The 72,089-nt window shown below is 40.9% G+C and overlaps 4 protein-coding genes across 5 annotated transcripts; 3 read left to right on the forward strand and 1 right to left on the reverse strand.

The window, feature by feature from the left end:
* Positions 1-316: 316 nt before the first annotated feature.
* Positions 317-13,059, forward strand: stx7l (syntaxin 7-like). Of its 2 annotated transcripts, XM_053490545.1 has the most exons (11): positions 317-412; positions 3,113-3,194; positions 3,337-3,406; positions 3,573-3,663; positions 4,261-4,398; positions 4,669-4,718; positions 5,252-5,348; positions 6,115-6,187; positions 10,055-10,137; positions 10,956-11,080; positions 12,095-13,059. In XM_053490545.1, the coding sequence occupies exons 2-10, from the start codon at positions 3,122-3,124 to the stop codon at positions 11,049-11,051; spliced, it is 771 nt and encodes a 256-aa protein (XP_053346520.1). In that variant the 5' UTR covers positions 317-412; positions 3,113-3,121; the 3' UTR covers positions 11,052-11,080; positions 12,095-13,059. The 2 variants fall into 2 exon arrangements, with proteins under 2 accessions (XP_053346520.1, XP_053346519.1); XM_053490544.1 differs by having other exon boundaries at positions 10,956-13,059.
* A 4,463-nt stretch (positions 13,060-17,522) lies between these two features.
* On the forward strand, positions 17,523-18,510 carry LOC128515570 (trace amine-associated receptor 7d-like). The gene has a single exon (XM_053489663.1). It carries the CDS (start codon positions 17,527-17,529, stop codon positions 18,508-18,510), a length of 984 nt encoding a protein of 327 aa, XP_053345638.1. The 5' UTR covers positions 17,523-17,526.
* An 8,264-nt stretch (positions 18,511-26,774) lies between these two features.
* LOC128545331 (trace amine-associated receptor 13c-like) lies at positions 26,775-27,767 on the forward strand. The gene has a single exon (XM_053515511.1). The coding sequence runs from the start codon at positions 26,775-26,777 to the stop codon at positions 27,765-27,767; it is 993 nt and encodes a 330-aa protein (XP_053371486.1).
* A 25,982-nt stretch (positions 27,768-53,749) lies between these two features.
* Positions 53,750-54,739, reverse strand: LOC128516135 (trace amine-associated receptor 13c-like). The gene has a single exon (XM_053490446.1). It carries the CDS (start codon positions 54,737-54,739, stop codon positions 53,750-53,752), a length of 990 nt encoding a protein of 329 aa, XP_053346421.1.
* Between the last annotated feature and the right edge of the window lie 17,350 nt (positions 54,740-72,089).

Consider the following 72,089-nt stretch of genomic DNA (forward strand, 5'->3'; position numbering starts at 1 on the left):
GCTGGCCCGTTGTGAGGGCTACCACCGCAAGTATACTTCAGACAAGAGGGAAACACTGCATAATGTCTATTGAACTGTTGCGCCTTAAATGCAAATCACATTTCCGAGCTTTCAGACAATCAGACGACAAAGCTTAGTCGTAGCGCATCGTCCCGTATCGGGTCCTAACCGTATCGTAGGGAACACAGAGAGAACACCAAAAACGTAAATCTGGCAACCCAGACTGGTCGGCTCTGAGGCGGAAGTGTTCAGGCACTGGGTGTGTCCTGTGTGTGTTTAAAGCCTGGAGCGAATCCACCAATCAGCGTTCAGAGCTGACACATCATGTGATGAAGAAGGGCGGTGACTTTAGATGTCTCAGGAAATCTGTTCCGGAGTGAAGAGCGAGAGAATAAAATAACAAAATACTAAGGTAAAAAAAAAAATATATATATTAATAATAATAATAATAATAACACGTAGAGACCCGCGTTACAGCGCGTCAACCCGCGTTACTAGGGCTGTTTATTATTATGGGGTGTTGAGAACATGACAAAGCGGAAATGAATAACCAAAAGTACTCACAGGTCTCCTAATACACCAAAAGTGATCTTTAGTATTATTAGTATTATTATTATTATTATTAGACGCTTTTTAAAAACTATTTTTTCACGCGTGTAAAGATTTAAAGATTACAAGAATAACATTTTACTTTGTGAGAGAATTAAATTCAAACCCGTGTGTGTGTGTGTGTGTGTGTGTGTGTTGGAGTGTTTCCGCATTTCCTAATGGCGACATTGTATCTCTAGATAACTTTCTCCTTTCATGGTTGGTTTCATTGTATCCGCTTCACTAGTCAGGATGTCTTTTATCTCAGGACAGGTTTTTTTTTTTTTTTTTAATTGTTTTTTTGTTTTTTTTCCCCCCACACCCTAACACCCAGACTAAAATACATAGATAAATAAATAATAAGGTTAATGTTTCACCGTTACTGCTCCACCTTGACCTCTACTGTATGTTGAGTTTTGAGAAAACAATGTGTCATACTGTGATTGCAACATTTCTGGAGACATGCCATACTGTTTACGCATGTATTATTATTATTATTATTATTATTATTATTGGTGACAGCAGGAAGTTACTGGTCACCTCACACCTCCAGGATTTGATTTTATTTCCTCTTTTTTTTTTTCCTGCCACAATTTAAACACACCCATTGTAATGTGGTTGGCATTTCCTTTGTGTGTGTGTGTGTGTGTGCCCGCTTTGTCACCCCATCCAGGATGTACCCCACCTTGCCCCAATAATACTCTACCCAGGATAAGCAGTATCCTTATAGTAGTTTAATATGTTAATATGTGGATTGCACAACCATGGACATTACTATTCCTTTATTACCATTTATTCGGCTGCTCTTATTGTTTTACATTTTTTCATATATTCTCCATATATTTTCTATATTGTGTATTTTTGTGTACAGTTATTTTATTTTTTACTTTTATTTTTATATTTTTATAGTTAAACTTACCCTTTATTTTAATTTTCATATTTATTTCCTATTCCTATTCCTATTCTTTTATTCTTAGGTCACGAGCAGTTGTCTAAGCATTTCACTGCATATCGTACTGTGTATGTGACAAAAAAAAAAAAATTTGAATTAGAGAAAAAAAATGCAGTATAATAAACAGTTAGGGGTGGAATCCACCAGAGATCAAACAATACTGATCAAAGAAATATTCGTCACCTACGTGCCGATTCGATTCTTTGAGTATTATGATTGTATAAATAAAAATACCAATTTTATACGTTCCAGGAGTGAGTTCTTAAGGTCAACTTTTGTATTGTGAAATGTAGGAAATAATGCAAATGCAGATATTCCGTTCCAGCCTCACAAAAATATTACCGATATAACAAATTTCCAACACCATAATCAAACACTTGGAAATGCTTTGCCGAGGCGAATTTCTTTCAAAATTTAAGTTCTTAATGTGAAATTCACTAGGTGGGGCGTTTGTATACCGAGGTACCACTGTATCCATATTATTATTATTATTATTATGGCATTGGTGGGTAGTGTTTTTTTTTTTCACCTACCATGCAGAAGGCCCAGGTCCGATTCCCAGCCAAAGCCCAAACCCCAGCCACCGGATGCAGTGCAGGTCAAAAGCCCTGATAAAATACGGGTTGTGTCAGGAAGTGCATTCGGTGCAAAACAAAATAAAAATACATATATGTAATAATAATAATAATAAAAGTATTTTGCAGATGGATGGGGAGTTCTTTATCATTATTGCAAAGGTTAGAATGAAATTAGATAACATCAATCGCCACACAACAGAACCATGATATGCAACCGTATAATTCCCCCATCTGTAGTAATAGTACAGTACACACTTCCTAGTCTGGTTCCTATAATACTTGTGTCAGAGTAAGTAGAGGTAAAAAGAAAAAAAAAAGTTTACAAACATTCCTCAATGGTTTGACTTACAACAGTGTTGCATACAGTAGGGTGAAAGCGATACACACTGAGTAGAAAATGTACTTCAAACATCATATTCAGTCTATCCAACACTATTTTATAAATAGGTTTAGTGCTAGGTGAGATTGCTCTACTGTAGGCTAATGTAAATGGGCTCAGCATGTTTAAGCTTGGCCTAACATCCCCTGGGTTACAGTACTAAATGCATCTTTGACTCTCTGTTTTCACTCTATTGATGCATTTTATTCCGAGGTAACCCTTTAGTAAGCCAAAGAGCATACAAATGACTTTTACTTTCATGCCTTTTTCTTAAGTTATATTCCTTATCTAACACTGCGTTTGTTTTTCCTTGATGTCGTTTCATCTGCTTCTCGGATTATATGTGGCTTGAAGTTGAATTAACCAGTATTTCCCATTAGCATGGCACATTTCTGTCCTGAAAGTATAAGTTTAGAGATCGTTAAGGAAAATTATGTTAGCTACAAGTGCTACGTTTTAAAGATTTATATATATATATATATATATATATATATATATATATATATATATATATATAAATAAATGAGCATAGTGCTAATACAGATTAATATATAAATCTTCTTTTCTGTCCAGGTCCATCCTGTCTGATTTATATCTCTATATGTCTGTTTAAAGGTGATCACCATGTCGGGATCAGGGGATCCAAACTTACTTGCTCAGACCATTGGCTCAAACATCCAAAACATAACACAGCAGAGTAAGTACACGTCCAGCGTGTCACATTACGGTTTATGATAAAACCAAAGAGCTAGAATGCTACTTAGCGAATGCTAGCTCGCTTACAAAATCATATGTGGCTTGTATGTATGTATGTATGCTTACTGATTTATTTCCATCAGCATCTGAAATCCAGAGGATAGTGTCCCAACTCGGGACAGAAAGAGACACGCCAGATCTCAGGCAGCGACTGTGAGTGGCTACACACACATTCTGAATGCATAAAACACACAAACTAACACATTCAAACAAAAATATGCACTGGTAAGAGGGACATGGCACATTACCTGTTATAAATAACTCCGTGACCTGTAAAGTGTGTCAGTACATTTTCTCCTATTTTCAAACTCGCACACAGGCAGCAGAAACAGCAGTATGCGAGCCAGCTGGCTAAAGAGACCGATAGGTGCCTGAAGGAGTTCAGCTCGTTACCAGTCATTCAAGATCAGGTAAAGTTCTTGTGAATTTTTATTTATTTATTATTATATATTTTTTATTAAAATACTTAGGCGTCTTTATATTCTTTTTAAATAAACAATTATGTTTGATTATTTTCATTTATAATTTTTTTACTTTACTATTATTATGTTAAGTTATCTGAAATTTTACTTTTTTTTAAAAAAAAGGGAATAATAAATATTTCTTAATTATATATATTTTTTCATTTTTACAACATTTAAGTTTTAATTTGAATTAATTTTACATATTTTTTCATTCTCCAAATTGATTAAAATCTAGTTCACACTTGTTAAAAATCTTGAATTTTATTTCATTTTTCTATACATTTAATTTAAGTAATATTTCACTGACATTAATTGATTGTCACTGATTTAAATGTTGGCTCATTTATGGTCCTCTTCATTGTTGGTGTTTAATAGTTACTAATAGTAAATAGTTAATAAACAAAATAAACAAAAAAAACATGAGGTTTACATTATCAGGTCAAAATTAAGTGAATATTTTGAGTAAGCATTATACCAGTTGTATAATAAGTTTTTGTTTTAATTTATATTTTATTCATTCATTTATTTATTTTTAAAAAATAGCGCCAGAGGAAGATTCAGCGGGAACGGCTCGTCAGCGATTTCTCCAACGCGCTAGCGCTTTTTCAGAAAACCCAGAGACAAGCTGCTCAGAAAGAGAAGGAGTTTGTGGCCAGAGTTCGTGCAAGTTCAAGAGTTTCGGTAAGACGGAGGGTACTCGGATTTCCCAATATCACAAAACTTCATCTGATCTGACGTGCTGTACTCGATTCAGCTTTAGTATCCATGTTTAATATTATCACTATTATATTGTGTATATACGTATATCATTTTATTAAATAAAAATTCTTGTAATATTACTGTAGTCACGTGACTGAATGCACCTCCAGCTGGTTTCAATGTTCAAGTAATTACTGCACATCATATTAATATATTTGCAAAGTAGTAATGAACATATTTTCTTCTTCACAGAGTGGTTTTACTGACGATCCCTTTGGAGGAAACGCTTCACCCTTTGAGAGGTCAGGGACACCACCACCAAAAAAGTGTTCAAAGCATGCAGTGACTAAATAAAATTTATATATACATCTTTTCTTTTTTTTTTTTTTAAGACATTTAAAATTGGAGAAAAGTTTAAACTTTTACTTCCATTAATTGTATAACTGGGCATGAGGGGTGTTCAAGTCAAACCGGAACTTTTTCTTGTGCAGAATAACGGAACGCTAAGAGTAAAAACCACATACCTTTTAGAATATTTATGTGCATAAGATGTAAATATTTGCGTCTCGGTGCACTGGAGCCATTAACGGACACCTGAAACGCTAGCCTCCCAGGAACTCCTTTATAGGGAGATGTACAGCCGAGTTACTGATTGTGAAATCATTTCAAGTTGGAGGCAATTGTTTACGCAGAATTGTCATTCGATTCAGTTTTGTTCGACTTTAAGTCCCTTTGTTCATTTTAGTGCACACATGTACATATGTCCTACAAAAATAACATAACTTATTATTATTTGTATACTTATTTATATGATCAATATATTGTGTTGTTGTAGCGAGACCCAGGCTCAGACACAAAGCTATGAGGACGGCATCACTGAGGAGGATTTGCATCTCATTCAAGAGCGAGAAACGGCAATCAGACAGCTGGAGGTATGAAACTAAATGTCATTTTAATCATTGCATTATTTTATTAATACTAAAGCAGAAATGAAACATTTTAATTTGGTCAGTGTTCCATTAGCTTTGCGCGGGAGTGCCACAAGCAGCAAATGAAACCCAAACTTGAGACTATAAGTTTCAGGCTAAGAGAGACAAGTAAACATACTGTACGATGTAGTATTTGCATTAAACACTTTTGTCGTCATTCCTGTGTCTATTTTTTGGCTACAAGAAAGTCATAGCGCAGCATTAAAAAGCCAAACAGGTCGTGCCCACTAGCAACTACAGCATGAACGCAGATTTACATGTCAATGTCTCTTTCCTGGGTATACAGGCCCTTTTAAGCACAGCATTTGCTAGTATAGTGGAGTTAATTTAGCATGGTGTGGTAGCTGTTGTTTTATTTGTAACCTTAGGTTACCTAGGTTTTTCTTTTTGTTTTGTTCGGAAGTCCGACGGGTACCACAGGGATTTTAAAGCGATATGTCAGGAATATGTGCAACATAATAAAAATAATGGCTGTGAAAAAATTCTGGTGCTATGCAAGTCTAAGGTTAAAGAAAAAAAATACTGATTCATACAATCCATACATAGGATGCCCCAAAGTGATTACTTTAAATAAACTATATATTATAAATTGAGTCACTTTAGTCAAATTTACTGTTTGTTTTTACGACTTGGACATTTTGATTCAAAATTGAGGTTTAGCGACATTTGTGTGTGTTTACTCAATTAATTACACAGTGCTGTTTTTCAGTCTGACATCACAGACATCAATGAAATCTTCAAAGATCTGGCCGTCATGGTGCACGAACAAGGAGATATGATCGGTAAGAACAAATAATGTTTACATCCAGCGCCCTACTGAGCAGATTTGGTCAACAGCTTTAAGAAAAAAAAAAAGCTGCAGTGCACTGTTCGGGCAAGATAATTTATTTTCTTTTACCCTTTTCATGTACATGCTTGTGGACAGGCTGTGTTTATAAAAATATAAATCATCTGTAGTTGCCTTTAGTGCATTACAATTTGACATAAATCGCTATACAGTGGAACCTTGGATTACGAGCATAATTCATCCCGGACTTATATTCCAAAGCACTCGTAAACCGAATAAAATTTTCCCATAAGAAATAATGGAAATTCAAATTAATCATAATACAGCCCAAAAAAATAAATGCATAAATTAATACAAAATATAAAGTAAAAATAAAACAAATTAACCTGCACTTTCCCTAAAAAAAAAAAAATAGTAAAAATAAATCCCGACAGATGAGAGAATTGTTTCCGTTTATGCATGCAGGTGCTGTTTGTTTGTGTGTGTGTGTAATGTGCACACATTAAAGGAGAGACTGTTTTATGGGAAAAAATTAGCAAGGAACATCGCTAGTTACGCTCGCGTGAGCGCATACTAACGGAATCACTGCTGTAAAGTAAAAAAAATAAATAAAATTACACTAGGCACTTTACCTAAAGAATGGCGCAGAGCAGAGTTTCTGTGTAAGGCAGAGAGTGTGTGTCTGTATGTATGCGTGTGGAAAGCCGAGAGGAGGAGGGGGTGGGAGGGTGGTGTAAAGGCGAGAGAGAGGGAGTGTTTGTGTGAGTGAAGAAGCAAATTGTCAAATTACACGTGCAGACGCACGCACGCACACACACACACACACACACACACACACACACACACACACCTTTACAGCCCCCCTACAGAATTTATTAAAAAATCTTTGCTCGTCTTGCGGAACATTCTTACGTTACTCGTAATCCGAGGTTCCACTGTAATGGTTCCTTTGGATTTATGCTGGTATTAATGAAGCGAAGTCCCTTTTACTATTTAAACTCAGTTGTGACTCAGTTCTGGATTTCACCCTATGTGATCTGGCTATGACATGCTTTAGAGTAGTCAGTGTGCAGCTTGTATAGCAGTACAGATTTACTGTCCTCTAACAATAACTCAACATGCAGACTTTATTGTCTAAATAACTGGCAGTGAAAATGAGTACACCCTAAGTAGACATGTCAAAACTGTGTCCAAAGTGTCAATATATTATGTGAGCACCATTGCTCGCACAACCTTTAGCACAACCTTAATCCTTCTGGACATGGAATTCACCAGAGCTGCACATAGAATCCTCTTCCACTTCTCCATAATGATGTCACAGCTGCTGGACGTTAGACACGCGGCGCTCCACCACCTTGCGCTTGAGGACCTCCCACAGGTGCTCAATAGGGTTCAGCTCTGGTGATGTACTCGTCCACTGACAAACACGTGAACCTGGTGAATAGGTCATGTGACTTTGTTGCCAGCTATTTTGACAATAATGGATGCAAGTTGAGTTAATTTCAGAGGACAGTAAATCTGTACTTTTATACAAGCTGCATATTGACTACTATAAAAAAATACCCAAGTTTCATTTATATACAGTAGTATTCTCCTGTGAGAAGATGTACTAAAAATGTTGAAATTAAGAGAGGTGTACTCACTTTTGTGAGTGAGTGTGTATCCCATGTGTGGTATCAAAATTCATGTGGCTTTCTGCCTCATCAGTCAGCACCGGCAGCTCAGTAAGAGCAATGGCTACTAAAGCAATTCATTCGAAGCATCAGCTTTCTTCCTGGCTTTTGCATCTACGCAAATACAGCAGGAAAACTGCTCCACTGAAATAGCCCATACTGTTTGAAACTAATGAGCGGTCACACAAATATATGATGTGTTTTTTAACCAAGGTGACCTGAGCAAAGTTTCAGAAGACAGACGCGGCCACACTAGAGTCACTTGCAGTTATGAATGTGAACGGTCATGACATTCAACTCCAATCTGACCAAAGAATGATTACTTTGTCCCAGTCCCAAGTCCCAGTGATCATGAATTTGTCCCTTGCAAATGCAGTCTCATTTCATGCAAACGATCCCTTGAAACAGACCATAATTTTATTATTCAAGTTTATTATTAAAGGTGGTGTTGGTGTAATCCGAAAAATATTAATGTAACAAAGTTCCCTCTTTAACTAAATTGTGCAAAAATAATTTCAAAAGTCTTTCATAATGCACGTCTCCTAATCATAACAAAATAATTAAATCCAGTCTAAGGCCTGAATCACAGATACAGGAAGCATTGCAAGCAACAATACAGGTGTAGTTCACACTCTCTCTTACACACACACACACACACACACCTATTAACACTTGCCATGCAGAAGCATTACACTTAGATCGCCGAGGGGTTAAAAGATGTTCACTAATGAAAAATAAGAAATCCCAAATGCAAGTTTTAAACTAAACTGACACACAAACAACAACAATAATTAAAGGTGTTAAAATGCCAGAACACTTTTTAATGAAGTCCTCTAAGAACCCCTGAGGTAGACGGAGTAGACCCTCCCCATGTGTTTTATGGAAACTTTGACTGGCAAATCAGAGGCCATGTTACCAAGGAAAATGAAACGATAAATAATAATAATAATAATAATAATAATAATAATAATAGTAATAAAAAACTTAATCTTTAAATGTGGGGAAATATTTAAATGTGCCACAAGAGAGCACCAAAGCTCCACAAAATACCCACTCTTTGGCTCACAGTTGGCGAGATGGAGGCCTAGTCATTGTTCATGAAGCATATGCAGACAGTGGAGGCTCTTTTTTATCCATACGTCACATTTGGTCACTAAACTGATTTTAAACACCCATTAGCACATTAAAGGCTCCATGTGTAGTTTAAAGAACCTTATAAAGATTTCTTAGACCTTATAAAAGTTACAAAAGCAGTTTGACCCTGCACTCGGTCCTCTTTAATAGGAACAGCTGTACTGATGCACATGTATGCAGTTAATGATTATTTTCCATGAAGGAGATTTAAAAATCCAATTTTGGTCACCATAAGGATTTACAGTTGGAAGAAGTGACACTACAGTTGAATGCTTTTTAAATTTAATGAAACATTTTTACTAAACATGGTCCTTGTAAGAACCCAGAACATGTGACAGAACACGCATAAACAAACCGCATCATGCAGACCAAGTAGTGTCCAAATAACTCCAAGTTCTAGAATATATAAAATGTATGATGTATATTCCTCAGGTTTTGGTTATTGGAAAATTTAAACAAACAAAAACAGTGAGCCTAACTGAGGCCCGCCAACCAAAGTTAGTAGTTAGTGGCTGGGTAACTTTTATTTATATTTGTAAATATCGTAGCTAAATATACCAGTTAAGGCCATGTCCACACAAAGCTGAGTTTTTTTATTTTTTTAAACAGATTTTTCTTCTTCTTCTTTTTTTTTTTTAAATGTCTACATGAAAACGCAAAATGCTCATGTCAGGAGCATCCCTAATTAACAGGGGGACAATCAGAAGCCCAGACAAAACGTCATTACCGGTTGCGCTTTGTAGAAGCACACGGACAATGACATCATCTGCACACAATCTCCGTTTCCCTTGTCCACACACCACCACTGAAAACTGAGTTTTGGAAAATCTTTCTTTTTTTGGAGGGACCTTTGGAGGGAAAGTTCAGCTTTCTAAGACCAAAACTACATTTGCATGTGGCTGAAAGGCCAAAACAAAGAGAAGGAATACCCAGCCTCGTCTGGTCATGGTCTAAGTGTAATGGTTAACTGTGTAAAGCTTTGTGACTCATTGAAAAAACATTGTAAATTTCCTGTTGAGTGTCAATACTTGTGCCTTTGTTTTATTTCTTCTCAGACAGCATAGAGGCCAATGTAGAAAGTGCTGAGGTGAACGTTCAGTCTGCAACACAGCAGCTCGCCAGCGCCGCAAATTACCAGGTAACTCGCCATCAGTATTGAGTAGCAAGACTTTTGTAATCTCTCAGATAAAGGCTGCATGAATTAAAGTATTTGTATGTTCTTGTCAAGGATGAATCATCTACAAAAAAAATATTTATTGTTAAATAAGTAAAGAATAATTAGCTAATGATGTTACATTATTCAGAACTTTGAGAAAACCAAAGAACAGTAGTAAATTAGTATTGTAAAGTAATACAGTAATGCCAGGGATGGAAAATGCCCGAGTACATGTACATAGATCCTACGTATACTTGTACTATTGTTTGTTCATTTAAATTAAATATGCTGTACTTTTAATGAAAAAGTTCATCAGTGTGCAGAAAATGTAAGAATCGTGCCAATTCATCAGGTTGACCTTTTTCATGCTGCACGAAGTTGTTAGTTTTCTTCCACGTGCAGCTGAACACACACAAGCCAACTCTTTGATCTTGGGGAATGGGGAACCCTGGTACTCCGTATTCCATCCTAAGGAATAAAATGTCAAATCGCCTTGTAACTTGTCCTTCTAAATTCAATACAATCACAAGTCATAAAGTATGTTTGTTCATGCACAAGTATGTTTTTCTTAAACGCATTATTTTTTTACTACATTTAAAAGCATTTTTTTTATATATAGTCATTAAAATATAATTTTTAAATAATCTTTTGTTGTTCATTATCTAAATTTAATTATAGCCAGGAGTTACCAGTTAGCGATATGTAGCAGTCGTAAATGTGGTCACTGAAGCAAAACATTGGCATGAAAAAAATAGAAAAAAAAAATGACACTTTTTTTTTTTTTTTTTTTTCCTTTCCAGCAAAAGTCTCGTAAGAAAATGTGCATCCTGATTGTTGTCCTGGCTGTGCTGATTGTGGTTGTGTCCCTCATCATCTGGGCATCAGTTAAAGGATAAAACTTTGAAATTTACCTAAATCATCACAGGTGAACATTGAAGAACCCATTGGAAGAAATTTTCTTCCATTGTCTAGTTTTTTGTTTTGTTATTCTTCCTGTGACGTAATGGGTAATATATATAAAAAAGCTTGAAAAATTAGCTTAAGATCTCTTTGTGATATCACACACTATACAGTAACAAATATTTCCAGACAACGACTAGTCATCATTTGTTTTGAATTTCCAGATTTTGATCATTTTAACTTATTCAACATAAATAAATCATTCCTATTCTTCTGGAATGCCAAGTATTTTTAAAGACATTTTTATCTGATGCTTGCTGTATGTTTATAACAATGAACTAACATAGAATGAAAGCTAGCAGGTAGCCTCTGATCGCATTACGTAAGGCTGCTTTTTGAAAACTTGCTTTAACATATTTAACATATTTTAACAACACAAACGCAGTTAATTAAATCATTTCACGGCTCTAATTTGTTGCTAAAAAAGTGCTAGTGTTTTTTCAGATTTAACATATCCTGCTAGCTTTAATATTAACTTTATACACATCATGATGAGAGATTATTTATAGATAACACTATTCAAATGATTAATTATTATTAAACAGGTCTTCTCACTATGAGATTATGGCTAGGATGCTTAATTAAAAACAAAATTAAAATCTTGATGCTAATTGCTTACTGTTAGATCTGATTGTATTGGATTATACTAAATAAATTGATCCAGTGCTTATTGCAGACATCACCAATAAGTAAATATAACTAGTGCTGCTGTTTTGTAAAGTAAGGGCTTCTTTGAAACTTTTAATTGCTAATTAAAGTTAATAAAACCAGAAACTTCTGTTATTTGTATATAATAATTACTAGAAATTTAATCAGTTAAAGGAATGTGCATTTCAATTTTGTCTCTAAATGTTCTTAGTTCAAATTTAACCAGATTTAAGTAGAATAGGCTTTGGTCTGCAACAGAGTTTTATGTTAAACAAGACTGACCATTTGACGACATAGCATTGTAAAATGTTGTCTCTTGTGTTTGTTACAGGATTATGGGTTTCAGTGAGTAGGAAAGTTAGAGTCCACATTTTGCTCCAGTGAGAATAAAATGCTCTTGTCTGAAATGTGAAATATCTTAATATGTCACATGAAAATTATTGATTTATCTTTTGTAATGCAGTTATGTTTAATAATTAAATAACCATTTGACTGTATTATATTGCCCTTTGCAACACTATAGTTTGTTATTGATTTTATTATTAAATATTGCCATACCTCCTTGCATACGTTCCCCAACACTGCCACATAGTGAGAGTCTGCAGCCTTTTCAAGTTAGAAAAATTAACAGGCATTGGCCGAGTATTTAAAAAGTATAAAATTAGTATAGTTCAAACAAAATGAAACACATAATTTGATAATTTTTGCATTGTGGCATTTATTTTATTTCTCTTTTTTTTTTTTTTTTAAACTTAAGCTGAACAGTTTTTTTATTTCTGGTACAGAAGAAAATTTTACATTCGTGTGCATTCCATTGAGGAAAATCTATATATGCAGCTTTATAAGAGGCAAACCTCTTGTGCCATTTTTAACAGAATTTTAAACCAAATCTATTATTTATTAAATCAAAAGATGTTACAGATTTTTGTTAGACAAGTCATATACATTAGTCACTTCTCACTGAGGGTGATATTCTATTGCCAAAAAGTCTGTTCAGTCTTAATAGAGATTAATTCAATGATGCTTATCACAAAAAAAGAGCATGAGGTGATATTATATTGTATAATATACATATTGTAAACATTTTTGATTAACTGTCATAATTTCATACAGATAAAAAATGCCATAGCCTTAAACGTAATTTCTAATTACTTTAATATTATTTACATGTAACACAACGTTGCAATTTTAAAATGTTCATATTATTCACTGTTTTATTCTTGCATATTTGCCTTTTTATGAAATGCAGTTCAGTGGTTCCATGATTTGTACAATAAATTGGTTCTAAATCACATATTTAAAGTCCTTCATGTGATTTGTGAGACACGGAGATACGAGGAGCTGACCTCATTTTTTGTGCTTGTTATGGGGTATCATTGGTTTTGTACCCACAACTGGGTAACCGCGCCGCTATTGTGGGAGGCCATTAGGGTCAAACCTCGTCATATAATTAATTTTTCTTTTTTTTTATTATTATTATTTTTTTAATTGTACCATTTTTAAAATTTCCGGATTAATCACATGCATTAACACGACAGCCCTAGTAAAATTACACCTAGGAAGAATAACTAACTTTAACCTCAACATGACTTCAAACCATCCAATCTGGATGGATTACTTATGTTTATCTCAATATTACTGTTTTCATTGGGATTTATCCCTGAGGTTAAAGGGTGTAAAGCATTCAGGACCACAAATCAAACAGAGACGGGGGAGATGAATGTTAAAGATGAAAGGTGGTCTTCTATTAACAAAATGAGTGAGGAGGGAGGGGAGTTTAGGGGAGAGTCAGGAAGGATGGTGCAAATGGGTGCAGTTCCTTGGCTTCTGACGTTGGCAGCAGGTGTTGGAGATGGTCCTTTTTGGCAGAGGCTGTGGAATTAAATATGGCAGTCGAAGCCTGGCATTCACTTCTCCTCTGCGGCATGCTTCGTGCAGGAGGGTTTTTAGCATGATCGGACTCCGGAGTAAAGGAAGACCAGCAGTTGAGCTGCCCTGATGTGAATACTGGAGAGGACGCAGCAGGGGCCAAGATCTTCTTCTTCAGTAGGTTTTAGTGGTCTGTTACCTCTGGGGCGCACAGTGTGTGTCTCCCCAGTGAGTAGAAGGATCAGGGTTATGCTCCATGCCCACTGCTGCCAACTTTCCTGCTCAAGTTATTATTTTTTTTTATTCAAGTATTGTAAGTTAGACTTTGCATCATCATGAGGTGTGAGCTTGCTAAGGAGGTGTTAAAGGTGTTCCCTGCAAAGGTTGGTTATTGCAACATTAGCTCCACTGAGCTTAACTGTCACTTTTTTGAAGTCCTGTAGTTGGTGAGGTAAGAGACTAAGAACACCATCCAGAGCATTTAGTGCCACAGCACTCATTTTATTTTATTAACATATAAAATATTCTAAAATAATCAATTTATTTATTAAATAAGGAAAGAAATACAGTTGCATGCAACAATCAGAAGGCCCAAGCACCTGTGTCATCACCACTCGGGCACACCACACTACCGGTCTGCTTTTTTGGGCATGTTAGGACCTCCAAAGTTTAAGGTGCTGGAAAGAGGCGTCATACTTTGATGTCACTCATATTGACCTTGTTAAGGGTGTGTGCTTTGTAAGCATGGTTATGGTAATCCATAACAAATATGTCAATCTTTCTCTCCACGTATCCTAACTTGGAACCGAGATTAAAGTGCAGAGTCATCACCCATGATATGCTACTGCTAGCGCACAGGGTGAAGGGACTTGAACCACCAGCATTCTGATCAGTAACCCAGAGTCTTACCCCACTGCCGTTTAGTGCCAGAAGTGGGAATCAAACCCGTACCTCCAGGGGAAACACTTCTAGATCTCATTTAGGTGAACAATTACCAAGTCATGGGCTCAGGAATTTAGTTGTTTTGGGTTGTTTGCAAAATGCACCCAATAGAATTTGATATACTTTTAGTAGGTGCTTTTAATAAAAAGCATCACACTAACATTTAGGATGAAAGTTGGATAATAATTTCCTATGTAAAGATCATATTGAGTAACATCACATTTAGTGACTTCAGAGCGTGATTTTTTTTTTTCCAGCATCAGGGGCTTTTTGGAGGTCTTAACCTGTGTTTTTTAACATGTTTTGTGGTGCACCCAGGCTGTGATGCCACAGATGCTTGGGCCCACTCATCGTTGCTTGGGGAATCTGCTACCATTAGGAAGCCCAAGTGACTTTTTCCTGGGCATAGGACAGGGCCCTTACATGAGATTTTGCTGCCTAGCTCATGTACACTTGCACTTGTCTACCGATCTAAATGTCTACCGGGTTTCTTGCAAGTGAGATCTCAATGACCATCTCATCTGGGGAGGATTATAAGTGTACAACAAAAATCTGTATACATATTTTTGTAGGACCATGCATCAGTCTCTTTCTCCCTCTCTCACACACACACACACCATTCAATTTACTATTAACATCAAATTACTATTATGGCACTTAAAAATAAATTTTGACCATTTGTACCCAAGCATGTAGATAAAGCCACAAAGTCTAATGAAAAAACAAAACCTCTTCTGTAGATTGAGAATGATATTACACACATTGAGTAAAGAACTCACCTTTTATAATCATTAAAGCTGTCAGTCATTTCAAAAACCTCTATATTAAACTAAATCCTTTGTTTTTATTGTGTCTCCACTGGGAGGATTTGTGCATGTATCATACCTTCAGTCCTTTTCTTTTTAAAATGTCAAAAGCTGTGCTTGAATCATTCTCTTGGCCATTTCGAAAATGCCAACAGTGCAAAAAATGATGCAAACTTGCATGAGCTTGTGCGCATTACAATATGGTATAAAATGATCATGCATAGAGTTTAATTTTCATGATAAATATTCCATAATACTCAGCATTATTAACTAAAATGGGATAGTAAGAAGGGAATGGCGGTTTTACAGAGGGAATGTAAAACCACCATTCTTCTTGCGTCTCAACAAGTAAGAATATATTCGAAACGTTTATTTATTTCAGTAATTCACTTCAACAAGTGAAATTTATATATAAATTCATTACACACAGACTGATATTATTTTTATTTTAAGTTTTCTTTTAATTATGATGAATATAGCTCACAGCTAATGAAAACCCAAAATTTGACTACTAAAAAGTATGAACATGTACAGCTCTCAATGCATGATCTGGGATCCCTGTGCATAAATGACCACAACAATGCGGTGTAGCATGGAGGTTATCAGTATGCGACACTGGTGAGGCGTTATGGAAGCTCTGGTTCCTCTGATTGTCCTTCAGCTCTTCTGCATTGTTGGGTCTGGTGTTTCGCAACTTCCTCTACACAATATGCCAGACATTCTCTATATGGTTAAGGTTGGATGAGTTTGCTGGCCAATCATGCACATGCAGGATACCATGGTCCTTAAACCAGATATTAATACTTTTGGCAGTGTGGGTAGGTGCCAATTCCATAAAGCTGGTCAGTAGAGGGAAGCATGAAGTGCTCTAAAACTTTCTGCTAGATGGCTATGCTGACCTTGGACCCGATTAAACACAGTGGACCAACAATGCAGCTGATATGGGTCCCCAAACCACCACTGACTATGAACCCTTCACACTTGCCTCTCCTTTCTTCCTCCAGACTCTGGTACCTTGATTTTCGAATGAAATGCAGATTTACTTTCATCTGAAGAGGACTTTGGCTCAATGATCAAATGTCCAGTCCTTTTTGTTAGCCCAGGTAAGATGTCCCTAATGTTGTCTCTGGTTCAAGAGTGGCTTGACAGAAGGTATGCGACAGTTGTAGCCCTTGTCCTGGATGGCATGGTGGCTCTTGATGCACTGACTCCAGTTTTAGTCCACTCCTTGTAAATTTTCCACAAATTCTTAAATGGGCTTCGTTTCATCATTCTCTCAAGGCTGCAGTTATCCCGGTTGCTTGATTAACTTTTTCTGCCACATTTTTTTCTTCTATTCAATTTTTGATTGATATTCTTGGATACAGCACTCTGTTAACAGCCAGCCTACTGAACCAGACTGAGAGACCATTAAAAGGCATGAGAAACCTTTGAAGGTCTTTTAATTTAATTACTGTAGCGGATTAGAGTAATACCATGAGTCTCCAATGTTGAACTTGGTGTGTGTTAAGAATGTGCTTTAAACATTAACAATGATCCACATATATATTAGGAAAATTTTTTTATATATATATATATATATATATTACATCCTGTGACAGTTGCAAAATTTGACAATTAATAAATAAACGTTCTCTAAATACTATTAAATCAACATCATGATGAATTTGTTAGTTGTCTTGCAAATTCTGATTCTTGCATTAATCCCTTGGACATTGGTTTGCTCATTCTAGTTCCTTTTTTTATGACATAACGGTCATAACTTTACCAATAGTTTTATTCATTGTTGTCATTGTGCACCAATGACAATTTTCTATCTTTTTTCTAGACTGTATTTTTGTAAGTCTTTTTTGTAACTAGAAGAAAGTTCAATAAAATTCTTGATGGGTGATCACTTCGATGTTTATACCTATACTTCTATCTATGGGTTATTTTAAAACAATAATTTAAAGGTTTTAATCAAAAAATATATATCGACACACCTCTCATTGTATTCCCAGTGTCAACATGATGTCAGCGGACATAAATGTAGGATGGTGTTTGCACTCACAGAACATATAAACGCAAGACATTTGCCGTATAAATGAGCCACACTAATTGTTTGAGATTTTGTTTGTTTGTTTGTTTATGCCTTTGATATAGATCAATGAATCTAACAGAATTGAATCAATCCAGTCTCTGTGAGCAGTTTTCCTGTTCAGAGAGAACTTTATCTCCTGCAGTTTATTTCTTACTGTACGTATGTGCAGCAGTTGTGGTTCTACTAACCGTTTGTGGAAATCTACTCATTATCATCACTGTGTGTTACTTCAGGCAGCTTCACACACCTACAAACATGCTTGTGCTCTCTCTGGCTATATCAGATTTCTTGGTTGGACTTTTTGTGATGCCATTCCATTTCACATGGCTGATTGAGTCGTGTTGGATGTTTGGACACATTTTTTGCATCGTGTTCAATTTTTTTAGTTTCCAGCTCACGAGTGTGTCAGTGGGAAATGTGGTTCTAATCGCTTTGGATCGTTACATGGCTTTAAGTAATCCATTTCTGTACCTAAAGGATGTTACATCTACAATTGTTAACACTCTGATATGTTTGTCGTGGGTGTTTTCATTTTTGTACAACTTTGTGTTTTTTTATATGAACAGAAACTTGACAGATTTATTGCTGTGTCCTGGTGAATGTCATATCAATCCACTGAATGAAGCTAGCTCATTAGTTGATCTTATGTTCATTGTCATCATTCCTTGTGGTTTAATGCTCATTTTATACTTCCAGATCTTTGTAATTGCGAGAAAGCATGCAACCGCTATACGAGAACTTAATCAAACTATAAAAGATTTTTCCCAAAATATCTCAGATGCAATGAAATCTGAAAGAAAGGCTGCTAAAGTGCTGAGTATTCTCATTTTTGTGTTTCTGGCATGTTTGGTGCCATATTATATCTGCACTTTAATAAAAAGTAACTCGCCATCATACATCATGAATGATATTTTAATTCTTTTTTATCTGAATTCATCTGTTAACCCTGTAATCTATGCCCTGTTTTATTCCTGGTTTCAGAAATGCACAAAAATGATTTTAACTTGCAAAATACTTCACACAGATTGTTCTATTGTGAATGTACTATAAATAAACAGCTGAAATAAGCAGAAAACTGAACTTAGTTATGATTTTGCTCCACCAATGTACAGGAAAGATTTACATTTTATTTCTTGCCAATAATTGTGTTGATGCTCTATATTAAGGTTCTGTAAACTAGTATTATTTACTTAAGTATTAAATAACAAAATAAATAATTTTAAAGGTAAAAAATCCACATAAATGAACATAATATAAGCAAATTTTGGCAACTTTCTGAACCACAGATGTACAGAACGAAAATAGTAATTTTACTCATTTATGCTCTTAAACCGGCTTATTTATTTATTTATAAATTTATCAATTAAAACAAGTGTTAGTTTTTAGACAAGTAAACTAATCAATTATTTTGCCATGTTATAATGATTAATTGCTGATCCACTGCATTACAGGTGGAAGCATTTTTTTTTGTTATTTATTTATTTCACATACTGTATGACTGCATTAGAATTGTGCAGGTTAAGAAAATGCTACAAAGTGGTTAATAATAACAGTGTTTAATTCTTTTACATTTTGTATTGTGTATTCAAGTCAAAACCATATTCAATCCTATATCCGGTTCACCATTTTAGCTAAACTGGATACCGGGATTCTAAATCATTAGGTTGACAGTCGTATGATTAGAAGTTTAGAAGTATAAAGACAATATAAGCAGATTGTAAGAATCCTGGGATGATTAAATCACGATCATTATAACATCAACATAAATAATGCTGATCTGATGTCTGTAAAAATGGAAAAACTAGCCTAAATCATGACTCCAGATGATTTTTATCCACTTAATACTTTATTCAGCTGAATGTATCTTATAATACCAGAGACGAGCTAAACAGCTAAATACAGCAGATTAAAAAGAGGAGGGTGTCATTAGATTTACGTAGATTTTTTTTCTTTTTTTAAATCAATGTCTCAGGTTTGATTATTCTGACATATTTAGGTCTACTGACATAAGGAATTGAAATCAATTAAGTTATAGTTAATTAACTATACAAAACTGAAAAAAAAAAAGAAAACAGAAACTGGGATCGGGACTAGTCACAACCATGATATCACACTAGGTAAACAAAATGGATGCAGGACACATACTGAAGCCCTATTCACACAGGGTAAGTATCATCTGGAGACCTTGTGTGATTTAGAAATTAAGGTCAGTTTGGGCCCTACAGTAAATATTTGTTGAGTGTGTTAGTGTGTGTGTGTGTGAGAGAGTGGTGTGTGTGTGTGTGTGTGTGTTTGTGTATGACGTGTGGATGTGTCAGTCTGTGTGTAACTAGTAAATGTGTTTGTGCATGTTTGTGTGTGGTGTGTGAATCTGTGTGTTAACATCTGTCATATGTGTTCTAGTATGTGTTTTTCAGCGTAAGTTTAAGACACTATCACGGCATACACACACACACAGTGAGGTCAATAAGTACTGTAATTACCTAATTCCATATGTGTTATTTTATTTAAAAAAATCACTAAACAAAACGAAGAAATTGGCAAGTGACCTCAAACTTTTGAACGGTGGTGTATGTGTACATATATATATATATATATATATATATATATATATATATATATATTGAGAGAGAGAGAGAGAGAGAGAGATAAAGTCCTATATAGATAAAATGGCTTTTAGATAAATGCGCCATCTGGCGGATATTCAGTGAAGCACAACACATTTATTTAAATTCCCGTTTAAATTGAATGTTGCTTGCGGCAAGTCGTGGCCCACCGGGCGCCAAATTGCGGCATCTCGTGGGAAAACACACGCATTTTAAATGGCCACATCTGTAGCTTCAGACTGTGGAATTGTGATTATATTTCTTATACTTAATCCAATGGATAATAATCAATCTAAAGTGTGACCTGCTTTATGAGTGGGTCCTACTACACACTGATTTACTCCTACTGATTCCAGTATGGACATAGATGCTGTTCGCAGAGGGTCTTCTGGATTCCTTAAAATGAATATTAAAGTCTCCAGCAATTAACGCTTTGTCTTTCCATGTGGTGAACTGAGACGAACTCGGCTGGCTGGATGGCATTGTCCGGCACCGCTGGGTTCAGCCATGTCTCGGTAAAGCAGTAACCTTACCGAGCTTTACCTTGCCCTGAGGTCATCGAGTTTGTTCTCCAGTCACTGGACGTTGGCGAGCAGGTTGCTAGGCAGAGGTGTGCGGTGTGCACAGGCTCTCTGCCTCAGGGTCGCCGCTTCGGGTCATGTCCTCTGTTCCCCCTCAGGATCTCACTCGGACAGCTTGGATCCACGTTTAAAACTTCGAATTGTAAGTACATTGTAAACTAATAGAAATAATAATACCTCTATTATACTAAATGCACTTAATGGTAAATATTTTGACGGTTTTAAGTTACTAAGAGTAAGGTTAAAAGACAAAAACAAAGGAAAAGAGGTCGGACCAGTTGCGACGACAGCCGACCTCACTGGCGCCATCATTGACACAGGACTAATATTAACACAGGACCTTGGTGTTTGAAATATGGTAAGTCATTTGTAAGGGGAATTTTTACTTTTCGCACGGAATTAAGAACATATGCAACCTTTGCAATCATTACAAATGACTTGAGATCCCTAGGCAATACTGTGAAATACATACAGTTAAACCTTGGATTGCAAGCATAATTCATTCTTAAAGCATGCTTATATATCAAAGGATTTATATATAAAAGCAAAATTTTTTATAAAAAATTATGGAAACTCAGATGATTCGATCCACAACCCAAAAAAATAATATAATTATATATATTATAAAAATAAATTAATACAAAATGTAAAGTGAAAAAATCTAACCTGCACTTTACCTTTGAAAAGTATTGTAGCATTTTTCACCACTAAGCAGGCACTTGGAGAGACGGGTGAGCTTCCTTGCTGCCCAATGCAATGGCTGGGAGTAGTTTATTATTGGTAATAGCACGAAATCACAACAGTAGCACATTAAACCTCCTTAAAACACACCTCTAACACACACACTCACCCCTGGCCGAAGCCACTAACCCAAACACCTTTTCCCAACAGGGTGAACACAAAACAATCCCTCCCGCAACGCATGATGGTAGCCAATCAAAACCCCGCCCATGCCACACTGCCCCCACCCGAGCTGTGACCGTCCCCGGTCATCATGGCGAACTCAGTCTAGGAGTCTAGGTGGTCGGCGCTGGCGTTGTGAACGCCGGAGTCTCTTTGTGGAGGAAGGAGGGGTGCAACAGTCCTTCTGAGGACTGTTGGGCTGATAGAGAGCGAGACGGTCCCGGTGGAGCACGACCACTCGCGACCGTCCCGTCAACCGCACCTGGTAGACTACATCGGAGAGCTGGGCCAGTACCGTGCAGGACCCCACCCAGTGAGACATAAGCTTAGGCGAAAGCCCCCTTTTCCTTCCGGGGGAATACACCCAAACCTGCTCCCCAGTAGCAAAGTCTCGTCCCCAGCTGTGGGTGTCATACACGCGGCGCTGCTTAACACCAGCATCCGGCAAGTGTCTACGCGCCAACTCGTGGACACGGAACAGTTTGTCTTTGAGCGAACAAAAATAATCCAACCCCGGCTTCGTAGGTAAATCCACTTGTGGAGGGGAACCGAACACAAGGTCCACGGGCGTGCGCAATTCGCGACCGAACATTAACGCCGCTGGCGTCAGCTGTGAGGACTCCTGCACATACCGGTTCCCGCGATCGGAGATGGGAAACGGCCCGAGAATGTCCACGCCCATACGCTCTATAGATGCCCCCACCCGAAAGTCTTGCAGGGGTGCTCGCGAGCGCTGGGTAGGGCCCTTCTTTGCCGTGCAGACGTCGCATCTGTGCACAAAGAGTTCGTTATCAGTGTGACAGCCCGGCCAGTAGAAACGAGCGCGCAGCCGCCGCAAAGTTTTCGTTACGCCAAAGTGTCCCGCGCCCCCGTGCTCATGGACCATCCCTAACACACGTGCCCGCAAAGTCCGCGCACCAGCAGCTTAAAATACTCGCCAGCGCTGCACGGCCGTTCCCAGTGGCGATAGAGTAGGCCCTAGGTGGGCCCAGGTGGGCGGCCGCGGTATACTCCGGTCTCCGGCCCGCTTTAACCGAACCTAGTACCTGCTGCAGAGCCGGATCATTCTCCTGCTCGGCGATTAACTGTTCACAGTCCAGGCACCGCAGTAACTCGGCTGCACGCCGGCTCGGATGGTTGGTTACCGACGGGGGCTCCGGAGGACTGCGCAGGGAGGTTCGGGTTCGGGAGAGTGCTCAACGTCGTAATCACCCGCGCGCGCTTACACCCTCTCGCAGTACCGACAACGCTCGTTGCTGCACGGTAGGCGGGATAAAGCATCGGCGTTAGCATTCAGTTTCCCCGCTCGATGCTGAATGATTAAATCGTAATCTTGCAACCGCTCGAGCCAGCGCGCTAACTGCCCTTCAGGCTCTTTAAAGCTAAGCAGCCACACTAACGAAGCGTGATCGGTCCGCAGCAAGAAAGACTGCCTATATAAATACGGCTTAAAATGTTTTAGAGCCGCAACGACCGCTAGCAGCTCGCGCCGCGTGATGCAGTAGTTCCTCTCCGGTCCAGACAACGCGCGGCTGAAGTAGGCGATAGCACGCTCTTTGCCCTCGGAAACCTGAGACAGAACGGCCCCCAGCCCTACATCGCTTGCGTCCGTGTCGAGGATAAACATACGTCAGGATATTCGAGAACGGGCAACGTGACCAGAGCTTCCTGTAACTGCGTGCACCCAGTCCCAGCGAAATGGCTGGTTCTTTCTCGTGAGCCCGTGCAGCTGGCTGGCGATCGTGGCAAAATCCTTTACGAACCGGCGATAGTACGAGGCTAACCCGAGAAAGGTGCGTAGCTGCAACACATTTAACGGTTCAGGCCAATTCTGTACGGCAGCAATTTTGGCCGGATCGGTGGCAATCCCTTGGGTGCTAAACACGTGTCCCAAAAATACGGTCTCTTGCCGCAACAGCTGACACTTTTTGGGATTGAGCCGCAAGTTCGCCCGCCTGATGGCTAAAAATACCTGCCGTAGGTTAGCTAGCGCGACCTCAAATTCCTTGCCGTGCACCAGTAAATCGTCTAAGTAAACAACACACCGGTTGCGAGGAATATCTGCCAATACTTTCTCCATCAAGCGTTCGAACGTAGCTGGAGCGTAAATAGGCCAAATGGCATGCGCCGAAATTGCCATAGCCCTTGCCCGATCGAGAACGCAGTTTTAGGACGTGCTTCCGGGGCGAGTTCTACTTGCCAATACCCGCTACGCAAATCCAGCGAGCTAAACCAGGCCGAGCCCGCAACGTGTTCAAGCGCATCATCTATTCGCGGTAACGGATAAGAATCTTTGCGCATTGCCTCGTTTAACCGCCGGTAATCCACACAAAACCGCCACGATTCGTCCTTCTTACGCACAAGCACAACCGGCGAAGACCACGGTCCAGATGCTGGCTCTATGACGCCCGAGTCGGCCATCTCACGCAGCTTCTGCTCGGCGATAGCTAATGGGAGGCGTCTCGGATGTAGCCGCACAAAAGCTGCGTTACCACAAAAAGCTGCGTTACACCGGAAGTTCCGCCCCCCTGGTGCGTGCTACTAACACGTCCGGCTGCGCTTTGGGCACTAGCAACCTAGCTAACCCGAAGTTACCGCGCAGAGTCCCGTCCGCGAGATTTAGTACCGGACCCACCTTTGCAAAATGTCTAACCCCAAGATACAATCATCCTCAATATCTGCCACAAAGAATGGATGAGAAAGAATGATTGCACCTACTTGTATTCGCACTGTGCGACAGGCCCGTATCCTCAGATAACTCCCCGGCACGGTGCGAATGTTCAAAGCCGGGTCCGGCAGCATACAACTGCGCTCGCCGCGCTCCAATAATCCACAGCGCAGCAGCGAAATGTCGTCCAGGCCACAGTTCACGTACACACCCGCGCGATTTCCTACACGTCCCGACCGGAAGTTAAATCCAGCAGTTGGGAAAACAAAAACAGCTGTGGGAGGCAGCTTCCCCTCGGCGCCCCCCGAAGCTCGTTTAACGGCTGCTGGGGTACACTGTCCTCAGGCCTAAGAACGTTGCAGCGGAAGTCCGACGGTCCCTGGCCTCGGCGTCGAGGGCCTCGGAGGCTGGGTCGAGGCCTAGCCGCGATGGGTAGCCCTGTCCCCGACTAGGTTCGCCTACCGAGCGGCCCCGACAATATATATTTATATAAAAATTTATATTTATTTTCAAGGCTCCACTGTACTTGTGAGTGTATCAGTGCAGTGCTTCTCACATACACACACGCACACTGTGCTTAGGGCGTGGGCCATCAGAACTCTCCTGGGCTGGAAGCACATCAACAATCTCGCCACTCAGCATCCGTGCAGCCTTTTAAAAGGCCGGCACACCATATCAGGTGAGTAGTATCTGTCTAAGCTCTGACTTAGCCTAAACAAGCGGACATCGCGCAGAAACTGCCAGAAAATGACAGTGATGCAGAAACCGAAATTAAGGCTAATTATCCCTTTAACCCCTTTTACACCTTTTATGTATTTTATGTCAAAGCTAATGTGTGATGTGTGTAGTTTAGGCAGATCCACCCGCTAGAATATCAGCAGAATTCATCTCCACCCTCGATGGACTCATTAAAGTGTCCCTATTATGTTTTTTTAAATATGATCTTCCATGCAGTGTCATGTAGCTGTATGTGAACATAAACTATTTGCAAAGTTGTGATGCCGACAGTGCATGATAAATGAAGTTTTTGTCTCTTAAAAAAAAGAGTTGGCTCACATTCGCCTTAACGAGTCGTTTGCAATTCTAATATTTCTCTGTCACGGATCCACGACACTACGTAACATATTTGCATTATGTCCGCCCACGTTCTACGTCTCGAACAACTTGCCCGCCCACAAACAGTACTATTTCCTTCGGGATTAACGTTACATCATGTCAAAAAGACGCTGTATCCTGCGCTGTGAAACGTCCTGCTCCAGTCGTGCTTGCGATGTGCCACTTCAACGGTTTCATCATCAGACTCCAGCTCAAATTGGTACAGTAAAACTGACGCCATCTTTTCTATATATTGACAGTTCTCCAGGGGCTGTTGGTTAGTTATGGCTTTTCATTTTCCGACACACGCTGTAGTGGTAGAACAATCATAAAGGACCGCGCCATCTGACCAATCACAGCAGTGAGGGCTAACGGAAAGGAGGGGTTTAGACAGGCTGAATCTTCAAACTGCTTCACACGAGTTGTTTACGAATCGTTTAGAAATGATGTGAAATTAAATCTATTTTTAGAAAATTAAAGTGTTTTTTGACCTTGCATACATGTAAACCTGTTATAAGAGACTCATTAAGCAATATAAGCAACCCCAAAAATGGCATAATAGGGGCACTTTAAAGATTTTAATCAGTTTCTGAAATATATACTACGGAGGGTGGTGGACAAAAGCAGCCGCAGCTGGGACCAAATGTTGCCACATGTCCTGTTTGCAGTACATGAAACACTGTACAGCTCCATGGGTTTCACGCCCTTCAAGCTGCTATTCAAACGCCAGCCGAGCTTTGCTTAACCTGGCTAAGGAAGCCTGGGAGGAGCAGCCTTTACCGTTCAGGTCTGTAATTAAGTTTGTGCAAAAGCTTCAGACTAAGTTTTGTTCCTATTTTACAACAGCACCTGGAGGGGGCACAGGAAAGACAGAAGTGCGCCTACGACTGGCTGGCTCAGCCAAGAAAGTTTAAAGTGGGTGATCACATACTGCTGCTCCTCCCCAGTGCTACATGCAAGTTCTTGGCCTATTGGCAAGATTCCTTCACCGTCAAGAAAAAAATTGGGTCGGTGAACTATTGTCTGCAACAGCCTAGTAAGCGCAAAGGCACTGAGCTGTATCATACTAACCTGTTAAAATGGTGGAGTCAATTCAATAAATTTTATTTGTATAGAACTTTTAACAATTGTCATTGTCGCAATTAAAATAATAATAAATAAAAATAACCAGAATCCTAAAAGATTCGATTCACCTGAGAGAACCCAGAGTTCAAACCCTACACAATGAAAATCCAGTGTGACTTTTTTGTCCGGTCAATGAATATGCAAATGAAGAGTGGGTTAAATAACAGGTGCAAGCACAAACCTACACACATTTTTTTTTTAACAACATGACATGACATCATGTATTTTGAGATGTAATCTAAGCATGTGGGCGTGATCAGCTTCTAAGACATAAATACTATGGGTTACTGCTTGGAGTTGTTTTTATTAGATTTAGTATATGTAAAAATTGTCTTCATGAACCTGACAGAGTTTATTCAGTCTGATCGCTGTGTGCATTTCTCCTGTCCAGAGAGAACTGTATCTCTTGCAGTTTACATCTTACTCTACATTTGTTCAGCTGCTGTGGTTCTTCTAACAGTTTGTGGAAATCTGCTCGTCATCATCTCTGTTTTTCATTTCAAACACCTTCATACACCAACAAACACACTTGTGCTCTCTCTGGCTGTGTCAGATTTTCTCATTGGCACTCTACTACTGCCGTCAATGTTGATCTGGACGATTGAATCATGCTGGATTTTTGGAAGAGATTTGTGTACTGGTGTATGGTTAATTGGTGGTCTCCTTTTTCTTGTATCTATCTATAATATTGCTCTGATCTCCGTGGATCGATATTTCGCTCTCTCAAAGCCATTTCTTTACACAAACAAAATCTCTAGGAAGATGATGTGCACTGTAGTTTATTGTAACTGGTTTGTGTGTCTGGCATATAACATAGCATTCTATTATTTTAATGGAAACTTCACAAATTATTTAATTTGTCCTGGACAGTGCTATTACTTTCTAAAAGAGGCCTGGACTATAATTGACCTTGTAATAATGTTAATATTTCCACTTTCTGTCATAATCATATTGTATACTCTGGTTTTTGTAATTGCTAAGAAACATGCCACTGCTATCAGGGAGCTTAATAATCAAACACAGCCAAAAACACAGAAAAGCTCCTCACACTCAGTTAAATCTGAGAGAAAAGCAGCTAAAATCCTTGGCATTTTAGTGTCTGTGTTCTTGGCCTGTTTACTCCCATATTTCCTTTGCAGTATATTTGGAAATGTCATTAAAATACCAGCAGATGCATTTCGTAAGGTCATGATCTTGGTTTATCTTAACTCCAGCATTAATCCATTTATTTATGGTCTGTTTTACCCGTGGTTTAGGAAGTGCATTAAATTAATTATAACTTTGCGGATATTTCAAAAAGACTCGGAATTAATCAATGTTCTTTCATAAATAGCTGTTTTTCACTCTTGATGGGCACAATTTTGCTATTATATATAATTTATACAATTATAGAAATCATATTAATGATGTAACACAATTTGTACTGTAATAGATCATATCATATATGGACAATATTTGTTTAGATATTTTATGTATTTATATAGAATTTTTAAATAAGAATTAAATATATATATATTCACAACTACTGGCACACATTATCAAAGAATGTCAGGAAATATCTAAAATTAAATGAACATCTTATGTGCCAAATTCAAACTCATTTAATTAATTTCATTGTAAAAACATTCTAGGTTACAACTGTAAAACAAACAATTATTTTAATTTGGTGTTTAAACTTTATTTCTGGATAAAAACCAAATTCATATTCATGAGATTATTAATATTAATACTAGATTAAAAGTATTATAATATGTATTCTTTTTAATTTTAACAAATATAGGTCTGTTAAATGAAACACTTGGATGCAAAGGCTTGTGTCATCTTTGTAAATTAAAATATCCACAATGTTACAAAAATATTTGAAGGCATTTATAGATTTTAAATAGCAGTTGAGAGTGCTCTCATGAGCATGTTGAGAGAATCATGTACTTTCATAATTACATTTTAATAGAAAGGAATAGTCTTTATTATCATAGCAAAAAAGTATAACGAAATTAAAAGTGCCACCCCTCAATGCAAAAACAAACAAACCTTGAAATACAATCACAGACCCACACACTCACAAAGCACACATTCTGCTATTGCATGATCCACAGTCACAAATTTTTGCATTTATTGCATAATTTGCATTAATTGCAGGAAATGCTTAAATATTTGAATCTTATTGCACATTATTTGCACTTTTTTATAGCAGCATTTAGTACACTTATTGCAATAGGATAAAAACTGTTTTTATACAGTATATACTGCTTCTTAATGTTCTATACTGTCTGTCCGACGGCAGTAAATCAAACAGTTGATGTGGATGTGATGTGAATTGTCCTTTTAGAATTTTATTGGCTAGTTTAAGGAAGGGGGACTGTGTAAGTTTTCCAAGTTGCTGAGAGGGCAGCCAATGATCTTCTGGGCAGTTGTGATGACCCTCTGCAGTGCCGTTCTCTGGGCCACAGTGAAGCTGCTGTAACACACAATATAAAGACACCAGCAGTCTCTGGGAGATGTTGTTCTTCCTGAGCATTCTCAGGGAGCGCAGTCTCTGCTGGGCCTTTTTCAGCATCTCTGCACTGTAAGCCCAGACAAGTTGAATTTCCTTAAATTTGAGGAAACCAGTTGCTTAAAAAAAAAGGTAATGTGTAATGAAAAATTAAGTAAGGTTATTTTAAATGCTTAGTTTATTCAACTTAAAATCTTTTATAATATAAATTTTTTGCCCAGCTATTCCACTTAGATACTTAAGGTTTAATGCACTTAATTCCAACTTGATTTAACCTAAAACCATTTGTAATATCAATTGCTTTACCCAATCACACCACTTAATATCTTAAGTTAAAGTAATAATTTATTTTTATTAAATCTTTAAATTCAAACATCAATTTCAAGAACATGTCTTATAAACCTGTTTATTATTTAAACAGAGGTTTAATAATAGTCCATGTGCAGAGCATACATCAGTCCAAAAAGGACACTGAAGGCCTGAGGCATGTTGGCCAGTTTATCCATCACCACACTTCCAGGATGATGTCCACTCAGAATGGGTTAAGCTGAGGTTTTTTATCGATCAATGTAGAGGACTCACACTGGTGTTTTACTATACAAGTCCATATTAGTTACATCCAACAGATTACTAAAGAGAAGATATACTGTAATTAGGCAGTTAGATTGTGCAGTCTTGACCAACAAAAAGTACCTCTATTTATATTTTTTATGTGCATAACCTTAAGCATCCCGTAAACCATTAAAGTAAAAGATAAATATACCAAGCAGTCCTTAAAAAAATAACATTGAAGAAAGATGTGGAAAACATATATATGTGTGTGTGTGTGTGTGTAATCGTTCCTGATTTTTATTTCTTTCTAAATTGTAAAGGAATGCTGAAGGCGTCCAAAAAATGCATTAATCTCCTTTGAACAGTTAATGGTGAGATGTTTCTGCTACTTCTGCTCTGTAAAGACTTCATAACGGCTCTAATCTGAGGTGCTGGTCATTGGTCATTTTTCAGGCTAATAACTTTAAATGAACTTCTCGTCTGCGGCAGAGGTAGGTTTTGGTCTCGCCCTCCTAGGATGGCCTTCATGAGAGTCAGTTTCATTATGTGCTTGACCGATTTTGCAAATGCACTTGCCAATACTGTTCTTGCAAGAACTATTACAGAAAGGCTGACCTCTGTGTCTTAAAATAACAACTAACTGTTGTTCTGGTTGTTGTTACGTAATTCCCTAATTCCATATGTGTTATCTTATAGTTTTGAAATCCCCAGTATTGTTGTAGAATGTATTGGTGTAAAATAAATCACTAAACAAAAACAAAGAAATTTGCAAGTGACCCCAAACTTTTGAACGATGGTGTATAGGGCAGTGAACTGAGTTGCCCACTAGGTGTCACTATAAGCATTTCTGTACACCAATTTATTTTGTAGAGTTTGAGCCTCTTGACTTGCCGTAGTACTGATATACCCGTAGATAGTTATTTTGGCTTCAGTTAATGTTATCAATGCTGTAGGTAAGTCATGTTAAGAGCAGCGGGAAGTTAAATGTAAAATACTTTTGATGTATGCACACTAATGTTCAATTTGGTGATATGTTTTTGTGTTTAAACTGCTAAAATAGTGAAAGCAAATGGAATGAGATGAATAATGTGTTTTGTTCTTTTATTTAAACATGAATAACAATGTGTTACGGAAGCAGCCATTTAGTCTGTTTTCACTTAGCACACTCTCTATTACATTGAATATTAAATATTTGTTAATATTATTACAAATCCCATTACAAATAGCTAAGGCAAAGACAAACCTCACAAACCACATGCAGTGCTCCTTTGCCAGTGAACCCCAATTCATACCGATGGCTGAGCATCATATGAGGGATCTGTCCTGGCCCTCCGACCAACATACTCCACCACCCCCAACGAACCTGTTCTATGCTGACCAGTATGTAACACCCGCCCAGGGACAAATGCACCCAGCACCTGGGGCCTCAGCAAATGTACGCCCTCGTGCTACAATAACGGCCCAGAAAACAGTCCAGGTGCAGGGGCGGCCAGGGCGGCCGACATGCGCGATTGCCATTCCCCCAGGCCACTTGGGGGCTAAGTCTAGGCAAAGCACTACACAGCAAGTCCCTATTGAAATGCCATTGGTACAGCCCTCGCTTGAGCACTGTCCTGTTGCATCGCCATACCCTACACAGTCTAGTAGGCCCGGCTCTCAGACTTTTGCTGGTTATTTGTTTACTCCTTTTGTGCCAGCACAAAGCCTCCAGAGCCATGCCAAAGCGGATGTGAGTGTAAACCAGAGAGCTTCTGGTTACACCCCTCGAGTACGCCCCCCAGAAGCCTCAGCTCAACATACCCAATTTACAGGCTATGGTGAGACTGCCCTGATGACCCCAGCCGCTAGTCACTGGGACCCTAACTTAGCCACACCCAAACTGAGGACCGCATCAGCTGAGTCAGCAGCGGGTACCCTCGTACATCTGTCCCCCCAGCAAATGCAAATATTAGCCCCACACCAACATACTCGAGCAGAGAACAGCCAGCACCCTCCACTGGCAGCCTATGGTGGTTTCATGGAAACACATCAAGTAAAAAATGTACAAGTCTTCACAGGAAGTCCAGACTGTGAAATGTTAGTGGAGGACTGGATTCATACAATATCTTTTAGAGGAAATCAAGCTCCCTGTCCACCTACATTTCAGCACTGTAGTGTGGCACCTAGGGGGAGAAGCCTGAAATCTTTTCCTTAACCTCCACCCCCATGACCAGACCCCTGAAAAAGCATTCGAGGAGTTACGAGCCAAATACAGTGACATTTGAGGTTTCCTCGACCTGCTGACTGACTTCTACAAACGTTCCCAGAAGGCAGGGAAATCAGCCTGCTCCTACGCCATAGCATTGGAGGCGAAGCTGTGGACAGTAGAGGAAAAGCAGAGAGGAGGTAGGCCTTTCCAAGACCGAGATAGTAAACTAACCTGCCATTTTATGAGGGGTCTCACTGATGTATAGGATTATTAGAAAATGTAGTAGGAATGAAGGGTACAGCCCTCTCCTGGCTCAGATCCTATCTGACCCATCGTTATCAGTATGTAGACTTAAATGGTGATTATTCTGCATGTTCTCTAGTGAAGTTTGGCGTTCCGCAGGGTTCAGTTTTAGGTCCACTGCTTTTTTCTCTTTACATGCTTTCTTTGGGCAACATAATCCGTAAGCATGGTATTAGTTTTCATTGTTATGCTGACGATACACAGTTATATGTCTCAGCAAAACCTGATGAGAAAAAACAGCTTACTAAAATTGAGCAATGTGTGCAGGACATAAGAAATTGGATGCTAATTAACTTCCTTCTGCTAAATCCGGATAAGACAGAAGTTCTAGTCATAGGACCGCATACAGCTAGGAGTAAAATTTTAGATCACACCGTAACTTTAGATGGCCTTTCTGTTCCATCAAATGCAACAGTGAAAGACCTTGGTGTGATTATTGATTCCAGCCTTTCATTTGAAGCTCATGTAGATAATATTACCAGGATAGCATTCTTTCACCTCAAAAATATTGCCAGGATAAGAAATTTATTGTCGCTAAACGATGCAGAAAAACTAGTTCATGCTTTTATCACCTCTAGGTTGAACTATTGTAATGCCTTACTGTCTGGTTGTTCAGCTAGATGCATAAATAAGCTTCAGCTAGTCCAGAATGCAGCAGCGAGAGTCCTCACTAGAACCAGAAGATATGAGCACTTTACCCCTATCTTATCTTCACTGCATTGGCTCCCTGTGAAATTTCGCATTGATTTTAAAATACTACTCTTGACATATAAAGCATTAAATGGTCTCGCGCCGCAGTACCTGAGCGAACTGCTAGTGTCTTACGATCCGCCACGCCTACTTCGATCAAAGGATGCAGGCTGCTTGTCAGTACCGCGTATTATGAAAAATACAGCTGGGGGCAGAGCTTTTTTTTACAAAGCCCCAAAGTTATGGAATAGTCTTCCAAATAGTGTTCGGGACTCAGACACAGTCTCAGTGTTTAAGTCCAGGCTAAAAACCTATTTATTTAGCCAAGCATTTTTATAAATAGATTAGCCTTAGGTAAAGGAGCAGATCTGGGGGACTCATGGACGTAGAGTATTATGGTGAACTGGTATGTTTGGATGCTGTCTTCCTCACTCTCATTGATCACTCAGGTTTGCTGATGGTGAGGTGATTGTTTGCTTTACATCTCAGTTCCCCCTTATGTTTGTGTTTCCTTCTGGCTCTCCCTTTTAGTTATGATGTCATAGTTAGTCCTGCCAGAGTCTCTGCTTGCACTCTACAGTTAATATACATTCACATTATACATTGTGTGACTGTGACCATACCTAACTGCCATCTCTCCTCTTCTTCTCTTTCCCCTCCTCTTTCTCTTTCCTCTCTCCTCCTGTCTCCCCCTTTCACTCTTTCTCTCTCTCTGTCGAGCTACACATGTCGTTCCTGAGCTGCCAGTGATCCAGTCTCCCTCTGCCCTCCGGACCTGTTTGACCAATCCTGGTGCCCCGCTTCTGGCTGAAGATCTCGTCACATGGATGCCCCGTGTGTCTCTCTGGGATGCGTCTGGTGTCTGGGAATGATTCTCTCTACCTAGAAAATGGTTCTGGCCTTGACTGGTGTTGGCAACTGTTTCTCTGGGGACTTGACAGTTCGATAGTTCAGGACTGGAACTTCTTACAAGTCTACCTGGGCCTTCAATAACTACCTGGACTCCATATTAACATCAATTAACATCAGCTATTATAGCTGAACTGCCTCACACCCTACACACTGTATAAATGCAGATCATTTACTGCTTTCTGTTTCACCCAAATGAGGATGGGTTCCCTGTTGAGTCTGGTTAATCTCAAGGTTTCTTCCTATTACCATCTCGGAGTTTTTCCTTGCCACTGTCGCCCTCGGCTTGCTCACCAGGGACAAACTGACCATTTTGATTCATACAAATTCACATTTCATACAAACTTAAATAATTCTTTTGACTGTGTAAAGCTGCTTTGCGGCAATAAAAAATTGCTAAAAGCGCTATACAAATAAAATTGAATTGAATTGAATTGAATAAGAGGATAGCACCGATAGCTCCAAGGCGCTGGAGTTTCGGAGATGTGCAGGCAGAGGTAAGAAATCTAGCTAGAGAAACCACAAAGTTCCATACACAGAGTAAATTGAACAAGACATACACCCAGGTGCAGGTAGCTGCAGGAGAGGCTGGAACCACTAAAGTGGACCGATCGAGAAATCCATCTGAGCTAGTAGAGCTGACAGAAATAGTTAGGAAATTATCTCTAATTCAGGAAGAACAAATAAATAAGTTTATCGCAGTTGGAGTTCGGAATTGCCCCTGCACCCGCTGCCTCCCAATTGCCTATGCAGCCGACCAAGGTCGTACCAGGGTCCAAGCTTTGTCTGTTATCATTGTGGAAAGACAGGCCACACAGCCAGAGTATGATGAGCATTGTTGCCAGATACAAGCCTAGTCGGAGCTCCACCGCCTAAGGCTCCTGCTGATGGTCGGGTGCACTCTGCTCAGCATTTAAATGGTTAGTACCCATTGCCGCCAGGGCATTCATGGGTAGACAGCAAAGCCTTCACCAACATGTAGAGAGCTTTTTTGCAATACGCGAAGGAACACTCCTAGTCGGTCCTAGAAATAAAGGTAAAGTAGAAATCAAGAGATCATCTTGGGGATCCAAGATGGCGGTGGGGCAGTACACGCAGCGGCCGCTCCGGAGCCAAAATGGTGCTACGTTGTTTACGTTTTGTGTGTAGCGCGTTAATTTTACTCTGTGTATGGATATTGTCGCAACTGGTGTCCGTACTTACAACAGCCAGACACTTTTCAACCTAAATAACCCGGTTAATGATATCCACGATGAGCTGCGGGAAAAGCTACGCGACCTCGGCTTGCTGCGTTAACCAGGCCTCGAAGCCTCGGCGTAGCCTGATGCTGGAGGCCGGAGGAAGGGTCATCGGAAGCGGTGCGCGAAGAAGCGGAAGCTCGGCAAGCGGGCGGGAGTCTGTGCTAGGCTAAAAACAAACCCTAGCCGGCCGGCTCTCCCGTCCATCATCTTATCTAACGTCTGCTCCATGGACAATTAACTGGACTACATCCAACTCCAGCAGGCTACACAGCGTGAGGTTAGAGACTGCTGTGTCTTTGTTTCCACGGAGACATGGCTCAGCGACAGAGAACCGGACGCCGCTATTTAGCTAGACGGGCTAGCCTCGTTTCACGCCGACAGAAATGCAGCTCTGTGCGGTAAGACTCGTGGTGGCGGCTTGTGTGTTTACATCAACACAAAATGGTGCAAGAACTCTGTGCTAGTGTAACGGATGTGGAAAGACACGCTCACACATGGGATCTCTTTAACTCCTCTTTATCCACAGCAGTGCAACTCAAATCTTTTTAACAGATAAAGAGGCACAAAACAGGTTGGCTGACAATGGACTGCAGATATACACATGACCACAGCGTTGATACTCAGTTCTGCTGCTATAAAATGCCGCAGTAAGATACAATATGAAATCTTTTTAACAGTACATTTGTAAATAGTATCAGCATAGTAGTGTTAAACAGTAAACTAAAGGCAACAATGAGATAATAAATTAACAATGAATTTTTAACAGCATTTGTTAACATTTATATTATAACATGAAAGCAACATACCTTTTTAACAGATAAAGAGGCACAAAACAGGTTGGCTGACAATAGACTGCAGATATACACATGACTGGAAAAACAGAAATTGCACCTTTTCACTCAAATTACTGTACCATTAATTGTCCGACATTTTAAGACAGACGCGATGACCACGTGAAATGCACTTGTTACCACTCGTGTTTCAATATATTCATAATGACCTTAACAACTTCGCTAAAGTGTTAAATACATTATATACACTTTCAAATACATACATTCAGTCAATTTCGTCGAAAAGATTCACATAAAACATATTGTAGCGTTTTTACGCCTGAAGAAATGCTGGAGAGACGAGCGAGCTTATTTGCTGCCCAATGCAATGGCTGGGAGTACTTTATTTAGCATACAGCCGGTATGGCATGAGCAGCACCTTCACTCAGGAGCCTACCTCTAATTCAGCGTCAGCCTGAACTAGAGCACATTTCACACGTTACACCTCAACACACACACAACAGGGCCGAAGTCACTAACCCAAACACCTTTCCCCATCATGGTGAACACACCGACATTCCCGCAAAGCATGCTGGTCGTCAGCCGCCGCCCCGCCCACGCCACACTGCCCCCACCCGAGCTGTGACCGTCCCTGGTCACCATGACGAAGTTTGTTTTGGAGGCGTGGAGGCGGTCGGCGCTGGCGGTGGGAACGCCGGCGTCCTTTGGCAGGTGAGGGATGAACGCGAACATAGGCCTGAGGCGGTCCGGCCTCCACAGAGTTCGATGTTTCATCGGCGTGCGGCTGGTAAGGCGCAAGACGGTCCCGGTGGAGCAAAACTCGTACCCGCCCCGCCAACCGCACCCGGTAGATGACATCGGAGAGCCGAGCTATTACCGCACAGGGGCCCACCCAGTGAGACACACGCCCGGCCGAGAGCCCCCTCCTTCTCCTTCCGGAGGAACACACCCACACCTGCTCGCCAGCAGCAAAATCTCGCCCCTGGCTGTGAGTGTCCACGCCCATTCGCCCCATAGGTGCCCCCACCTGAAAGTCTTGCAGCGGTGCCCGCGAGCGCTGGGTGGGGCCCTTCTGCCTGGCGATGAGCGGTTCAAAGTTCAGCTGTGAGACCGGCGAGACCGGCGGAGCGACTGCGGGTGACGCTCTGGGAGACGCAGTAAGACGGCTGCATGCTGGCTCGGACGGCTGATCACCACCGGAGGACCTGGAGGACTGCACGGGCGGAACGTCCTGCGTCGAGGGTTCTACGTCGCGACGGCGCTCCACTTGCTCGGAGTACCGGCCACGCGCTTTGCTGCCCGGCCGGCGAGGTAAAGCGCCGGTGTTAGCGCGCAGATTTCCCGCTCTGTCTGCTACCGGAAGTTCCGCCCCCCGGGTGTGTGCTGCTAACCTGTCCGGCTGTGGTTTGGGTCCGAGCAACCTGGCTACCCCGAAGTTACCACGCAGAGTTCCGCTGGACAAATTCAGCAGCGCACCCCATCTCTCCAAAATATCCAACCCCAAAACGCAGTCCTCCTCGACGTCCCCCACAACGAACCCGTGGGAATAAGTCTGTCCACCCACCTGGACTCGCACTGTGCGACACGCCCTTACCTTCACGTAGCCCCCAGCAACGGTGCAGATGCTGAAGGCAGGATCAGGCCGTCCGCAAACACGCTTGCTTTGCCCCAGTAATCCAGAGCGCAGCAGCGAAACAGTGGAGCCGGTGTCCACGAGCGCCCGCAGTAAGACGCCATCCAGCACACAGTCGATGTAGAGCCCAGCGCGGCTTACCACGCGTCCTCCCGGCGCTAGTCTGGCGGCTGCTGGTGTACGCTGTCCCGTGCCTCGGCCTCGCCGCAAAACGTCGGGGAGTTGCTCGTTGCCTAGCCGCGACGGGTAGCCCTGTCCCCGGCTAGGTTCACGAACGGAGCGCCACTGAGCTGCAGGCGGTCGCTCGGCTCTTCCGCCGTGATGTACCGCCGATATGGGCTCAGCGCGCTCGGCCTCGCGCAGCGGCAGGTCGCTTTGCCGGCTAACGGCGCGCGGAGCTGTCTCTTGCTCCGGCGCTTGCGCTGCGCCAGCCTCCGCCCCGAGATCCAGCGCCGGGATTTTCACCTCGCCGCTCCGCGTTGGTTGCCGTGGTGTGCTCGCTTTAGCGCCGTCGGGAAAGCGCTTCTTCTTCGCGAGTAGTCGCTCCGCTACTCGGCGGCCCGCTTGGATTTTCAGTAGGTCTTCCGTTGTCCGCTCGAACCCGTTACTCTCCATCCCACTTCTGACACCAATGTAGCGTTTTTACGCCTGAAGAAATGCTGGAGAGACGAGCGAGCTTATTTGCTGCCCAATGCAATGGCTGGGAGTACTTTATTTAGCATACAGCCGGTATGGCATGAGCAGCACCTTCACTCAGGAGCCTACCTCTAATTCAGCGTCAGCCTGAACTACAGTAGAGCACATTTCACACGTTACACCTTAACACACACACAACAGGGCCGAAGTCACTAACCCAAACACCTTTCCCCATCATGGTGAACACACCGACATTCCCGCAAAGCATGCTGGTCGTCAGCCGCCGCCCCGCCCACGCCACAATATTATTTTCACAATTAATTTTGTTAATGAGTCAGAGCATGAAAAAGCACACATACCCACAGCGTTGATACTCAGTTCTGCTGAGGTACGGAAAGAAAAGAGGAACAAAATACTACATCTGCAGTACCATTAACAGCCACTGGAGGGGAGCATTCATACACCAACAAATATACAACCAAAACCTTTATTTTATGAAATTCACACAAGATTCTTTACTCTTTAAATTAAATCTTCTTCTTTTTTTTTTTACCATGTTACACTAGTTTCTAGTTATTGCTCATCGCTAGTGGCATTTGTGACTGTTAGATGCAGACCTTTTTATTTACCACGAGAATTCACCACTGTTTTCATTATTGGAGTATACATTCCACCTAGCGCTAATGCTAAGGAAGCGCTATGGGAACTGTATACAAAGATCAGTGAATTGCAAAATACACACCCGGATGGACTGTTTATTGTTGCTGGAGATTTCACCCTTTCAAATCTCAAGTCAGTGCTTCCTAGATTTCATCAGTATGTGGACTTTGCAAGGAGAGGGGAAAACACGCTGGATCTTGTTTACACAAACATCCCCGGCGCATATCGGGCAGAGCCCCGCCCCCACCTTGGCTACTCAGACCACATCTCTGTTATGCTAATTCCAGCATACAGACCACTCGTCAGGCGCTCAAAACCGGTTCTGAAGCAGGTGAAAACCTGGCCAGCAGGAGCCATCTCTACTCTTCAGGACTGTTCCGAGAGCACTGACTGGAACATGTTTAGAGAGGCTGCAACTTACGGTGACTTCAATGACTTGGAGGAGTACATGTCATCAGTGACCAGCTACATAAACAAGTGCACCGATGACATCACTGTCTCCAAGAGCATCATCTCATGACCCAACCAAAAACCGTGAATTACTGCGGAAGTGCATGCACTTCTGAGGACCAGAGACTCTGCCTTCAAAGCGGGAGATAAGGTGGCCCTCAGAACAGCAAGTGCCAAACTTTCTCGGGCCATCAGAGAGGCAAAGCGTGCACACGCCCAGAGAATCCACAATCACTTCAGGGGCGACACACGGCGCATGTGGCAGGGCTTACAAGCTAGACGGGCTTCACCTGCCTGTGACGGTGACGGCTCCCTCCCTGAACAACTTCTACGCTCGGTTTGACAGGCAGAACAACGTGGCGGCGAGGAAGACCACCCCTTCTCCGAACGACCAGGTGCTGTGTCTCACTACAGCTGAGGTGAGGAAAACTGTACGCATAGTCATCCCACGTAAAGCTGCTGGACCAGACAACATCCCAGGCAGTGTACTCAGAGAATGTGCTGAACAGCTGGCAGATGTTCTCACCAACATTTTCAACGTCTCTCTGAGCAGCGCCGTCGTTCCCACGTGCTTCAATGCCACCACCATCGTCCCCGTGCCCAAGAAGTGTACTGTGTCCTGTCTCAATGACTACCGTCCTGTTGCACTCACACCCACCATCATGAAGTGCTTTGAGCGGCTCATCATGAAACACATCAAGACCCTGCTGCCCTCCTCACTGGACCCACTGCAATTTGCGTACCGTCCTAACCGCTCAACGGACGACGCCTTCTCCACTACACTACATTTTGCCCAAGAAGGACACATATGTTTGAATGCTGTACATAGATTTCAGCTCAGCATTCAACACTATCATCCCCCAACAACTGATTCCTCTGCAACTGGATCCTGGACTTTCTGACCGGTAGGCCTCAGTCAGTACGGATCGGGAACTGCACCTCCAGCACCACCACACTGAGCACTGGGGCCCCACAAGGCTGTGTGCTCAGTCCCCTGCTGTTCACACTGCTGACTCATGACTGTGTAGCAACACACAGTTCGAACCACATCATTAAGTTCGCTGATGACACGACCGTGGTGGGTCTCATTAGCAAGAACGACGAGTCAGCATATAGAGAGGAAGTGCAGAGGCTAACGGACTGGTGTAAAGACAACAACCTGTCTCTAAATGTTGACAAGACAAAGGAGATGGTTGTTGACTTTGGAAGGACACGAGGCGACCATGCTCCGCTGAGTATCAACGGCTCCTCAGTGGGAATCGTCGAAAGCACCAAATTCCTAGGTGTCCACCTAGAGAAGGACCTCAGCTGGTCCCTCAACACCAGCTCCCTACACAAGAAAGCCCAACAGCTTCTTTCTGAGAAGACTGAGGAAGGCCCAGATTCCACCACCGATCCTGACCACCTTCTATAGAGGAACTATCGAGAGCATCCTGAGCGGCTGCATTACTGTCTGGTTTGGCAATTGTGCCATATCGGACCGCAAGACCCTACAGCAGATAGTGAGGACAGCGAAGAAGATCATCGGGGTCTCTCTCCCCTCTATTGAAGACATCTACACCACACGCTGTATCCGCTAAGCCACCAGCATTGTGGCTGATCAGACACACCCCTCTCACACACACTTCACACTCCTGCCATCTGGAAAAAGGTACCGAAGCATTCGGGCACACACATCCAGACTGTGCAACAGCTTTTTTCCACAAGCCATCCGTCTCCTCAACAAAAAGGGACTGGACTGATGAACACAAACACACACACACAAACACTATCACTCAGCTTGACTCAACTACCTCAAAATATTGGGACTGGACTGACTAATCAACACAAGTGCAGACACACTGACCTACACCACCAAATTATCGTACACACCAACCTGTAAATGCTTCACTGTTTATCTCTTTTGCACAATGATCATTACTGGACTAATTTTTGCACTAATTCGTCAATTCTTGCTGCTGTGTTAAGGAATGTTTATGTTTACCCACTACCTCAACACCATATTTTATGTTCTGTTATGTCGTGGTTTCGCACTGTCACTTTGTTGTTGCTCTTGTTTGCACATTTGCACGTGCACTTTATGTTGTCTATAAAACCTGTAGTTGTACTTAGCTAGTTAGTTTTTGTTAATTTATGTTGAAATTTATGTTAGGTCTTCTGTCCTGTCTCTGCTAGCCAGCTAACTAGGCCTCTTGGTTAGCTAGTTTAGTGTTTCTGTTAATTTATGTTGTAAATTTATGTTGCATGTAGCACCTTGGTCCTGGAGGAACGTTGTTTCATTTCACTGTGTACTAACTGTATATGGTTGTAATGACAATAAAGCCTACTTGTACTTATACTTGTACAATGGCAAAACTTGCAAGGCCCTCATAGACTCTGGTTCACAGATCACCAGTATCACGCATCACTACTGGCAGAGCCATCTAGCTCTAAAGCAGCAGAAGCTGCTGCCTTCCAAAATACCTATAGAGAGTGCCATAGGCCAGGCAGTGCCTTGTCATTGCGTTCTGCTTATCAACCTGAAAGTGCTGGGGAAAGAATTCGAGGCAGTGTCTACCTTTGTGGTGCCTGATTCCGACTATAGGGTGTCAGGTCCTGGTGGGGACCAATGTCATTCGAGCCTCCAGAAAGCATCTTTAAGCCTCCTACGGTGTGCGGTGTGGGTGGCCCACGAAGAACATATACTGCTCTGATAAAGAGTCACCCCTCCCTACAGCTCCCACAGGAGATCTTGGTGGCCAAAGTGCTGGTAAATGTAAAAAAGGGTGTGCCCCGGTTAAAGTGCTGAATCTCTCCCAGCGAGTTATCACAATAAAGAGACATACTAACCTAGCCAGTGCAGTCCTGGTAAACCGGGTAATGGAGTTCCAAGACCAAAAGGGTGATGTTGTGAAGGATAAAGGACCAGCTTACAGCCTGAATCAAGTGGTGTCTAGCTGTGGAGTGGTCCTAAGTGAAGCAGCGGTGGAGAATGAAGAGCAACGTGCTCTGCTTAAGGATTTGTTGGAAAAAAAATTCCTAATGTGTTTTCCCAGCATAAACATGGACTATGGTCACACCACAACAGTTTAGCACGAGATCCCCCTGGTCGACCCGAAGCCCTTTCGTTTGACCTACCGAAAAATACCTTCCTCCCAGTGGCAAGATGTGAGGCGGTTATTGGTGGAGATGGAGACTACAGGGGTCATCCGCCCCAGTAAAAGCCCATACGCATCCCCTACGGTAGTGGTGACCAAAAAAGATGGGTCACTCCGGTGGTGCATAGACTATCAGAAGCTCAACTCAACCCCCATGGGGCTATTTGAGGCCAACCGATTGCCTTTTGGATTACAAAACATGCCCTCCACCTTCCAGAGGCTCATGACCTCCTGTTTTTGGTGACCTCAATTTCACCCATTTTATTATTTATCTGATATTGATATTATTTATTAATAATATTATTATTTTCTCAAAGTCTTTTTAGGAACACCTCAAAAGTCTTCAGCTGGTTCTTGACAGACTTCGCAAACACGGCTTAAAATTAAAGCCCTCCAAATGCCAGCTTGTGAGGAGAGAAGTGCCATACCTAGGCCACTTGGTGTTGGCAGATGGCATCGAACAGACCCTGAGAAAGTTAGCAAAGTTAAGGACTGGGAAAGGCCCACTAATTGCATGGAAGTGCTGCGGTTCTTAGGCTTTGTGGGCTATTATAGGAGGTACATTAAGGGCTACTCTAACCTGGCTGCTCCACTATACTACCTTACCTCCCGGGGCTCTAGGAAGAAAAAACGGGGGACCCCAAAGGGCCCTAGCACCGACCAGCCATTCGTATGGACGGCAGATTGCGAGGAGGCTTTTCAGTCTTTAAAAGAGAAACTGATAAGTGCACCAGTGCTCGGCTACCCAGACTTCAGTCGGCCCTTCCCACTGCAGACTAATGCCTCGGGAATGGGACTTGGCGCTGTGCTGGTGCAAGTCCAAGATGGTGTAGGAAGTTGTTTCATATGCACGTCGAGGTTTGAGCCCACCAGAGACAAGGTACCCAGCACATAAACTTGAGTTCCTTGCTCTGAAATGGGCTGCGACCGACAAGTTCCACGAGGTTGTGAGTGACATTATAGATGGACTGGAACAACAGGGGGATGGCCCACCCCTTGACACCAGTAAGCTGTACATGGAGGTAGGAATGGAGACACTGCCCACTATGACAATACAGGATCTAAGAGGAGGGCAAAAGACTGACCCAGTAATTGGCCCAATCCTTTACTTTAAAAGCAGGAGTCTCAAACCCAGTCAGAGCGAGAGGGTGAAAGTGGGAGCCACTGAGAAGGCTCTCAGTGGCTCCCATCTTCACCCTCTCGCTCCGACTGGTGCTTTTTTCTTAAAAGAGTGGAGGAGGTTAGTGATCAATAATGGGGGCCCTGTATCGCAGCATCAGAGACTGCCAAAAGGGGGTGGTAAAGCAGCTGATACTCCTAGAGAGGCTGCGGGAAACCGTCAAAACAGCACTTTACAATGATGCTGGGCATCTGGGATTTGAGAGAACCCTCCAGATGATGAGGGAAAGGTTTTACTAATGTTCAAGGAAATCAAGGCTTCGTGTGAACAGTGTGAGAGGTGCTGCCTTCGAAAAACTCCAAGCCCCCCTTGTCAGTATTCACAGCAGTCCCCCATGGAACTGGTCTGTTTAGACTTTCTGATGCTATAAAAGTCCAAGGGTGGCATGGAGAATGTGCTTATTGTCACAGACCACCTCTCTCGTTATGCTCAGGCATGTCCTACCAGGGACCAGAAGGCGGGTACAGTGGCCAAAGTCTTGTGGAAGAACTTTTTCTGCCGTTTTGGGTTCCCAGCCAAATTGCACGCAGACCAGGGGACGATCTTCGAAAGCACAATGGTAAAAGAGCTATGCAAGTGCACTGGAATCACCAAGACCCACACCACACCCTTACCACCCTCAAGGAAATGGCACTACCGAACATTTAACCGCTCCCTAATGAACATGTTAGGAACACTAAAGCCGCATCTGAAGCCGAGGTGGCATAAGCAAGTGGATGCCTTGACACATGCAAATACCTGCTAGCAACCCAATTCCACTGGCTACAGCCCATATTTCCTTATGTTCGGCAGGCACCCAAGGCGCCCTGTTGACCTTCTCTTGCCTTGACCTTCATACTCACCCTGTGAATATGTTCAGAACCTTTTTGAGTCTCTGTCACAGGCCTTTGCACTGGCCAATCGGGCCTCCCAGGTGGCAAAGCAACATCAGAAAAAGTATTACGACAAGAAAGCTAAAAGTGAAGACTTTAGTCTAGGGGACAGAGTGTTAGTCAAGGTCTGTCATGTAGAGGGGAAGCAGAAGTTGGGAGATCGCTGGGGGCACAGCCATATACAGTGGTGTGAAAAACTATTTGCCCCCTTCCTGATTTTTTATCATGTTTGTCACACAAAATGTTTCTGATCATCAAACACATTTAACTATTAGTCAAAGATAACACAAGTAAACACAAAATGCAGTTTTTAAATGATGGTTTTTATTATTTAGGGAGAAAAAAAAATCCAAACCTACATGGTCCTGTGTGAAAAAGTAATTGCCCCCTGAACCTAATAACTGGTTGGACCACCCTTAGCAGCAATAACTGCAATCAAGCGTTTGCGATAACTTGCAACGAGTCTTTTACAGCGCTCTGGAGGAATTTTGGCCCACTTATCTTTGCAGAATTGTTGTAATTTAGCTTTATTTGAGGGTTTTCTAGCATGAACCGCCTTTTTAAGGTCATGCCACAACATCTCAATAGGATTCAGGTCAGGACTTTGACTAGGCCACTCCAAAGTCTTCATTTTGTTTTTCTTAAGCCATTCAGAGGTGGATTTGCTGGTGTGTTTTGGGTCATTGTCTTGTTGCAGCACCCAAGATCGCTTCAGCTTGAGTTGACGAACAGATGGCCGGACATTCTTCTTCAGGATTTTTTGGTAGACAGTAGAATTCATGGTTCCATCTATCACAGCAAGCCTTCCAGGTCCTGAAGCAGCAAAACAACCCCAGACCATCACACTACCACCACCATATTTTACTGTTGGTATGATGTTCTTTTACTGAAATGCTGTATTACTTTTACGCCAGATGTAACGGGACACGAACCTTCCAAAAAGTTAAACATTTGTCTCGTCGGTCCACAAGGTATTTTCCCAAAAGTCTTGGCAATCATTGAGATGTTTTTTAGCAAAATTGAGACGAGCCTTAATGTTCTTTTTGCTTAAAAGTGGTTTGCGCCTTGGAAATCTGCCATGCAGGACGTTTTTGCCCAGTCTCTTTCTTGGTGGCGTCATGAACACCTACCTTAATTGAGTCAAGTGAGGCCTGCAGTTCTTTAGATGTTGTCCTGGGGTCTTTTGTGGCCTCTCGGATGAGTGGTCTCTGCGCTCTTGGGGTAATTTTGGTCGGCAGGCCACTCCTGGGAAGGTTCTCCACTGTTCCATGTTTTTGCCATTTGTGGATAATGGCTCTCACTGTGGTTAGCTGGAGTCCCAAAGCTTTAGAAATGGCTTTATAACCTTTACCAGACTGATAAATCTCAATTACTTTTGTTCTCATTTGTTCCTGAATTTCTTTGGATCTTGGCATGAAGTCTAGCTTTTAAGGTGCTTTTGGTCTACTTCTCTGTGTCAGGTAGCTCCTATTTAAGTGATTTCTTGATTGAAACAGGTGTGGCAGTAATCAGGCCTGGGGGTGACTACAGAAATTGAACTCAGGTGTGATAAACCACAGTTAAGTTATTTTTTAACAAGGGGGGCAATCACTTTTTCACACAGGGCCATGTAGATTTAGAGTTTGTTTCTCCCTTAATAATGTAAACCTTCATTTAAAAACTGCATTTTGTGTTCAATTATGTTATCTTTGACTAATAGTTAACGGTTTTTGATGAGCAGAAACATTTAAGTGTGACAAACATGCAGAAGAATAAGAAATCAGGAAGGGGGCAAATAGTTTTTCACACCACTGTATAATGGTAAAGAAGCAACCAGGTTTGCCGGTGTATGTAGTGCAACTGGAAGGGAGGAGGAGCGGAAAGAGTTTATCATAGAAATCTTTTGACACAGTGTATGTTTCTCCCAGAGGGGTGTAACTATGACCATATGAGAATATGAGTCAGTTGGCACGTCAGATATCGAGTTGGAGGAAGAGGATAGAGTAGTGACAGAAGGTGAAAATCGTTTGATGGAAATGGGGAATGGAACCCCCACTGAAACAGTAAACGATGAAGAGGAGCAAATGAGCACTGAGGAGACAATGAAATGAGTAACGGAAATAAGATGCTTACGACTGATGCTGGGGCAACCCCCAGTCAAGTGCCCAAACCCCCTAGAAGGAACCCAAAAAGGATCCGAAACCCCCCTGTTAAACTCTTACTGGAGGCTCAAGTTGTACAAGTGAAGAGTTTCCAACAGAATATAGAAATTGGAAGAAACTTGTGGCTATAGGCAAAAAACAAGAGAAGCAGCAAAGCACACATCCAGCCACACAGCGTGCACTCTGATAGCAGTGGATTAGTCACACATTCACTAGCTACACTCATTACAGGTTATATTTTCACGCACAACATGTTTGTTGTTTGGTGGTTTATAAATCAGTTCTCCTGATTTTGCCTAATTTGATGGCTGGGACATGATTAGGTAAAGCTGGGGTGGGTGTAGGGCAGTGAACTGAGTTGCCCACTAGGTGTCACTATAAGCATTTCTGTACATCAATTTACAGTGGAAGCTCGGATTACGAGTAACGTGGTTTACGAGTGTTTTGCAAGACGAGCAACAATTTTTAATAATTTTTTACTTGAAAAACGAGCATTGTCTTAGTTAACGAGCACCGAGTATCATGTTTCACGCATGCGCTTCTTGTTTTAACAACGAGCGTTACGTCATCACAAGTGAGCCAACGGTTTTTCTCTCTCTTGCAGCAGAATTGTATGTAATCGTCTCTCCTGCTGGGTGAATACACACACGCGCTGTGTGTGTGTGTGTGTGTGTGTGTGTGTGTGTGTGAGATGTGCGTGTGCGCGCACACACACACACACACATTAACGGAGAGACCGTTTTTAAAACCGTTTAAAAATTAGCAAGGAACATCGCTAGTCACACTCGCGTGAGTGCATACTAACGGGATTACTACTGTAAAGTAAAACACCAACAACAAAAATTAAACAGCTCCTCACCTTTGAAAACAGTCGCGACAGAGAAGAGTTTGTGTGTTTATTTGGCAACCTGAGAGGAGGGGAGCTGTAAAGCCGAGACCTATCGTCTCCCCTGCTGGGTCTTAGTGCTTGCAGTGTTTTTGAGTGTGTGTGTTTAGGTCTGTGTAAGGCAGAGAGTTTGTGTGTTTGTTTGGCAACCTGAGAGAAGGGGGCCGTAAACGCGAGAGAGCCCCCCTCCTCTCAGGTTGCCAAATAAACACACAAACTTCTCTCTGTCGCGATTGTTTTCAAAGGTGAGGAGCTGTTTAATTAGTTTTTTTTGTTTTGTTCTTGTTGTTGTTTTGCAACATCAGCAGTGATCCTGTTAGTATGCGCTCACGTGAGTGTGACTAGGAATGTTCCTTGCTAATTTTTAAATGGTTTTAAAAACGGTCTATCCGTTAATGTGTGTGTGTGTGTGTGCGCGCGCACATTTTACACACATACACTCTGCATGCACAAACGAAAACCCTTATCTGTCGGGGTTTAATTTTACATTTTTTTAAGGTAAAGTACAGGTTAATTTGTTTTATTTTTACTTTATATTTTGTATTAATTATATTTATGTATTTATTTTTTTGGGCTGTAGAACGAATAATTTAAGTTTCCATTATTTCCTATGGGAAAATTAAATTTGGTTTAAGAGTGTTTTGGAATACGAGCCCACTTCCGGAACGAATTAAGCTCGTAATCCGAGGTTCCACTGTATTTTGTAGAGTTTGAGCCTCTTGACTTGCTATAGTACTGATATACCCATAGATCGCCATTTTGGCTTCAGTTAACGTTATCAATGCTGTAGGTAAGTCATGTTAAAAGCAAGGGGAGGTTAAAAATAAAATACTTTTGATGTATGCACACTAAAGTTTAATTGAGTGATATGACTTTGTGTTTAAACTGCTAAAATAATGAAAAGAAAACGAAATGAGATGAATGTGTTTTGTTCTTTTATTTAAACATGATTAACAATGTGTTATGGATGCAGCCTGATGTAAGATTAATACAATCAGCAAAAGAATGCTATTGAATTGCATGTAGATTGAAATGAGAGGAAAACAATGTTGAGTTAATGTTATCAATGCTGTAGATCATGTTTGGTGAAATAAACAGGTCAAGCCACGATCCACAAACGGTTTGCCTTCTCCCCTCGTGTTTGTGTTTTCTCCACCATCGCACACACACGATTATAACACAACGCAGAGCAACAGGGGCGGTAACGGATGCACACGGATGGAGAGAGAGAGAAAAAGGGTTACATCTAATATATATATATATATATATATATATATATATATATATATATATATATATAAAATCACATTGGTTAAAGCATGTTTCACTGCTCACAAACAGACCATAAAATGATAAGGTTATTTTTATTTAATTTTTCATTTATAATTGCGTTTTATTTTGTTTTTGTATTTTTATTTCTATTTTTATTGCCATTTTTAGTGCTGTGAAACACTTTAAAACTTAGGTTGCTGTAAAGTGCTATAAAAATAAATGTTAATTGATTGATTGGAGTTGCTGACTTATTATATTCTTACTCTTTGGCAGCTTACTCCATTGAACGTGTAAGGATGGTTACTTTAAAACGATTTCTGACTGTGACAGGTTTGTGATTTAGCATTCTAGTACTACATGTGTATTCTGGCCAGGCAATATTAATGGGAATTTCGCATTTTGTTAGGTTCAAATTTATTGGCTTTTTGTGGCCTGTGCAAATTAGGAGTGTAATAAAATTCTTGCATAAACAATTTAAAAATCTGTTTTCAGTTTTAAAAGTTTGTATCTCAATCGGCTCCATATTTGGTTGACACTAAAAAGTTATTTTTGTCTTTTGCTTAGGAAAGATTAATTAAGGATGGCATTCAAACTTCATGGCAAATGGATACAGTTGTGTTCAAAATAATAGCAGTCCAACATCAGTAACCAGATCAATAATTGTTTTTAAGGGGAAATTATATTTCTTCATGGTAAATAATTTACTGGTTGGTGTAGTGGAGTAATAGAAAACCAACAGACCCAACAGTCATGATTGGATGCACCTGATTCTGTGTAAATTGTTCATGAATTAAAATAGGGCGTGTTCAAAATAATAGCAGTGTGAAGTTCAATTGGAGAGGTAAATTATTCTGTGAAACACAGTTGTATTTAGCTGTGCATTTCCCTCTTAAAATCAGAGTAAACCTGGTCGTTTCAGACATCGTTCAGAACAACAGCGTACTTTGATTCAAAAGTTTATTAGAGATGGAAAAACCAAAAAAGTGCAGAAAATGATAGGCTGCTCTGCCAAAATGATATCAAATGGTTTAAAATGGAGATCAAAACCAGAAAGATGAAAAACTACCATCCGAATGGATCGAAAAATAACAAATTTGGCAAAAACTCAGCCAATCATCAGTTCCAGCGTGATCAAAAAACATCTCAGGTTACTTTGCTGTAACCCTGTTCCCTGAAAAAGCAGGAACGAGATGCTGCAAGAAAACGCTATGGGAACATCTTTTTCGTGTTGCCGGTTGTGAAGCATGTGTGTACCAAACACGCCAAATTTTGGCTTATATAAACTCGGTCAGGTGATGTCGTCTGATGAGACGCACCTGCAGGTTATAAATAGGAGTATTACACAGCAGACCAAATAGTCATAAGCACGTCCCTCCTCCAAACAGCTCAGCAATGAGCATTTACTTAATGAGTCGTTTACATGAATCACTGATCAATAGCTCATGATGCATACATTTAAACAATTTATTCATACAGATTTACCTGTATTACATGGAAAGTTACAGGTTTGTTACCGAATTTACTCAGATAAAGAGCCATATAAGAACTGTGGCAGCGGGCACACCTAAAAATAAATGCAGGATTATTTTTTATAGTCTAAATTAAAATGCTTTTATAAATGTGGGCTATTGTTATCTACTTCAAATTACAATGTCTCGCTTGATATTATCTGCAACTATGTGCGGCTCTAGATGAGCTGCGGCTCATTAATCCTGGAGATAATGAACTGAGGCATCAGTCTATAGTTATAGAGCGCCACTCAGCGGTAAAAGCCAGCAAATGCACAAACCCGCCGCAACAGTAAAAGTAACATACTACTGTCCACTTACTGTAACAAAAGTTCTTTAAATTAACAGGATCAATGTGAGGAAAGGAGCAGCATGTGTAGCTCCAACCATCTAAAGCAGAATCCAGCTGGAGCTGTTCCTTCTCTGGATGCCTCAGGAACCTCGCAGGATTGGCCCTTTGTCTACTGAAGCTAGCACAATCTCCAGATGCCTCGGGATGGGTAGAAAAATACAGAAAAGATGGAGTGAATAAGCGTAGTTGCCATTCAAGATAAATGTACTGGAGTATAGAGTATTAGTAGGGCCAGGGGTAGCTCAATGGTTAAGGCGTTGGACTACGATTCGGAAGATCCCAGGTTCAAAACCCACAACCACCAGGTTGCCACTGTTGGGCCCTTGAGCAAGGCCCTTAACCCTCAACTGCTTAGATGTGTAATGAGATAAAAATGTAAGTTGCTCTGGATAAGAGCGTCTGCCAAATGCCCAAATGTAAATGTATTACGTTATGGGATGAGTTACGTGTATGCCAAATTAAAGAAATGCATCTTGAATCTACTTTTAAACTGGGAAACTGTGTCTGAACCCCAAACACTGTCTAAAAGGCTATTCCAAAGCTTTGGAGCTAAATATGAACATGCCCTATCCCTTTTTGTGGATTTTAAAATTCTGGAACCTACCAGAAGTCCGAAGTTTTGTGATCTTAAGCAACGAAGTGGATTGTGAAGTATCGGAAAAATGGTTAGGTATGTGGGAGTTAAACCATTTAGAGCCTTGTATGTAAGTAATACTATTTTGCAGGGATGATAATATTATATAATAATATCAACACCGTGGTGAAAAAGGCGTGGGCAGCATCTGTACCACCTCAGACAATTGAGAGACTTTAGACTGCCCTCCAGGGTGCTCAGGAATTTTTACTCCTCCACCATAGACAGCTTCCTGAAGGGAAACAGCACCTGGTTCGTGAACAGCACCATGCAGAACAGACAAGCCCTACAGAGTGTGGTGCAGCCAAGCTTCCTGACCTACACTCAATCTACAGCTAGCAGTGCTTGACCAAGGCCAGGAAGATCGTGAAGGACCTCAGCCATGCTAGCAATGGACTGTTCTCTCGTTTGCGGACTGGAAAGCGATTCTGCTCCTTGAAGGCCAACACAGAGAGACTAAGGAGAAGCTTCTTCCCGCAGGCAATAAGGTCACTCAACCACAACACCATACAAGACTAATACAATTTTCTAAAACATCCACAATCATGACATTGGCTCTCAGACGCATCCTGGACACTTATGGACACATTCATGCACACTTTATATCTATGATTTATTCTTGGATCATGCACACAAGTCACTTTAATAATACAGTGAAACCTCGGATTGTGAGTAAAGCAGTTTGCAAGTGTTCCGCAAGATAAGCAAAGATTTAAAATAAATTTTGACTTACATATTTTATTTTGTGTTTGTAAGTGCGTGTGTACAGCACATGTGTACTGTTTCTTATAGCACACGTGTGCGCATGTAAATAAAAAAAAGTCTCATTAGAGGTTAAAAATCCATTTTCTCCATCAGCCTGTCATGTGCACACACTCTGCTCTACACAGAAACACTGCTCTGTCACGATTCTTTTCAAAGGTAAAGTGCATGTTCATTTGTTTGTTTGTTTTACTTTATAGCAGTGATTACGTTAGTATGCGCTCACAGGATTGTCATTAGCTATGATCTTTGCAATTTATTTTGACAAAACAGCCTTTTCGTTGATGTCTGTGTGTGTGTTTGTGTGAAATTCAAATAAGAGAGGAGAAAGGTTTACTGTGTAAAATGAGAAGGGGAAGATGGGAGGGGCTGAAAGTAAGAGTCTCCTCTTACTTTAGCTCCACACACACACACACACACACACAGCACCTGCATGCATAAATGGAAACACTTATATATCTGGATATATTTTTACTTTTTTTTTTAAAGGTAAAGTGCAGGTTAATTTGTTATATTTTTACTTATATTTTGTGTTAATTACATAACATATAATATATATATTTTATAACCAAATTGAATGCAGTTAATATGGCAATATTTTATTTATTATACATGATGAAATTACATGTAGTTAATCTGACCAGAATTTTTTATTAGGCATCGCAAAACTTTATCAAGTTAGAATGACCAAATTTTTGTTTTTGTTTTGATTAAATTAATGTATGTGTATATATTTTAAGATTACAACAAATGATTTCAAACTGGTTAGATTTTGTTAGAGAAATGCAATTCAATTGGGTGAAAAAGTTTTTCCATAATTTAGTTACGTTTATTCAACAACTTTTTAAAAGAATTGAATCAAAATTAAAACCTTTTTTATAAACTTTAGTTATTAATTAGAAATTAATTACTATTTTAATCAGTTTATTTTTCTGTGTATTATTTTTAATAGTTAAGATATTGTCTGACTATAATAATAATAATATTAATATTAATAATAATAATAACAATAAATGGATATCAAAAAAGGCTGCTATGGTGAACACATACAGTATTTATATACACACAATACAATGTCTTTAAGTATTGAATTAATAAAAAGTTTGCAAAAAAAAACACTTTAGGAAACTCTATTCGGCTGAACAACACATCACATATCAAGTGGGTTTTAGAAAAGCTGCAGAACTACCTCACTGGTCGTTGATTTTGTCCTCTGTAATTTTATAAATGAACACACTCCTCATACATTAATGTGGTAAAGTGCCTCATATTAAACACAAACCCAGTGATAATCTTGTTGATTAATTGATTGCATCATATCTGTTTATTTGAATGTTGTTTAATTACCTAAAGTTAAAACATCCCACCATTTTTTAAATAATTAATCTATTTCTAATTAGACATACTGTATTGGCTTTATGGAAATGTTTTCGACCCTCTAACATTTTCATATAAATGTGTAAAAAGTAAGAGACATAAAATGCTTTCTGGGGATGTGAACATATGTTATTGTGGTAGTGTTTTATTATTAAAAATGCGTTTCCATTTAATTTTTTTATGATTCCGTTAATATTTTGACTTTACAGGCTCTGAGTGTCTTTTAGTGAAGTTAAATAAATTTTTATCAAGTTGATATAAATCACATTTCTCCTCACAGTGACTTAAAATGAACTAAGATCACTATAAAAGTATCTTAAATATTTGCAATTTATTGAATGCTTTCTATAAGCCCTATATAAAGTAGAGTATAGATAAATAAAAAGGTTGATTTTGAAACACTTCTGATTCCTCTATACTGATGTAAGGGAACCTTAGTTTTAAGAAAGGCGTTATATGTAACTTAATATCACCCGCTGTGTAAAATTCACATTTATGTGTAGTTTTCTTAACATTTCTCTCCTATTTTATGCTTTTGTGGAAAATTAAATTTTTATAATATATATTTTTTTATCATCATTTTTTTCACCATAAAATTAAAATTACTTATATTTAGGCACTTCAATAGAATAATAAAAAAATATCATGAAAGAACATTGATTGATGCAGAGTCAATGTGAAATATTCGCAGAGTTAGGATTAATTTAATGCACCTCCTAAACCACGGGTAAAACAAAGCATAAATAAATGGATTAATTGTGGAGTTAAGATAAACCATAATAAAAAAAATTTGAAAAGATACTGACTGAAATTCTATAATATTGCCTAATAAACTGTAAATAAAATATGGGAGTAAACATGCCAGAAACACAGACACTAAAATGCCGAGGACTTTAGCTGCTTTTCTCTCAGATTTCATTGAGTGTGAGGTGATTTTCTGTGTTTTAGGCCGTGTGTGATTATTAAGCTCTCTGATAGCAGTGGCATGTTTCTTAGCAATCACAAAAACCAGAGTATACAATATGATTATGATAGAAAGCGGAAATATGAAGGAAAATACAAGATCAATTATGGTCCAAATCATAGTCATACGGAGAACACACTCCCTGGGACAGAATACAGAACTTGTAAAGTTTCTATTGAGATATAGGACTGCTGAGTTATATGCCACCACTGCAGACCAGTTTAAAACAACAGCAACACAAGTGATTCTCACAGAGACAATGTTCATGTAGAGAAAGGGGTTTGAGAGAGCCAAATACCGATCCACAGCAATCTGAGCAATAGTATAGATTGATATTGTAAGAAGACTATTAGCTAGCCAGTAGATTGTGCATAAATCTCTTGCAAAAGTCCAGCATGACTCAATAGTCCAGATTAACATTAGTGGCATTACAAAAATACCAACAAGGAAGTCCGACACAGCCAAGGAGAGCACAAGCATGTTGCTTGGTGTGTGAAGCTGCTTAAAGTGAAAAACAGAGATGATGATGAGCATATTTCCACACACTGTTAGCAGAACCACAGCAGCTGAACACACATACAGTAAGATATAAACTGCAGGAGATACAGATCTCTCTGGACAGGAGAAATGCTCACAGCGATCAGACTGATTAAGCTCTGTCAGGTTCATGAAAACAGAATTTCATAATGAATACAAAATTTGAAGTAAAACAGGAATCTCTGGTGTTTTTATACAATAGAATTAAATCACGCCTCCCTAATTTGAGTGACAGCATTATAGATATGATGTAATGCCTTGTTTAAACACAAGGACTAAACTAAATATCACAGGAATGTTTCATGTGGTCTGGGCTGGACTGATGGCACCCTTGGAATCCCTTTAATTTCTGTCAAGTAAAATGTTCAAGTTCATTAATATAAAATTAAATACACATTTTTTGAAAATAGTTCAATACAGTAATATAATTGTTTTATTCTCTCAAGCTAAATTGTTTTTAGTTCCTTGCTCTAACATAAACATGCAAATGTGGATTTAACATAAAAAAAATAAAAATGTTTACACTGAAGTGCCTAATCTAATTAATGAATAAACTTTGTTTTGATGTTTTAAATATTGTGAAAGTTCTCAAAAATGAAAAAAAAAAAAAAAAAAAATTAATGCTTGATTTGCCTGTTGTGGACCTAAGTTTTTTCTACGCTCACAGACATACCGTTTTTTACAGTGTTATTATTCAGCTCAAGGTTGCGTAGCTGAGGAGATGTGGTGCATGGTTCAGACAATCCGGGCTAACTGTGTGGTGGAAATTAAATTAACAACTCTGGAGACTTCAAATAAAGTCACATGAGTACATGTTTATTTAAACAGTGCTGGACATCTTTGTTACACGCACCGCAAAAGTTTCTGCAAGAAAAAGGATCCCCCCTCACCCTCCACACTGTGCCTTAAATATTCTTACAGAGCAGGTCATAGTGACATCTCATAATATTTAATTAAACAACAGAGCTGTTCCCTCAGGTGCTGATATACAGGCGAGTTACATCTCCTGATGCTGAGTTTCTATTACCATAGACAGATCAAGGCCATTTGATTGGTACCATTAAACATTTTATTTCTATTTATTCTATGTTTTGCTGGCAAAATACATTTTAGGTAAGGCGTCTGCTCAGTCTTGTTAAATCGTTTTAAACCCATAAATTCTGCCAATTCCCCCATCCATGAAACAGGTTTGATAACATCACACCTAGATCAAAGGTGAGAAGAGGGATTACAGTAACTGAGCACACTGTCGCGTTATATATACTGTAAAACACGCGTCTATCAGCCTTTTGATAAAAAGGCTGCCTTTTGTAAAGTGAAAGTTCGAGCTGCGGGTTTCCGCACGGCGACGAAAAGCTTCATTTCAGTCATAAATTCACAATCAAATTCCAGCTATTATTTCCAGCCGTGGTCAAATAATGAATGAAATTACATTTAGGCATTTGGCAGATGCTCTTATCCAGAGCGACTTACATTTTTTTTATCTCATTATACATCTGAGCAGTTGAGGGTTAAGGGCCTTGCTTAAGGGCCCAACAATAGCAACTTGGTGGTTGTGGGGTTTGAATCTGGGACCTTCTGAACCATAGTCCAATGCCTTAACCACTGAGCTACCACTATTATTCAATGCTGGACACCAACAGCTAAAAACATTATTATTATTCTAAAAAGCCCGAAGCACTTTGTGTTCATAAAAGAATATTTACTTTATATATTTATATATATAAACCATTTCAGGTGACTATCTCTTGAAGCTCATCAAGAGAATGCCAAGAGAGTGCAAAGCAGTAATCAGAGCTTTTTTGTGGCTATTTTGAAGAAACTAGAATATAAAACATGTTATCAGTTATTTCACCTTTTTTTTGTTAAGTACAGAACTCCACATGTGTTTAGTCATAGTTTTGATGCCATGATGTAAATAGTCATAAAAACAAAGAAAACACATTGAATAAGTGAAGGTTTATCCAAACTTTTGGCCTGTACTGTATATTGTTCATTCATCTCTTCTAATAATGGCGACACATTTTTAGGTTTTAAATGATACGTTGGCATATGCACAAATCAGGACATTCGCATAGTTAACACTCTTAGATAGCCTACTACCAGGAATAAAATAAATTTCAATACCATTTAAACTGAGGCATTGCCATGGCTTTTATTGTTTTGTCCTTGTTAAGACATTACAAAAACTATATAAAAACTTTTTAACCATAAATTTGGGCATCTCATTTCATCATTATGAAAATAATATGAAGCAAATATTCATACGTTGATTATGAAATATCTGTTGTAAAACAAAATTAAATTCATATTTGCTTCACCATTGGAAACAATATTGTTTTAGGCTAACTTATTATACACAATTCTTCGATGTACTTGGTCCGGCTTTTAGATTAAGTCCTTCCATGCACCATCTGGTGGATATTCAGTAAATCACAAAACATTTATTTAAATTCCCGAATGTTGCTTGCGGCAAGTCGAGGCACACCAGGCGCCAAATTGCGGCATCTCTTGGGAAAACATTCACATTTTTAATGGCCACATCTGTATGATGAAAATTACAGGCCTCTTTCTTATTTTTAAGTGGGAGAACTTGCACAATTGGTGGCTGACTAAATACTTTTTAGCCCCACTGTATATGTTCAACACTTATATTAAAGAACTAGGCTAAGAAATAATTTTCTAAATGGTTGTATTTCCTCAGCCCTGTACTTCTGACCAAGGGCATATTAGGCCCTGAACATGAGATGATCATAGTAAAGTTGATATTGGCTTACATAATCTCTGTGCTAATGGAATTGAAATAAATTCTTTACTTGTTAATATGCATATACTCTATATCCTGATAAGGACTTGACAGCTGTGCAGAAATCGCAAAGAGAAATAGGATTAAACAATTCTTAGATATCCCTATAAAGACCTATGTAGGGTTTCAGCTCTGGTTCAGAAGTGAATCAAATCTTTGGGTTAATTTTTTCAAACTGAATTAAAATTTATAATGTGCACTTTATCGACTACCCATCCACAGTTTTGTAAAATTCAGTGTATCTCACCAGGTCTGCTTATCACATTGCCACCGATGATGATAAAATCTAGTACAGTATTTAGCAATTTTGAGCAAGGTAACTTTTTAACTAAGATCTGGGCAAATGTTTAGACTTTAAATACACAACCAAGACCACAGTTCTTTATCAAGAAACAGGAATTTATTTGACTAATCTATGATACATTAAACTACACTACTTAAACACACACATGCCTGCACACAAATACACACAAATAGTTCAAGGGTAAGAGTTAAATTAAGTTTTCTAGTATTGTTGATTAGACCTGAGAAAGTCGCAAGAGAAGAGCCTTGGGTTTAATCTTACGGTTTAGTTATGTAGCGAGCACCAATTTCAGCAAGGTATAAAGAATAAAGAATAAAATTGTTTGGTTACATGTGTTGCTTTGTGGTCTTCCTCTGTGATTCACCTTTAGTGGTAGGGAATCAGGGCATTGCTGATTGGCTGGTGCTCTGAAGCTGGGATGACGTCTCTTGGGCAAGCCCTTCGGTAATGGGTTGATTGCTTGGTTATTAACGGCGGAGCTCTGAAATTCTTCATTGCGGGACTTTGGAGTTCTGGCATAAAGATTCTTGAAGGTCTTGAAGAGCTGTTTGCTTGCTGGTCAGATGCAGGGTGAAAGTTGATGGTGGAAGAGTGATGAAAAAGCTTGCTTCGACCCGTAGATGACGTTGGATGAAAATTAGATAAAATTCAAACCTTATGACACCTTTTAAGTTATGGAGAATAATCAAACAGAAACACAAGAATAAGACATGCTAAATAAATGTATGTATACTGACATGTTTTAAAGATTGCATGAAATAGAGTATCGTGCTGTATGCCTCTTTGTTCGTTGAGCCACGTTTTTGGGTTTAATTTTCAGTATCTGGTCTCAGCGTAGCTCCAGGCACAGAGAGGCTTCCTGTCCCGTGCCTGGTAAGCTTCCCACACGGCTTGTTTTACTGATGCTCTTTTATGTTCGCAGATGCGCTTCATGTTCGCGGATGCGCGAAAAGGTTATTAGGACGTCGCCAGTCAGCTGGGAGCAGGGCTCTGGAATATAATAGATTGAATACCCATTCTGGGGCCTGTTCATGCCTACACCCATTAGGGGTAGGATTGACTAGGCATTTAAAACATTGTAATAAAGGTTCTATATTTCTAGTTAACATTCCACATAGAAAATGAAAGCAAATCTCTACATTTTTAATGTAGGCACTGGTGCGTTGGCCGGAAGCACTGTGGTGAAGACACAGTGAAAGTGGAAGGTTAGCACGTGCCAGATGAAGATCAGGTACACGGAGATGACTTGTGGTCATGTGTGCATGTGGATCAAGGCCAGGAAATCAAATAGAGTTTGTGTTTCAAATTCATGGTCAAAATGCAAGAGCAGGAGTTGATATCCAGAAATTAAAACAAGATGTTGATCGAGATCCGAGAAGGAAGACAGGAGCAGACGCTGGAAAATTGGGCATCGAGGCACACAATAATCTGACAAGGAGTGGTTGTTTGTGAGTGAGTTAAATAGAGCTAAGGAATAAATAAAATAAGGAACAGGTGTGCTTGAGCCGGTAAATAAGGTGGCAAAACAAAAGCAGTGAACTGGAGTGTGGAACAGAGTCATGGGTAATCATGGCTTGGTTTGACAGGTGAGCTGGGATGAGGTCTTGAGACAGATGATGGTGGATGCTGCAATTAAGTTTTGGTCAACTCGAGAGTCTATGGGGGCTTTTATGACATGAGATCTGGGGTGGAGATTTGAGTAAAAGCCGGGGTATGGAGTGGTGATCACGCTTATGGGTGTCAATGATGGTAGCAAGATCCACTAGCTCTTGAAGAGAGAAAGGAAGCTCTCACACAGCTAGCTCATCTTTGATGGGGTTGGAGAGTACATAAAGGAGTCCTAAAATTGGAACGGAATGAGTCCCTTGGCATAAATTAAGTAGTTGACCGACTACATTTCCAGAAAATGAGCAATTGAACACCCAACTCATTTTATCATGCTCTGTCTGCCTGTTTGTCCGTGGATAATAGCCGGAGGATAAGCTGGGGGTGGCACCAATTAGCTTACAGAAGGCAGACCAGCACTAGGCAGTTAATTGGGGTTCCCGATCCAATGTAACGTCTGTAGGGAATCCATGAAGCTGGAAAACATGAACAATTTCGAGTTCGGCAGTTTAATTCGCTGTAAGGAGGCCAGATAGTGGGATGAAGTGTGCCGCCTAGGAAAAGCAGCTCACCACCATGAGCACACATGTGTTACCCTCAGAATCGGGGAGTCCGGTGACAAAGTCAAGGGCGATGTGGGACCAGGGCCTGTGAGGATTCGGGAGAGGTCTAAGAACGCCAGCAGGGGGCTTGTTGCTGGTCTTGCTCCTAATGTAAGAGTTGCAGGCAATAAAAAAAGTTGACCCAGAGCCAAAGTCTGTGCCACACTGGGGTGGCAGGCCAGTCTAAAGCTATGTCCCCATTGGCGTAGTTCCTTTCAGCAGGAGAAAGCTGGTGGGAGAAGAAACAGCACGGGTACAGTTTGTTATCTTTGGGTGACCGTTGGGATAGTATTGCTGCAACCCCTGAATCGTAGGCGTCCACTTGGACCACAAACTGAAGAAGGGTCTGGCTAAAGTAGAACATTGGCTGAGGTGAATCGCCTCTTCAGATCTAGAAACGCTCTGGCCACTTGAATAGAGACTTGGCTGAAGTCAGGGAGATAAGTGTGGCAGGTACTGAACTATAATCCCGAATGAATCGCCTGTAAAAGTTGGCGAACCCCACGAAACACTGAAGCTTCTTGCGTGTTGTTGGGCTAGGCCAGTCTGTGACCGCCCTCAGCTTGGCAGGGTCCATCTGAACCCTAGATGGGACGACAATCATCCAGCCCCATTTTTCATTAAATGTTAATATGATTCTTTACACGAGTACACTTGGCTGCTTTTTCCCGAGCTCCGCCAGACTGACCAATTTTTCTACTTTTTCGTCCCCTTACGAAGAGTAAACATATAACAGATAAGTATTTCATACTACCTTATAATATATTCACTCGAAACGCGTGTTATATCGTTTTCGTATAAGTTTATATCGTATAAGTTTTAATAGTTTTGCAGCACACCGCTTCTAGCCGGCTTTTCATTAGCATCGCTAGCCCGTTAGCCCGGCTATCACAAGTTTGTTTACGCTCTTTCGCACCGGTTATTTCTATTTTTAGACACCATGTCGGTTGGGTCTCTGCCCCTGTGTGCAGGTGAGGAGACATTGGAGCTGCACTCGGTAGACTTGGAGATGGAGGCCGTGGAGAAGCTGATCCGCGACCTACAGGTGAAGCTGGCCCGGCTACAGCAGCGGAAAGCCACGCTGGAATCGTCGCGGACCGACGCTCACCTGTCCCAGGTAAATTCTCGGCATGAGAATTCTCCGACAACCTCTACTCCGCGTGCTTCTCTGCCCAGGTCCAACGCACCGAGAACGCAGCCTGCCCAGCTTTCCTTCACCCCGGCGCCGGGATACCACGAGGCCTGGAAACTTCAGAAGCGGAAGACGCGCGCCAAGCCCCGGGCGAGGACCTCTCCTCCTCCGCCACCACCCGTCTTCGAGATCTCAACCCGAAACCGCTTCGCTCCTCTCCGTGAGACGGCACACGACGCGCTGGTCATCGGAGACTCCATTGTCCGGCACGTGCGTGCTACCACAGCTAAAGGTAAGGCGTACACGCGCTGTTTACCTGGTGCACGTGTTCTTGATGTTGCTGCACAGGTGCCTGCGGCCCTGAGGAAGAACATTCGAGCTGTGGTTCTCCATGCTGGCACCAACGACATCAGGCTGAGGCAGACGGAGATCCTAAAGAAGGACTTCAGGAGCCTGGTTGAGAAGGTCTGCAGCACATCACCCACGACAAAGATCGTCGTATCTGGACCACTTCCGACATTTCAGAGAGGAATCGAGAGGTTCAGTAGATTATTTGCCTTCAATGAATGGTTACAATCTTGGTGTCAACAACAGAGATTACCCTTTGTTGATAACTGGAATGTTTTCTGGGAGCGTCCTAGGCTCTACCGCACAGATGGCCTGCACCCTAGCAGAGCTGGAGCAGCGGTCCTCTCTGACAACATCTCCAGGACATTACGAACCATCTGACTTGCGGTAAGTCATACCTCAGATTCTTTAGATACCAGCCACAATAAAACTCACCATACTAATAGACGCACACACTTCGCTTGTACTATAGAAACTGTGTCTATTCCCCGATTAGTGAGAAAAAAGAATAAATTCGTTAAATCCAGCCGAAACAATCTGGTAACCATTAAACCAGAAAAAGCCCAAATAAGTAATCGAAGTCTACCTCTAAAGTTTGGACTTCTCAACATTAGATCCCTTACGCTAAACCAACCGTCTGCTAGCTGCATAGAGTCGTCACTCAGGGTTCACTCTATTGAGACTGTGTCTGTTCCCCGAGCTAAAAACAAATTTAGAAAGACTCAGAAAGTCTGTTTTAGTAATTTAATTAGCATAAAGACCACAAACTTGGATCAGACTGAATGCGCAGCCGGCACCTCTGATCTGAAGCTAGGACTGTTAAATATTAGATCTCTCGCATCTAAAGCAGTTATAGTTAATGAAATTATCACAGATCAGGAGTTTGATATACTCTGTTTAACAGAAACCTGGATTAAACAGGACGAGTATGTAGCTCTAAATGAAGCTAGTCCTCCTGGATACAGCTACATACACCAGCCTCGGTTAACTGGTAGAGGAGGAGGCGTCGCAGTTATTCACAATGATAATTTGACTATTGTACAAAAACACGGACACAAATTTAATTCATTTGAAATTCTTTATAGTAACATAAGTGTATTTAACTATATTAAGTCAGCTCAGTCGATCCCGCTAATTGTCATTTACAGACCTCCAGGGCCGTACTCGGAATTTCTTAGTGAATTTGCAGATTTCCTCTCAAACCTAGTCATTTCTGTAGACAAAGTGTTAATTGCTGGAGATTTTAATATTCATTTTGAAAACCCAGAAGACCCTCTGAGAACTGCATTTATGTCTATACTGGACTCGGTAGGAGTAAATCAGTGTGTAGTAGGACCCACTCATAAAGCAGGTCACACTTTAGATTTAATAATATTATTTGGATTAAGTATAAGAAACTTATTCACAATACCACTATCTGAAGTTATCTCAGATCACTATCTTGTCTCATTGCAAGTGTGTCACAATAATAATGTACACACAGCGCCGCGCTACCGTATGAAACGTACATTCACATCAACTACCAAACAGAGTTTTATCAGTAATCTCCCAGAGTTCCCAACTTCGATTAGATCACCGTCTGACCCCACAGAACTCGATCAGGCGACTGAATATTTAGAGTCGACATTTCGCTATACCCTAGATAATGTAGCTCCAGCCAAAAGAAAAATTATTAGAGATAAAAAACTTGCTCCCTGGTATAACGATCACACGCGCACTTTAAAACAGACCGCTCGGAAATTAGAACGTAAATGGCGTCAAACTAAATTACTAGTATTTCAAATAGCATGGAAGGAGAGCATCCTGAACTATAGAAAAGCTCTTAGTGTAGCTAGATCAACATATCTCTCCACTCTTATAGAAGAAAATAAAAATAATCCTAGATTCTTATTTAATGCTGTAGCCAAATTAACCAGAAATAAGACCACTGCAGAAATCTCCACAACAACATCATGCAATAGTGAGGACTTCATGAACTTTTTTAATAATAAAATTGTAAATATTAGGCATAAAATTGAGGTTTTGAAACCGAACAATGTAATTGATGCAGATGTTAATCTAGCCATGTCAGACCAGAACCTAGAATACTTTACTCCCCTTGAAGAGAATGAACTAATTTCACTCATCTCTTCTTCAAATTCATCAACCTGTATATTAGATCCTGTACCGACACATTTTCTTAAACAGATAGTACCAGCAATAATAGAACCCCTGTTGAGAATAATTAATTCTTCACTCAGCATTGGATATGTTCCAAAATCTTTTAAATTAGCAGTTATCAAACCAATAATTAAGAAACCTGACCTCGACCCCTGTCAGCTGTCCAGTTACAGACCAATATCAAACCTCCCCTTTATCTCTAAGATCCTGGAAAAGATAGTAGCGGAGCAGCTATGCTCATATATACATAGGAATGGCATACATGAACTGTATCAGTCAGGATTTAGGCCTCATCACAGTACAGAGACAGCGCTCGTTAAAGTAGTAAATGACATTCTATTGGCCTCTGATCAGGGTTGTGTAACTATGCTTGTATTACTTGACCTCAGTGCAGCTTTTGACACTGTTGATCACGCTATTCTTCTTCACAGATTAGAAAATGTAGTGGGAATTAAGGGTACAGCCCTCTCCTGGCTCAGATCCTATCTGACCCATCGTTATCAGTATGTAGACTTAAATGGTGATTATTCTGCATGTTCTCTAGTGGAGTTTGGCGTTCCGCAGGGTTCAGTTTTAGGTCCACTGCTTTTTTCCCTTTACATGCTTCCTCTGGGCAACATAATCCGTAAGCATGGTATTAGTTTTCATTGTTATGCTGATGATACACAGTTATATGTCTCAGCAAAACCTGATGAGAAAAAACAGCTTACTAAAATTGAGCAATGTGTGCAGGACATAAGAAATTGGATGCTAACTAACTTCCTTCTGCTAAATCCGGATAAGACAGAAGTTCTAGTCATAGGACCGCATACAGCTAGGAGTAAAATTTTAGATCATACCGTAACTTTAGATGGCCTTTCTGTTCCATCAAATGCAACAGTGAAAGACCTTGGTGTGATTATTGATTCCAGCCTTTCATTTGAAGCACATGTAGATAATATTACCAGGATAGCATTCTTTCACCTCAGAAATATTGCCAGAATAAGAAATTTATTGTCGCTAAACGACGCAGAAAAACTAGTTCATGCTTTTATCACCTCTAGGTTGGACTATTGTAATGCCTTACTGTCTGGTTGTTCAGCTAGATGCATAAATAAGCTTCAGCTAGTCCAGAATGCAGCAGCGAGAGTCCTCACCAGAACCAGAAGATATGAGCACATCACCCCTATCTTATCTTCACTCCATTGGCTCCCTGTGAAATTTCGCATTGATTTTAAAATACTACTCTTGACATATAAAGCATTAAATGGTCTCGCGCCGCAGTACCTGAGCGAACTGCTAGTGTCTTACGATCCGCCACGCCTACTTCGATCAAAGGATGCAGGCTGCTTGTCAGTACCGCGTATTATGAAAAATACAGCTGGGGGCAGAGCTTTTTCTTACAAAGCCCCAAAGTTATGGAATAGTCTTCCAAATAGTGTTCGGGACTCAGACACAGTCTCAGTGTTTAAGTCCAGGCTAAAAACCTATTTATTTAGCCGAGCATTTTTATAAATAGATTTGCCATAGGTAAAGGAGCAGATCTGGGGGACTCATGGACGTAGAGTATTATGGTGAACTGGTATGTTTGGATGCTGTCTTCCTCACTCTCGTTGATCACTCAGGTTTGCTGACGGTGAGGTGATTGTTTGCTTTACATGTCAGGAAGCCCTCATGTTTGTGTTTCCTTCTGGCTCTCCCTTTTAGTTATGCTGTCATAGTTAGTCCTGCCGGAGTCTCTGCTTGCACGCTACAGTTAATATACATTCACATTATACATTGTGTGACTGTGACCATACCTAACTGCCATCTCTCCTCTTCTTCTCTTTCCCCCCCTCTTTCTTTTTCCTCTCTCCTCCTGTCCCCCCCTTTCACTCTTTCTCTCTCTCTCTGTCGAGCTACACATGTCGTTCCTGAGCTGCCAGTGATCCAGACTCCCTCTGCCCTCCGGACCTGTCTGACCCATCCTGGTGCCCCGCTTCTGGCTGAAGATCTCGTCACATGGATGCCCCGTGTGTCTCTCTGGGATGCGTCTGGTGTCTGGAAATGATTCTCTCTACCTAGAAAATGGTTCTGGCTTTGACTGGTGTTGGCAACTGTTTCTCTGGGGACTTGACAGTTCGATAGTTCATGACTGGAACTTCTTACAAGTCTACCTGGGTCTTCAATAACTACCTGGACTCCATATTAACATCAATTAACATCAGCTATTATAGCTGAACTGCCTCCCACCCTACACACTGTATAAATGCAGATCATTTACTGCTTTTTGTTTCACCCAAATGAGGATGGGTTCCCTGTTGAGTCTGGTTCCTCTCAAGGTTTCTTCCTCTTACCATCTCAGGGAGTTTTTCCTTGCCACTGTCGCCCTCGGCTTGCTCACCAGGGACAAACTGACCATTTTGATTCATACAAATTCACATTTCATACAAACCTAAATAATTCTTTTGACTATGTAAAGCTGCTTTGCGGCAATGAAAATTGCTAAAAGCGCTATACAAATAAAATTGAATTGAATTGAATTTAGGGTCCTAAAGAAAAGTTTGTAATATACTTTAATTAAAAATTCTCAATAAAAAACACTACTTTTACTTGGTAAAAACTAATTCTGTTCTCAGCAACCTATTTCAGTACATGCTCCTTTAAATGCTTATGATCTCTGCTGAGCCCAGCCCCCAATTCTGTGGGGCGTGTCTTCACAACACACGTGGGGTATAGCCACGGGAGTGTAGTCCAGTGCGGGCAATGCTTTGGACTGCGTTACTCACAAAGCATTGCCCACAATGCAGTGCTCCGCATTCATCGTGATTATTAGAAAAGGCGATTTGCAAAGATTTATAGAAAAAGAAATTACACTCACCGAGCCTGGTGAAGATGAAGCAGGAACACGAAGCATTAGTACAGATCTATTTTTCAGGAGCAGCTTCCTAGAGAAACCTGCTTTATATTGACCCGCGTTTATAAAGCAGTCTGGTGAAAAATGATTAGCGCAAACATGAACGCATTTAGGTAGATCGACGGGGACGTTAGCTTCAAAAAAAAATTTCAGCCCCTGCGTCCTCAGCGGCTCAGATGTCGGTAGTGAATGACGACTGCTGTGTTCGCTATTACACCCAACAACTCTACACCACATTCGCTTAGGCGACATTTTGCTCCAGCGGCAAAAAACAATGGCCAACAGCTTCTTCTTACTCGGTGCGGGTCTTTGCTAAAACACCAGTGTCAATCAACTATAGTAGGAGCGGCCTCTGTCGGTGTGGCGTCACATTGACAGGCATTTGAGATTGGCCTGATTTCAGAAGGGGCATGTTATTTTAATAAATTAAAAAGAAAATTACTGGGCAGCTCTTTATTATTGTAGAGTGGTTGTGTACACACTCTCCTAACATGCATTTCAGTCCAAACAGCTTGAAAAAGTGCATGTAGGCCCGTATGACCCCTTTGAGGGCCTTTTTCCACTTGTCCCCTTCTCTAAATCTGACTAGGTGGTAGGCGCTGTGAAGGTCCAGTTTTGTAAATAATTGGGCCCACTGCAGAAGGTAAAAGATGGTGGACATCAGTGGCAGAGAGTACCGGTTCTTGATGATGATTCCATTCAGTCCCCTGTAATCAATAGATGTAGGGTCCCTTCTCTTGGCCACAAAGAAAAAACCCACCCCCAGCAGGTGATGAGGACGGCCTAATGATCCTGGTGGCTAAAGCCTCAGAAATGTATTGGTCCATGTCCTTCCTTTTATTTTGTGGAAGTAAGAAGAGATGACCCCAAGGTGGAGCTGTGCCAGACAGGAGGTTGATAATGCAGTCCTAGGGACAATGAGGGGGAAGAGAGATGACCCGAGACTTGCTGAACATGGCCTTGAGATCGATGTAATCATGTGGAACCTTCAAAAGGTCAGGAGACTTCTCAGGGGGGCCTGAGGCTATGGTGGGGCATAAAGCATATTTCAGGCAAGAGGCCAGGAGAGGGGACTCTATTAGAGAATGCCATTGTTTCTCTAGTCTACGTGTGGGTTGTGGCGACTAATCCATGGACATCCAAGCACCAACTGGCACTGAGCCTTATCCATAAGGAAGAAAATCTCTTCAGAGTGGTTCCCAGAGGTCACTATGTGGCTGATTGTCAAAGAACAGCGTGACAGGAAGGACTGGACGGCCTCTAGGCAACTGACTTTTAACAGGCACTGCCTAGATTTGGCGTTGTCATACCAGACGGCCGTTCCCCACTCAAGGGCTCTCTCCATAAGGAGGGTGATGATGTATGTCATCTTGGAACGCTCAGTAGGAAAGGCAGAGCACTGGAGCTCGAGCAGCAGAGAACACTGCGAAAAGAATAATCGACAGGTGCGAGGGTCTCCGTTTTAGAGTTGAGGATTGGGTAGGTGAGTTTTCCGCCAAGCTGGGGGTGTGAGAGTGGACGGGTGGGACGGAGCATACCTGCTTAAACTACGTTCACAGCTGAGATAAACTCTGGGATATCTAATGGAGGCTTTGCTGATGAGAGTTAATAAGAGCGCCCTGTTTGGCGAAAGTCTGGCGAAGCTTGGCCTCAGATCAATTACTAGAGTTTGGTGGTAAGACCCAGCCTATGTTGAAAAGTGTCTGCTGGATCTGCCATGGCCGCAGTGTACTGTCATGGGGGAGGAATAGACGGAATGAACCCAATAGCAGACACAGGTTTATTTAAAGAAATTTTATTTGAGACTAAGGGGTTAAATGTGTGTGTGTGTGTGCATGAGAAAGTCAGCGCGCAGCGGGGGGTTGTGTGTGTGTGTGTTTTAAAGTTTGTTTGCACACTGAATGCTTTGAGGAATACCCAGTAATATGACAAGGGGGCAGGGTGAAAACGTCAGGGAATCATAAATGAACCCAGAAGTGGAAGTGCAGGAATCTTTCTCGGTTTTAGCGAGGAACGCGGGTTGCGCAACTAAACTGCCGCAGGGGTTTCCTGATGCTGGTTTGCTCGGCGAACAGGGGGAGGAGGACAGAGAGCTTCAGTTTGCTTTTTTAATGAGTAGGAGCATGGTGCCCATTGTGAGAATCCCTCTGAGATGGCGGAAGCACTTACCGATGGAGCCGGACAGCGTCGAATATGGAACCACATTCATAACACAGGCAGGGTCACACACCGAGATTAGTCAAGGTAGTCCAGAATAGGCGAGGTAATCGTGGGGGAAAAGACTAAAGAGCAATCCAAAGGGCAGCGGGGTCGGCAACGGGTCAAAATTCAGGGAACAATATCCAAAAAAGAAGTGAGGCACACGAGTGAGACACTCCGGCAGAGACTGGTGCACTCTGCATGCATTTAAGGCCTAGGGATGGTATCCTAATCAGATACTGGTGTGCCATGATTGAACACTGAGTGCGCAGAAAACTCTGGGGTGGAGTTAGGATTGTGAGGTGCTTGGTGGATCAAGGAGGCTCGTGACACTGGTGCTTTGGTGCAGTCAGAACAACCTGGAGCTAAACACGCTCAAAACTGTGGAGATAACAGTGGACTTTAGGAGACAGCCTTCAACACTACTCCCCCTCACAATATCGGACAATTGTCTTTAAGTAATTGTTATTTGCACAAGTCTAGTATCATATTGTATATTGTGTAAAAGCACCACCATGCCTCCATCAAACTCCCCACATGCACATTACTTCACTACTACTATACTACTTTGTTTTTGCACTACCTAGTATAGTACATATGATGCACACAGGATTTCATGCCTTACTTTACAATCCCTTTATGTACACTATACTGCACATACTCAGAATCCTCCTGTGTGTCTGTTTTGGCTGAAAAAACAAAACAAACAAACAAAAACAATGCAGTATGAAGCTGTTTTTTTGCAAGCAAAACATGCTTTGTATATGACACCAGGGATGTCGGTTGAAGATTTGGCCATGCCTCCTGACTACATGTGGTTATTGGTATTGCAGCTGACTGGTCAAAAAGAGTCATGTTATTATTGTTGCTGGGTCTGATTGGTGCAACAGTCATGTGGTAGCTCAGGGGTAGCTTAGTGGTTAAGGCATTGGACTACGGTTTGGAAGATCCCAGGTTCAAATTGGACTACGGTTTGGATGATCCCAGGTTCTAACCCCACAACCACCAAGTTGCCACTGTTGGGCCCTTGAGCAAGGCCCTTAACCCTCAACTGCTCAGATGTATAATGAGATAAAAATGTAAGTCGCTCTGGATAAGAGCGTCTGCCGAATGCCTAAATGTAAATGTAAATGTGGTAGATCTACTGGCTGCGTGTGTTAAATAAAATGGTTAGAAAGGTAACAAGTAAGTTGAGTGGAGCCGAATGTGAAGAGTAAAAGTACTGTTTCTTCTTCACAAATCTACTCAAGTAAAGGTAAAATGTATGGTGCAGTAAAACTACTCATAGAAGTATTTTTTTTCGCACACAGAGCGAGGAATCAAACCTGGACCCTGAAGGGGCAAGGCAACAGCTCTAACCACTACACCACCAGAGCCTTTCCACTAGATATTAGAGAAATAAGGGTTTTCAAATAAGAATTTAAAGTATGAAATGAGATTTCTTTACAAACATAGAAACATGGAAAAATATAGGAAAACCTTTAGCTGTAAAAAATGACATTATGTAGAAATAATATAATTGCAATGGAATTAGAATATAGAAACCCTATCCAGTCATGAGCAAGACAATGTGCAAAGTCAAGTCCAAAATTTTTAATTCCATGGTGTGCAAAATGTGCAAATGTATGTTATTTCTAATGTGTAATGTGCATAAAGATGAGTAGTTAGATTGTTTTGTGTAAGAAAGCAGATCAGAGTGTGAGGTCCTATGTGGTGTTATGATTGATTGTCTGTATAGCCTGCAGAAAGAAGCTTCTCCTCAGTTTCTTTATGTTGGCCTTCAGGCAGCGGAATCACATTCCTGACCGCAACAGACACTCCAGAGTTCCTTCTTAATCTAAATTGAGTGCAGGTCAGGGAGCTTGGTATGGACCCTCTGTAGACCTCATCTGTCCTGCATGGTTCTGTTCCCAAGCCAGGTTGTGATGTTTCCTGTCAGGATGCTCTCTATGGTGCGAGGGTTCCTTAATACTTTAGAGGGCAGTCTAAAGCCAAAGCTTTGCCAGAGGAACAACCTCCTTCTAAACGTCAGTAAGACAAAGGAGTTGATAGCAGACTTCATCACTAAGCAGGAGAGGAACTACCAGACCCCCATAATCAACGAGAGCCGAGTGGAGAGAGTGGACAGCTTCAAATACCTCAGTGTTAACATCACGCAGGAACTGTCGTGGTCCTGTCACATCAACACCGTGGTGAAAAAGGCCCGGCAGCGTCTCTACCACCTCGGATGCCTGAGAGACTTTAGACTGCCCTACAAGGTGCTTAGGAACTTTTAATCCTGCACCATAGAGAGCATCCTGATGGAAAACATCACAACCTGGTTCGGGAACAGCACCATGCAGGACAGACGAACTCTACAGTGGGTGGTGCGATCAGCAGAGCGCACCATCCGCACCGAGCTCCCTGACCTGCACCTGATCTACAGGACCAAGGCCAGGAAAATAGTGAAGGACCTCTGCTATCCCAACAATGGACTGTTCTCTTTGTTGAGGTCAGGAACGGCCCCTGAAGGCCAACACAGAGAGACTGAGAAGGAGCTTCATCCCGCAGGCAATACGGTCTTTTAATCAGTACACCACACAGTACTGACCCACACATATGGTTGTTACACTCACTCTGGACATTCTGGACATTCGTTTACACTAGTGGCCACTGCACAACTACACTTCATGGTCATTAGTTAAATCACTCTATCACAAGCCACATTAAATAAATCAATTTTAAGCATATTTGCACGCACAAGACACTTTAAATATGTAGATTGCACAACCCTGCACATTACCATTTATATCTAACTTTATTCCACACAAAAATGCCATTAATCTATATCTACTTTGTACAGCTATATATTTCTATATTTCTTCATATACAGTATTTCCAGGGGCCAGGGGTAGCTCAGTGGTTAAGGCATTGGACTACGGTTCGGAAGATCCTAGGTTCAAACCCCACAACCACCAAGTTGCCACTGTTGGGCCCTAGAGCAAGGCCCTTAACCCTCAACTGCTCAGATGTGTAATGAGATAAAAAAAAAAAAGTAAGTCGCTCTGGATAAGAGCATCTGCCAAATGCCCAATTGTAAATTGTAAATTGTATTTCTATATTGTATATTTTTGTTGTACAGTTATTTTATTTTCATTTTAATTTTATATTTAATTTTATTCTTTCTTGGTTAAATTTACCTTCTATTTTATGTTTCATATTTATTTCCTATACATAGTCTTTTATTTTAAGGTCACGAGCAGTTGTCTAAGCATTTCACTGCATATCGTACTGTGAATGACTGTGTATGTGACAAATAAATTTGAAATTGATTTAAAGTTCCATAAGCATTTAAGCTGGTAGAGATGCTGCCGGGCCTTTTTCACTACGGTGTTTATGTGACATTCAGAGGCTAAACACCGGTCCTATGTGATGTGAACACCAAGGTATCTAAAGCTTTCACTCTCTCCAG

This window comes from Clarias gariepinus, chromosome 2 (genome assembly GCF_024256425.1).
Source record: "Clarias gariepinus isolate MV-2021 ecotype Netherlands chromosome 2, CGAR_prim_01v2, whole genome shotgun sequence".
Classification (NCBI taxonomy): Eukaryota; Metazoa; Chordata; class Actinopteri; order Siluriformes; family Clariidae; genus Clarias; species Clarias gariepinus.

Coding starts and splice junctions, on each gene's coding strand:
- LOC128545331 (XM_053515511.1), top strand. CDS start 26,775: ATGAACCTGACAGAGTTTATTCAGTCTGATCGCTGTGTGCATTTCTCC.
- stx7l (XM_053490544.1), top strand. CDS start 3,122: ATGTCGGGATCAGGGGATCCAAACTTACTTGCTCAGACCATTGGCTCA. Junction 4,719..5,251: donor AACGCTTCACCCTTTGAGAG/GTCAGGGACACC, acceptor GTGTTGTTGTAG/CGAGACCCAGGCTCAGACAC. Junction 5,349..6,114: donor CGGCAATCAGACAGCTGGAG/GTATGAAACTAA, acceptor GCTGTTTTTCAG/TCTGACATCACAGACATCAA.
- LOC128516135 (XM_053490446.1), bottom strand. CDS start 54,739: ATGAACCTGACAGAGCTTAATCAGTCTGATCGCTGTGAGCATTTCTCC.
- LOC128515570 (XM_053489663.1), top strand. CDS start 17,527: ATGAATCTAACAGAATTGAATCAATCCAGTCTCTGTGAGCAGTTTTCC.